General features: G+C 44.2%; 1 protein-coding gene across 3 annotated transcripts; it reads left to right on the top strand.

Annotated features, from left to right (window-relative positions):
* Nucleotides 1-23,198: 23,198 nt before the first annotated feature.
* PXN (paxillin) lies at nt 23,199-70,475 on the top strand. Of its 3 annotated transcripts, XM_044275424.1 has the most exons (16): nt 23,199-23,335; nt 47,140-47,354; nt 47,449-47,525; nt 47,604-47,743; nt 47,834-48,026; nt 48,102-48,237; nt 53,106-53,834; nt 54,119-54,382; nt 57,321-57,794; nt 57,951-58,028; nt 58,213-58,338; nt 58,438-58,614; nt 58,696-58,869; nt 58,951-59,032; nt 64,149-64,297; nt 65,966-70,475. In XM_044275424.1, the coding sequence occupies exons 1-16, from the start codon at nt 23,323-23,325 to the stop codon at nt 66,230-66,232; spliced, it is 3,294 nt and encodes a 1,097-aa protein (XP_044131359.1). In that variant the 5' UTR covers nt 23,199-23,322; the 3' UTR covers nt 66,233-70,475. The 3 variants fall into 3 exon arrangements, with proteins under 3 accessions (XP_044131359.1, XP_044131360.1, XP_044131361.1); XM_044275425.1 differs by lacking the exons at nt 53,106-53,834; nt 54,119-54,382; nt 57,321-57,794; nt 57,951-58,028; XM_044275426.1 differs by lacking the exons at nt 53,106-53,834; nt 54,119-54,382; nt 57,321-57,794; nt 57,951-58,028; nt 58,213-58,338.
* Nucleotides 70,476-72,089: the final 1,614 nt, after the last annotated feature.

Below are 72,089 nucleotides of genomic sequence, written 5' to 3'. Positions count from 1 at the left end.
TCACTTTTTTGGAGTTTCTAGTCTAGGCTACATCAGGGGGGGCTTCTAATGGGACATGGTGTCAAAAAAAAAACTGTCCATCAAAATCTGCCTTCCAGAAACCGTATGGAGTTCCCTTCGTTCTATGCCCTGCCGTGCGGCTATATAGCCATTTACGACCACATATGGGGTGTTTCTGCAAACTACAGAATCGGGGCAATAAATATTGAGTTTTGTTTGGCTGTTAACCCTTGCTTTATTACCGGCAAAAAGGATTCAAATGGAAATTTTGCCCAAAAATTGTTGTTTTGGCACCGTTTTTTTTTTATATTTTTAACACCGTTCATCCGAGGCGTTTGGTCAAAAGTTATTTTTATAGCGACGACTTTTACGCACGCGACGATGCCCAGTATGTATGGCTCTCAGACTTTGGAGACACTAAGCAGGCATCCTAAAACTGCGGCCCACCAGATGTTGTAAAACTGCAATTCCCACCATGCCCTGCTGATGGCTGTAGGTTTTTCTGGGCATGCTGGGAGTTATAGTTTTACAACATCTGGAGGGCCGCAGTTTGAGGATGCCTGCACTAAAACTAATATTTTTTTGGGAAAAAAAAAATGTTTTCGTGTCTCCAAAGGCTGAGAGCCATAGTTTTTTATGTTCTCTAGTGGACTGTTGGGGATTATAAAAATTTAGTACTCCATGGAAGTGTGATACTCCCTGAAGCAATCGATAACGCAGAGGCCCGGATGATCGGGGCACGTGTCGCACTGAGTGGTGGTGTCCTTCCGTATCCCCCTCCTGCGACACACTCTGCACTTTTTTTGGGTTCGTCCCTTCTTTCCAGTATGGGGGACCACACCTGGAAAGTGTTGGCCAGGGACGATCCGGGCGCCTCCAGTTCCCGAGGTACTCCGGCCTGCTCTTTCCCGGTCCGAAAAGATAAGGTCCTTGAGGACTGCCTCATAGAACTGGAGGAATGTCCCTGTGCTGCCAGCGCTTCGGGATAGTACAAAAGAGTTGTACATGGCAACCTGCACCAAGTAGACCGCAACTTTTTTGTACCATGCCCGGGTTTTGCGCATGGCGTTATATGGCGTGAGGACTTGATCAGAGAGATCAACTCCTCCCATATACCGATTGTAGTCGACGATACAATCGGGCTTGAGGACCGTTGCCGTGGTACCTCGCACAGAGACTGGGGTGGTGCCGTTACCGTGGATTGTGGACAGCATAAGGACATCCCTCTTGTCCTTATACCTGACCAGCAACAGGTTTCCACTGGTAAGTGCACGGGTCTCACCCCTGGGGATAGGTACCTGGAGGGGGTAGGCAGGGAGGCCGCGTTGATTTTTCCGCACGGTCCCACAAGCGAACGTGGATCTGGCGGCAAGGGACCTGAACAATGGAATGCTGGTATAAAAGTTATCCACGTACAAGTGGTAACCCTTATCCAGCAGTGGGTACATAAGGTCCCACACGAGTTTCCCGCTAACACCCAGAGTGGGGGGACATTCTGGGGGTTGAATACGGGAATCTCGCCCCTCGTACACACGAAATTTGTAAGTGTACCCTGAGGTACTCTCACAAATTTTGTATAGCTTCACGCCATACCTCGCCCGCTTTGTGGGAATATATTGGCGGAAACTGAGTCTCCCCTTGAACGCAACGAGAGACTCATCAACCGCGACCTCCCTTCCAGGTACGTAGGCCTGCTGAAATGTGGCCCCAAAGTGATCGATGACCGGCCGTATATTATACAGCCGGTCATAGGCAGGATCACCTCGGGGTGGACATGCTGCATTATCGGAATAATGCAGACATTTCCGGATGGCCTCAAACCGGGGACGTGTCATGACCATACTGTACAGTGGGGTCTGGTATAGGACGTCCCCACTCCAGTATTGCCTGACACTGGGTTTTTGGACTAGACCCATATGCAGCACGAGGCCCCAAAATGTCCTCATTTCGGCTGCACTGACCGGCGTCCAGCCACCGGGTCTAGACAAAAATGAGCCTGGGGGGGCTGGTGGGGGTGGGGGGCTGGTAGGGGGGGCAAGTGGCAGGAGGGAGGCTGGGGTCTGATAGATGGATCAAAAAAGTTAGGAATAAAAGTTTTTTTTTTTTTCTAACTTTTCCCTTCTTTCCCTGCCTAACGGTGCCTTTCCCTCACTGACCCTAACCTACCTGGGTGGCGATGGGTGCAGGAGGGTGATGGATGGCGATTAGGGGGACACAGGAGCTGGTGCTGGACGATGCTGCCGGGTGCTCGTGCAGAACAGGAAGAGGAGGGGAGAGAGGAGCGCAGGAAGTTTGAATTTCGCTCATCGAATATGATCCGGTCATCGAATATAAAAAGCAATTAAAAATCCTTCTGGATAGAGGTTTTGCTCAAGGGGTCCTTAACCAGAAAGAATATCAGTATTTAAACAATTTACATCCAAAAACTCCCACTATATATTATTTACCAAAGGTGCACAAAAATGTGGAGCGCCCCCCTGGGAGACCGATAGTCTCTGGTATCGACTCAATCACCAGTAGAGTATCAGAGTATATAGATATTTTTTTACAGCGTTTTGTGACTACTACTCCCTCTTATTTAAGAGACACAGGGCATATATTGGAGTTGATGAAAGATATTGATAACATCTCAGATAACACCTATTTAATGACCCTGGATGTTACATGGTTATATACTATAATACCTAACGAAATCGGCATGAACGCGGTCAAATTTTATTTGGATGGGGATGAGCAGATGGGTGAAAATCAAAAAACATTTATCCTGGACTGTATAGAATATTGTTTAAAACACAATTATTTTTGGTATAATGATTACTATTTTCTGCAAACTTCTGGTGTGGCGATGGGTGCGAAATTCGCACCAAGTTTTGCCAACCTCTTTATGGCATACTGGGAACATTTCACCATCTCCCCTGCACTAAAGAGAGATACCGTGGATGGCAGTCTTAGTTTTTGGAAAAGATATATCGATGACTGCATTGGTATTTGGCAGGGCACTGAAAAGGGATTGTTGAATTTCATCTCCTATATCAATTCCAATGAATGGAATATAAAATTCACTGAGGAGATTAGTAAAACCACCATCCACTTTCTTGATCTAGAAATCATGTTAGAACAAGGAAGAATCACAACCAAAACTTATTTCAAGCCCACTGATCGGAATGGATATATAGAAAGGAGTAGCTGTCATCATAAGCCCTGGTTGTGCAATGTACCGAAAGGACAGCTACAACGTATCAGAAGGAATTGCACCAATGTAGAAGATTTTGAGAATCAAAGTAACATCATTATAGATCGGTTCATAGAAAAGGGATATGAAAAGGAAACATTATATAAACAGAGAGAAGAAGTAAAATCAGATAACCCTAAAATAAAGAATAAAAATATGGATCCAAATCAGATAAGGGATAAGTACCAATTTGCCTTCTCCACGTCCTATTCTACTATGTGCCCCCAGATCAGAAAAATTATCCATCAGAACTGGAATGTTTTAAAAAATGATCGGGTTATTGGAGACCTTATCCCAAAAATACCTCCGTTTATTTTTAAAAGAGCCCCTACTGTCAGGAACCGCATTGTACACAGCTTTGTGAAAAATGATCCCACCACTACTAATTCCTCTAATGCCTTTACCTGGTGTGGTTTCTGCCCTTGTTGCAAAAACCGCTCCAGGGAAGAAAAGAAAAAATCTAAAATAAAAGAAATTATATCTACCTCCAAAACTACCACGTTAAAGATAAAGGGAAATATCTCCTGTGAAACCATGGGAGTTATCTATATGTTGGAGTGCCCTTGTGGGCTCCAATATATAGGTAGAACACTTAGGAAGCTTAAAGTTCGGGTGGCAGAACACATTAGAAATATCAGAAAGGGGCTGGAGACACATAGTGTTTCAGCCCATTTTAAAAGAGTCCACCAAAAAGATCCCAATGGTTTAAAATTTTGCGGTATTGAACTAGTAAAACGCTATTGGCGTGGAGGTAATCCCGCCACGCAAATTAATAAAAAAGAGGCGCAATGGATATATGAGATGGATACTTTACACCCACAGGGATTAAATATAGAGTGGGATATAAAAGCAGTTTGTATGGCTTGATCTTTTGATACCAGCACATTTTTTATATATTTTATAATCATTTTATATGAGAAAAGAATTTTTTATGTATTTATACTGTATGTGTCGATCATTCATGTTATTTTATACGTCTGTATTATGCACACTCGATTTTATATGTTTATATTATGCATGTTTGATTTTATATGTTTATATCATGCACATGTGATATCGGACACCTGTAGGTGATAAGCAATCTGAAAACGGAAGTCCGTTTCAGTTCCGGGGTAGAAGACATTTTACTCGTGTTTGCAGCGGTGAGTGCATCGCAGCCCCTGAAGAAGCGAATAGCGAAACCCGGGTCGGGCATTTCTATGTGCAAGTTTGTCATTTAATAATTGTAAGTACAATAAACCGCTTACGTCTTAAGATCCCGAGGGTATTGCACCATTTGTTCTATTCCTTCTTGAAGGTATCCGTGTCCGGGGTTTTGGATTCCATGGTTGGTGAACCTTTATAAGACCTGTGGACCAGCAGGAGGCGGTTTATACATCTGTTCGTACGAACATTATTTTCGCCTCTGCGAGCTGGAGTGGACGTCCGGTCTTCTGTGGTTGCAAGGTTCAAGAACTGACATTAACTGTTTGTTAGAGCGCGGTTCCCGCATTTTCTGTTTATAAATTCGTTCAGGAGATCGAACCTACTCCCTTAAGGGGACCGCTGCTGAGGTTCATTAACTTCACACCAGATAATATTATATAACTCTCTTTTGTATCTGGGTTCATTTGGTGTGAAGTATGGACGTAGATATTTTCACATTTAGAGAAAATATGCATTTAAATGTACATGAAGTTTTCAATGAAAAACCACAGCCTCAGTGTAGTAATGACATTGATGTTGTATTTAACAATCTAGAGGCGCTGATGGTTAAAGAAATCAGGACCATCTGGGATGTGATATCCCTGGAAAAACTTCTGGTAGAAGAAAAAATTCCAGAGGGTCTAAGGTGGCAACTGCCTTTCAATTCCGATATTGAAGAAGACTTAAGGGAATGGGAAGATTTTGTTAATTTATGTGGTCTTGGAGCGATAAGATTTATTATTGAAAGGAGGAAAAGGAAACTCACCTCGTTATGTAATAAGATAGATGACATAAAAACTAAACTAGCGCCGTTTAAAGAACTACCCGAATATCATGAATTATCACTCAAATGCCAGAAGGAGGTAGTGAAGGCCGAGCAAGAAGTGAAAAAGAAAAAACAAAAAAAGTATCTAAAGGTAGTTGATGATTATAAAAATAACACAGTGTACAAATGGAAACAACAAAAAAAGGAAGAAATAGCAGTTTTTGTCAGTGAACCTACAAACAATGAGAATACCGTACAGAAAAACACTACACAGAATTACCATGTAGAATCTAACTCAGGTTGGGGTCAAAAAAATCCTCGGGGTTATAGACCCAGGTGGAATGGGTATCGAAAAAATTATGGCCAATACAACTATGAAGGGGATGGCCATTCCCATTATAATACCCAGCCATATCGAGGAAATAACAATTGGTACCATCAGGGCCCCCGAGAATACCAAAATCAAGGGAGGTTTAGACAACAATACCGCCCGTATTCTAATTATAGAGGTAGGGACAATTATGCACCTGAACATAATGGTAGGTATCAAACTGAAACAAATTATAGGAATCATAATGATATGTATTATAATGAAACAAGCTATGAGAATAAAACAGGATATAGTAGAAGGGAGACTTATTCCCCTAAAATACATAATAAAAAAAATGAAACCTATATTGAAAGGGAAACTAGCAATGAAATACGATCATATCCTAATGAAAGAATTGACAATAGTGTCCAGGAACAAAATTTTCCTCACAAACTAGTAAAAGGAAAAATACCGCAAATACCACAAACACAGCAAAAGAAGGAGGAAACGCCCAGAAAGAAAAAAAAAAAAAAAAAAAAAAAAAAAAAGAGAGGTAGAGGCAATAGAGGAGGAAGGAGACATAATAAGCCCCGAGGCGAAGAAAGGCAGGGGAACTCAATAGGTATTTACAATTTAAGTTCACATATTTTGTCATCGGAGGAGCTGTCGGTCTTAGGTAAGGGTCTCAAGTTTGCACCCACATATCAGGGTAACAAATTTGAGACCTACTTGGACCTACACCGCTTCATCAGAAAACTTAACATTCGTAAATACCTTATAAAAAACCCTATTAGGGCTCCCCAAACAGATGGGACGGGGATATATACAGATTTAAGGAACAAATCCACATTTTATCCAGATAACAAAGAAAATGAATGTATTGAAGCATTCAAACGTGGGGTATTGAAGGGACTTGACCAAATAAATACAAAGGGCATGAAGCAGAATAATTTAAGTAAAAAAGAAAAAGAGGCTTTAAAAAATCTAGAACAACATGACAAAATAATAATTAAACCAGCCGACAAAGGGGGGGGGATAGTGGTGTTAGATAAGGCTGATTATGATGCCGAAATGGTGAGAATCTTGAGTGATGAAAAGACATACAAAAAACTAAGAGGTGATCCGGTCATCGAATATAAAAAGCAATTAAAAATCCTTCTGGATAGAGGTTTTGCTCAAGGGGTCCTTAACCAGAAAGAATATCAGTATTTAAACAATTTACATCCAAAAACTCCCACTATATATTATTTACCAAAGGTGCACAAAAATGTGGAGCGCCCCCCTGGGAGACCGATAGTCTCTGGTATCGACTCAATCACCAGTAGAGTATCAGAGTATATAGATATTTTTTTACAGCGTTTTGTGACTACTACTCCCTCTTATTTAAGAGACACAGGGCATATATTGGAGTTGATGAAAGATATTGATAACATCTCAGATAACACCTATTTAATGACCCTGGATGTTACATCGTTATATACTATAATACCTAACGAAATCGGCATGAACGCGGTCAAATTTTATTTGGATGGGGATGAGCAGATGGGTGAAAATCAAAAAACATTTATCCTGGACTGTATAGAATATTGTTTAAAACACAATTATTTTTGGTATAATGATTACTATTTTCTGCAAACTTCTGGTGTGGCGATGGGTGCGAAATTCGCACCAAGTTTTGCCAACCTCTTTATGGCATACTGGGAACATTTCACCATCTCCCCTGCACTAAAGAGAGATACCGTGGATGGCAGTCTTAGTTTTTGGAAAAGATATATCGATGACTGCATTGGTATTTGGCAGGGCACTGAAAAGGGATTGTTGAATTTCATCTCCTATATCAATTCCAATGAATGGAATATAAAATTCACTGAGGAGATTAGTAAAACCACCATCCACTTTCTTGATCTAGAAATCATGTTAGAACAAGGAAGAATCACAACCAAAACTTATTTCAAGCCCACTGATCGGAATGGATATATAGAAAGGAGTAGCTGTCATCATAAGCCCTGGTTGTGCAATGTACCGAAAGGACAGCTACAACGTATCAGAAGGAATTGCACCAATGTAGAAGATTTTGAGAATCAAAGTAACATCATTATAGATCGGTTCATAGAAAAGGGATATGAAAAGGAAACATTATATAAACAGAGAGAAGAAGTAAAATCAGATAACCCTAAAATAAAGAATAAAAATATGGATCCAAATCAGATAAGGGATAAGTACCAATTTGCCTTCTCCACGTCCTATTCTACTATGTGCCCCCAGATCAGAAAAATTATCCATCAGAACTGGAATGTTTTAAAAAATGATCGGGTTATTGGAGACCTTATCCCAAAAATACCTCCGTTTATTTTTAAAAGAGCCCCTACTGTCAGGAACCGCATTGTACACAGCTTTGTGAAAAATGATCCCACCACTACTAATTCCTCTAATGCCTTTACCTGGTGTGGTTTCTGCCCTTGTTGCAAAAACCGCTCCAGGGAAGAAAAGAAAAAATCTAAAATAAAAGAAATTATATCTACCTCCAAAACTACCACGTTAAAGATAAAGGGAAATATCTCCTGTGAAACCATGGGAGTTATCTATATGTTGGAGTGCCCTTGTGGGCTCCAATATATAGGTAGAACACTTAGGAAGCTTAAAGTTCGGGTGGCAGAACACATTAGAAATATCAGAAAGGGGCTGGAGACACATAGTGTTTCAGCCCATTTTAAAAGAGTCCACCAAAAAGATCCCAATGGTTTAAAATTTTGCGGTATTGAACTAGTAAAACGCTATTGGCGTGGAGGTAATCCCGCCACGCAAATTAATAAAAAAGAGGCGCAATGGATATATGAGATGGATACTTTACACCCACAGGGATTAAATATAGAGTGGGATATAAAAGCAGTTTGTATGGCTTGATCTTTTGATACCAGCACATTTTTTATATATTTTATAATCATTTTATATGAGAAAAGAATTTTTTATGTATTTATACTGTATGTGTCGATCATTCATGTTATTTTATACGTCTGTATTATGCACACTCGATTTTATATGTTTATATTATGCATGTTTGATTTTATATGTTTATATCATGCACATGTGATATCGGACACCTGTAGGTGATAAGCAATCTGAAAACGGAAGTCCGTTTCAGTTCCGGGGTAGAAGACATTTTACTCGTGTTTGCAGCGGTGAGTGCATCGCAGCCCCTGAAGAAGCGAATAGCGAAACCCGGGTCGGGCATTTCTATGTGCAAGTTTGTCATTTAATAATTGTAAGTACAATAAACCGCTTACGTCTTAAGATCCCGAGGGTATTGCACCATTTGTTCTATTCCTTCTTGAAGGTATCCGTGTCCGGGGTTTTGGATTCCATGGTTGGTGAACCTTTATAAGACCTGTGGACCAGCAGGAGGCGGTTTATACATCTGTTCGTACGAACATTATTTTCGCCTCTGCGAGCTGGAGTGGACGTCCGGTCTTCTGTGGTTGCAAGGTTCAAGAACTGACATTAACTGTTTGTTAGAGCGCGGTTCCCGCATTTTCTGTTTATAAATTCGTTCAGGAGATCGAACCTACTCCCTTAAGGGGACCGCTGCTGAGGTTCATTAACTTCACACCAGATAATATTATATAACTCTCTTTTGTATCTGGGTTCATTTGGTGTGAAGTATGGACGTAGATATTTTCACATTTAGAGAAAATATGCATTTAAATGTACATGAAGTTTTCAATGAAAAACCACAGCCTCAGTGTAGTAATGACATTGATGTTGTATTTAACAATCTAGAGGCGCTGATGGTTAAAGAAATCAGGACCATCTGGGATGTGATATCCCTGGAAAAACTTCTGGTAGAAGAAAAAATTCCAGAGGGTCTAAGGTGGCAACTGCCTTTCAATTCCGATATTGAAGAAGACTTAAGGGAATGGGAAGATTTTGTTAATTTATGTGGTCTTGGAGCGATAAGATTTATTATTGAAAGGAGGAAAAGGAAACTCACCTCGTTATGTAATAAGATAGATGACATAAAAACTAAACTAGCGCCGTTTAAAGAACTACCCGAATATCATGAATTATCACTCAAATGCCAGAAGGAGGTAGTGAAGGCCGAGCAAGAAGTGAAAAAGAAAAAACAAAAAAAGTATCTAAAGGTAGTTGATGATTATAAAAATAACACAGTGTACAAATGGAAACAACAAAAAAAGGAAGAAATAGCAGTTTTTGTCAGTGAACCTACAAACAATGAGAATACCGTACAGAAAAACACTACACAGAATTACCATGTAGAATCTAACTCAGGTTGGGGTCAAAAAAATCCTCGGGGTTATAGACCCAGGTGGAATGGGTATCGAAAAAATTATGGCCAATACAACTATGAAGGGGATGGCCATTCCCATTATAATACCCAGCCATATCGAGGAAATAACAATTGGTACCATCAGGGCCCCCGAGAATACCAAAATCAAGGGAGGTTTAGACAACAATACCGCCCGTATTCTAATTATAGAGGTAGGGACAATTATGCACCTGAACATAATGGTAGGTATCAAACTGAAACAAATTATAGGAATCATAATGATATGTATTATAATGAAACAAGCTATGAGAATAAAACAGGATATAGTAGAAGGGAGACTTATTCCCCTAAAATACATAATAAAAAAAATGAAACCTATATTGAAAGGGAAACTAGCAATGAAATACGATCATATCCTAATGAAAGAATTGACAATAGTGTCCAGGAACAAAATTTTCCTCACAAACTAGTAAAAGGAAAAATACCGCAAATACCACAAACACAGCAAAAGAAGGAGGAAACGCCCAGAAAGAAAAAAAAAAAAAAAAAAAAAAAAAAAAGAGAGGTAGAGGCAATAGAGGAGGAAGGAGACATAATAAGCCCCGAGGCGAAGAAAGGCAGGGGAACTCAATAGGTATTTACAATTTAAGTTCACATATTTTGTCATCGGAGGAGCTGTCGGTCTTAGGTAAGGGTCTCAAGTTTGCACCCACATATCAGGGTAACAAATTTGAGACCTACTTGGACCTACACCGCTTCATCAGAAAACTTAACATTCGTAAATACCTTATAAAAAACCCTATTAGGGCTCCCCAAACAGATGGGACGGGGATATATACAGATTTAAGGAACAAATCCACATTTTATCCAGATAACAAAGAAAATGAATGTATTGAAGCATTCAAACGTGGGGTATTGAAGGGACTTGACCAAATAAATACAAAGGGCATGAAGCAGAATAATTTAAGTAAAAAAGAAAAAGAGGCTTTAAAAAATCTAGAACAACATGACAAAATAATAATTAAACCAGCCGACAAAGGGGGGGGGATAGTGGTGTTAGATAAGGCTGATTATGATGCCGAAATGGTGAGAATCTTGAGTGATGAAAAGACATACAAAAAACTAAGAGGTGATCCGGTCATCGAATATAAAAAGCAATTAAAAATCCTTCTGGATAGAGGTTTTGCTCAAGGGGTCCTTAACCAGAAAGAATATCAGTATTTAAACAATTTACATCCAAAAACTCCCACTATATATTATTTACCAAAGGTGCACAAAAATGTGGAGCGCCCCCCTGGGAGACCGATAGTCTCTGGTATCGACTCAATCACCAGTAGAGTATCAGAGTATATAGATATTTTTTTACAGCGTTTTGTGACTACTACTCCCTCTTATTTAAGAGACACAGGGCATATATTGGAGTTGATGAAAGATATTGATAACATCTCAGATAACACCTATTTAATGACCCTGGATGTTACATCGTTATATACTATAATACCTAACGAAATCGGCATGAACGCGGTCAAATTTTATTTGGATGGGGATGAGCAGATGGGTGAAAATCAAAAAACATTTATCCTGGACTGTATAGAATATTGTTTAAAACACAATTATTTTTGGTATAATGATTACTATTTTCTGCAAACTTCTGGTGTGGCGATGGGTGCGAAATTCGCACCAAGTTTTGCCAACCTCTTTATGGCATACTGGGAACATTTCACCATCTCCCCTGCACTAAAGAGAGATACCGTGGATGGCAGTCTTAGTTTTTGGAAAAGATATATCGATGACTGCATTGGTATTTGGCAGGGCACTGAAAAGGGATTGTTGAATTTCATCTCCTATATCAATTCCAATGAATGGAATATAAAATTCACTGAGGAGATTAGTAAAACCACCATCCACTTTCTTGATCTAGAAATCATGTTAGAACAAGGAAGAATCACAACCAAAACTTATTTCAAGCCCACTGATCGGAATGGATATATAGAAAGGAGTAGCTGTCATCATAAGCCCTGGTTGTGCAATGTACCGAAAGGACAGCTACAACGTATCAGAAGGAATTGCACCAATGTAGAAGATTTTGAGAATCAAAGTAACATCATTATAGATCGGTTCATAGAAAAGGGATATGAAAAGGAAACATTATATAAACAGAGAGAAGAAGTAAAATCAGATAACCCTAAAATAAAGAATAAAAATATGGATCCAAATCAGATAAGGGATAAGTACCAATTTGCCTTCTCCACGTCCTATTCTACTATGTGCCCCCAGATCAGAAAAATTATCCATCAGAACTGGAATGTTTTAAAAAATGATCGGGTTATTGGAGACCTTATCCCAAAAATACCTCCGTTTATTTTTAAAAGAGCCCCTACTGTCAGGAACCGCATTGTACACAGCTTTGTGAAAAATGATCCCACCACTACTAATTCCTCTAATGCCTTTACCTGGTGTGGTTTCTGCCCTTGTTGCAAAAAACGCTCCAGGGAAGAAAAGAAAAAATCTAAAATAAAAGAAATTATATCTACCTCCAAAACTACCACGTTAAAGATAAAGGGAAATATCTCCTGTGAAACCATGGGAGTTATCTATATGTTGGAGTGCCCTTGTGGGCTCCAATATATAGGTAGAACACTTAGGAAGCTTAAAGTTCGGGTGGCAGAACACATTAGAAATATCAGAAAGGGGCTGGAGACACATAGTGTTTCAGCCCATTTTAAAAGAGTCCACCAAAAAGATCCCAATGGTTTAAAATTTTGCGGTATTGAACTAGTAAAACGCTATTGGCGTGGAGGTAATCCCGCCACGCAAATTAATAAAAAAGAGGCGCAATGGATATATGAGATGGATACTTTACACCCACAGGGATTAAATATAGAGTGGGATATAAAAGCAGTTTGTATGGCTTGATCTTTTGATACCAGCACATTTTTTATATATTTTATAATCATTTTATATGAGAAAAGAATTTTTTATGTATTTATACTGTATGTGTCGATCATTCATGTTATTTTATACGTCTGTATTATGCACACTCGATTTTATATGTTTATATTATGCATGTTTGATTTTATATGTTTATATCATGCACATGTGATATCGGACACCTGTAGGTGATAAGCAATCTGAAAACGGAAGTCCGTTTCAGTTCCGGGGTAGAAGACATTTTACTCGTGTTTGCAGCGGTGAGTGCATCGCAGCCCCTGAAGAAGCGAATAGCGAAACCCGGGTCGGGCATTTCTATGTGCAAGTTTGTCATTTAATAATTGTAAGTACAATAAACCGCTTACGTCTTAAGATCCCGAGGGTATTGCACCATTTGTTCTATTCCTTCTTGAAGGTATCCGTGTCCGGGGTTTTGGATTCCATGGTTGGTGAACCTTTATAAGACCTGTGGACCAGCAGGAGGCGGTTTATACATCTGTTCGTACGAACATTATTTTCGCCTCTGCGAGCTGGAGTGGACGTCCGGTCTTCTGTGGTTGCAAGGTTCAAGAACTGACATTAACTGTTTGTTAGAGCGCGGTTCCCGCATTTTCTGTTTATAAATTCGTTCAGGAGATCGAACCTACTCCCTTAAGGGGACCGCTGCTGAGGTTCATTAACTTCACACCAGATAATATTATATAACTCTAGTTTGAATTTCGCGCCTCTCTCCCCTGCACCAATCAGCACCCTGGACAGCAGTGTTCAGCACCAGGGCCAGCACCGCCTCCTCAAATCCTCGGACTGCAATTGGTGGTGTATAATTACGCCACCGATCGCAGTCTTTTTCCGGTTCATCGGGTCACAGGACACCCGAATGGACCGGAAACGCAGAAAACCGCAGGTCTGAATTGACCTGCGGTTTTCTGCGATCGCCGAGACGGGGGGGTCAAATGACCCCCCCCTGCGTTGTTACGGGATGCCGGCTGAATGATTTCAGCCGGCATCCCGTTCCGATTAACCCCCGCGGCGCCGGAATACCGATTTAAAGTTAGGACGTACCGGTACGCCCTGAGTCCTTAAGGACTCGGGAAATAGGGCGTACCGATACGCCCTGCGTCCTTAAGGGGTTAAGGACTCGGACATCAGGGCATACCTGTACGCCCTGTGTCCGTAAGAGGTTAAACCTACTGTTTCTATAGAACGGCGCTATAGGAATTACAGAGTAACAGACATTCTGGTTAGACTAAAAAGTCAGAGATATCAAAATTCTTCTAATGCCACAGCGCAAAAGGCACGGAAAAAGGAGTTTCTGTAGGTTTGTGTCATTTTGCTTTTTCCTTTATCGACTGCCCTCAGAGGCTGCACAGATATAAAAAGAAGTGAGACACATAGTTCAGTGACAGCTCTACACATCTGCTCACCACATGCGTGCATTCGTAGAAACTTGTCCGGTCCGAGCACTTCTTTACTTACTGTTATAGAAACCCTTCTGAAACATGAAGTGTATATTTTACAGGCATCTCACCATGATATATGTGCTTGTAGTTGTGAGGTATAGCCACTCACCAGAGGTCACCTGTCAGTGCTTACTCATGTCTTGGGCCAGTTTCAAAGAAGTCCCGAACATGACCTGCCTGGTGCTGCTGACTGGCCAGTAGTAATTGAATCAAGATGCCTAGCATTGTTAGGCTGCCTGTACTCACTGCCGAAGTGTACAGCGCCACGAAACTGCACAAAGTTTTACCATGTGGTTTTTGGCTATTTAGAATATAGTGATATATATTCGTAATTTCGAATATTCTAAATTTTTTTTTCATCAGTAACCTCCCTTCTTGCTTGTGGGCCAATGAGAAGGTTGCAATGTCTTTGTCTGAGCTTAGCAACATCCCTAGCAACCAATAGGACAGTTGCCTACCCAGGGGGTGCAGAGGTAGCAGTCGCTACCGGGCCCAGGAGCCTGAGGGGCCCAAAGACCCTTGTGCTGAATAAGAAGACACACAAAGCACTGAGGGAAGGGGGGCCCAAGTCTAACTCTTGCACCAGGGCCCATGAGCCTTTAGCTTCGCCCCTGTGCCTACCCCTTACTATATAAGAACCTCCCCAGCAGCCCTTGTATGCAGTATTCTGCAGATCTGAGAGAGACAGCAGTGTTATTGCTGTGCTCTGTGCTTTCCCATGTCATTACATTAGTTAGTTAGCTTATATATGTAATACAGATAGTTAGTGTAGGTTAGATCAGTGGTCCTCAACCTTTTTTGCACCAAGGACCAGTTTCATGCAAGACAATTTTCCCAGGGACTGGGTTGGAGGGGAAGGGGGCGGGGCTTAGTGTTTTTTTTTTAAAAAAAATCTGTTTCGGCGCTCACCACATAGGAATTTTTTTTGATATTTTAATAGTTTGGACTTTTCAGATGTGGCGATTTGTAATATGTTTATTTATTTATTGTTTATATATTTTATATGTAAAATTTGGAAAGGGGGTGATTTATATTTTTATAATTTTGGTGTTTTTTTTTCTTTTTTTTTAAAACTTTTTATTTAATAACTATTTCCCCCCTTAGGGACTAGAACCTGGGATCTTTTTGTCCCTTGTCCTATTCATCCTGATAGAACTCTATTGGGGTGAATAGGACTTCCCACTCTCCCTGCTGCCCTGTGCATAGTACACACAGCAGCAGGGAGATTACCATGGAGGGCTTCAGTAGCGTCCTGGCTGCCATGGTAACCGATCGGAGCCCCAGGATTACACTGGGCGAACGGAGCGGCGTCCAGGAATAATAGTAAGTGCAGGGAAATCCCTGGGCGCCGCTCTATATGTCCTGCTACTTAGTTAATAAAGTCCAGACCCATGAAAGGTCCTCTGGTTAATTATAATTGGTGGCACAGTGGCCACAGTCCCTTTCCTACTCCGCCCACTCTCTCCTCATTGGTGGCAGTGGCTGGCCGGCATCACAGCTGTATGGCCGCCCGCTGTGTGTGATGTACGCGTCGGGTGCGCATGCGTCTGGCGTCTCTACTCCTCTGTATTGCCGCGGCCCAGCAAACAATCTTCCAGGGCCGGTCCTGGGCCGTGACCCGGCGGTTGGGGATCGCTGGGTTAGATAGTGGATATGGTGTAGCTGATAGATTCAATACATACATGCTACATACATAGTGCTGTGATTTCACAAGTTCACAACAATACTTAGTGCACCAATCACTAATAAGTAGTACATACATGCTACATACATAGTGCTGTGATGTCACAAGTTCACAATAATACTTAGTGCACCAATCACTAATAAGTAGTACATACATGCTACATACATAGTGCTGTGATGTCACAAGTTCACAACAATACTTAGTGCACCAATCACTAATAAGTAGAACATACATGCTACATACATAGTGCTGTGATGTCACAAGTTCACAACAATACTTAGTGCACCAATCACTAATAAGTAGAACATACATGCTACATACATAGTGCTGTGATGTCACAAGTTCACAACAATACTTAGTGCACCAATCACTAATAAGTAGTACATACATGCTACATACATAGTGCTGTGATGTCACAAGTTCACAACAATACTTAGTGCACCAATCACTAATAAGTAGTACATACATGCTACATACATAGTGCTGTGATGTCACAAGTTCACAACAATACTTAGTTCACCAATCACTAATAAGTAGTACATACATGCTACATACATAGTGCTGTGATGTCACAAGTTCACAACAATACTTAGTGCACCAATCACTAATAAGTAGTACATACATGCTACATACATAGTGCTGTGATGTCACAAGTTCACAACAATACTTAGTTCACCAATCACTAATAAGTAGTCAGACCTGTTAAAATGTGAAGTTGCGCCAAAATATTTGCATAATTAGTGCCGATTATCGCAATCGCGAATATATTGGAGCACTCTATCTGCATATAAAGCTATTGTAATGTTCTGCCGTGTCAACCATTTTCTCCAGTCTCAGGAAACTTCTAGCAGCTGAAAAATGTAGCTATAGTGACCCACACCTGTATTTCATGCGCATTACGCAAGTATTACATTGTCGCTTTTTCACGATCAAGAAAATTATCTCGAATTCGCAAATATATGACGAATATTCTACTAAATATTTGCGAAATATCGCAAATTCGAATATTGCCCCTGCCGCTCATCACTACTAGCTACTCCATTAATAGAGGTACAGGGTCCCTGTTCTCGTCATTGGTGGGGAGCTTAATGGCTGGACCCCCACGGATCTAATAGTTATCCCCTATACTGTGGACAAGGGATAACTTCTTCTTACTAGAATTCCCCTTTAGGAAACCTATAACATGAAAGGGGTATTCCTTTTATTACACGTTATCCCCTATCCACAAGATAGGGGATAATTTATTAGATTATCGATCTTGAAAAGAATGACCCTGTATGCCTTGGAGACCCACAGAATGAACAGAGCGGCTGGTTGAGCATGCGCACTGCCCCTCCAGCGGCTCCATCTCTATAGGAGTTCGGGAGACAGCGGAGTACAGTACTCCCATAGAGATGAATGCAGCAGCAGTGTGTATACCCGACAAGCCGCTTAATTCATTTCTGGGGGCACCGATGGGTATGGGGTCCCCATTCTTGTAAATGGTGAGGGTCCCAGTGGTAAGACCCCCAGATATCTAATAGTTGTCCTATATCCTGTGGATAGAGGATAACTTGTAACAACCGGAATACCCCTTTAATTAGACATTCTTATTTATGTCAGTGTTAGTTCTGAATCAAACCTATGAATTATTTGAATACGTATGTATGTACATTTTATGCAAGCGGGATAAGTGCTAGGACATATAAAATTGAGGGGTTAATGAAGTTAGACATACACATAAGATGCTGAACAGCTGACTCCTCTGGCAGCAGCTTATCTCTCATAGAAGGAAATGATTGGGCAGATGAAATCCAACATACTGATTCTTATCTCCTCCGACATCTGCCAATGAGAGAGGATCGGGATGCCCCTATACACATTAAATTGTTGAGTGGCTAGCCCAAAATCGGCTGATATACATCATAGGCCTCATGCACACAAATGTATTTTGTTTCTGTTCCGTTTTTTTTTTTGTTTTTTTGTGTGGATAGGTGCAAAGGAAAAGTGAAGTAGTCTGAGGTCCAAGATCCAAGCTTTTATTTTCCAAATGAGATGTTTCCATGGGCAAATAGTCCACTTTTCTTTTGTGTCTGATCACAGTTTAGAGGGGGCATTGCATATGCTGCTTATAAAGCACTTCAGAAAGGGGCACTGTGCGGTTTAAAGGGATTTTCCGAGATTCTGGTATGGAAGACCTACCCTCAGGATAGGTCATCAATATCAGAACAGCGGGGGGTCCAACACTAGTTGCCGCCCAGCGCAGGAGCTACTGCAGAACAGCTGATCGTAGTGAGTGCAGGGTGTTAGACCGCCCAATGAGCTATTGAGGATAGGCCACCAGTACAGTGTCCAAACATTTTCTTCCTCTGGCAGTCCGTTCGCCAGACTGAAATCTACTGTAGGTCGTATCTGCGTAGATTTCAGTCATTTACACCAGTTACTGAGCTGTGGCCACTGCAGTAAGGGCTCATTGCACACGACAGTATGTATTTTGCTGTCCGCAAAACACGGATTTGACAAAAATAAGGATAACGTTCGTGTGCAGCTGGCCCCTAATAGAACAGTCCTATCTTAGTCCGTAATGTGGACAATTATAGGACATGTTCTATTCTTTTGCGGAACAGACATATGGAAAAGGAATGCACACTGAGTAACTTCCGTTTTTTTGCGGACCCATTGAAATGAATGGTTCCGCATACCGTCCGCAAAAAAAAAAAAAAAAAAGGAACATGAGCTCTAACCCATATGGTGCCCGATGGACCCAACTGATATGTCAAGTTCTACTGAGGTGACTTCTGTGAAATATGATGGAATCTGTGATGTCGGCTCCGTCAGAACCAAAACCTAAAACAGATGGGACATGACCCGGGGGTGCACATATCATTGGTGCAACCTGTTCAGCTACACCGGAGTTAAAGGGGTTGTCTGAGATTTTGGTATTGATGGCCTATCACCGTGATTGCTAACCTTCGGCACGCCAGCTGTGGTGAAACTACAACTCCCAGCATGTTCCATTCATTTCTATGGAGTTGCGGACAAGAATAGGACATATTCTATAGGCTCTACAAAAAACGCAGTGTTCGCCCGATCAGGTCTGATCTTGTGCGCACACTTGCGTTCAGTCCGCCCCACCGCAGTGACAAATTATTTTTTTTCTGATCACTGCAAAAACACCGTCAAATCTCTGCGGCGCTATAAAGATTACTTTTGAGGGGCATGGCGAGTTCATATAAGATGATTTTTTTTGGGGGGGGGGCACAAGTTAGGCTCCTTTCACACTAGCGTTCGCTGGTCCGCTCGTGAGCTCCGTTTGAAGGAGCTCACGAGCGGACCCGAACGCAGCCGTCCAGCCCTGATGCAGTCTGAATGGAGCGGATCCGCTCAGACTGCATCAGTCTGGCGGCGTTCAGCCTCCGCTCCGCTCGCCTCCGCACGGCCAGGCGGACAGCCGAACGCTGCTTGCAGCGTTCGGGTGTCCGCCTGGCCGTGCGGAGGCGTGCGGATCCGTGCGGATCCGTCCAGACTTACAATGTAAGTCAATGGGGACGGATCCGTTTGAAGATGCCACAATATGGCTCAATCTTCAAGCGGATCCGTCCCCCATTGACTTTACATTGAAAGTCTGGACGGATCCGTCCCAGGCTATTTTCACACTTAGCTTTTTTTAGCTAATATAATGCAGACGGATCCGTTCTGAACGGAGCCTCCGTCTGCATTATTACGATCGGATCTGTTCAGAACGGATCCGATCGAACACTAGTGTGAAAGTAGCCTTAGCGGAAATTGATTTTTATTTTATTTTTTTTCTTACAAAGTCTCATATTCCACTAACTTGTGACAAAAAATAAAATCTTACATGAACTCACCATACCCCTCACGGAATCCAAATGCGTAAAAATGCCCTGTGAAATCCTAAAGGTATGCAAAAAAGTGTCACACATGTGGTATCGCCGTACTCAGGAGAAGTAGGGCAATGTGGTGTATTTTTACATATACCCATGCTGGAGGAGAGAAATATCTCAGTAAATTGACAACTTTGTATAAAAAAATTGAAAAAGTTGTCATTTACAGAGATATTTATCTCACCCAGCATGGGTATATGTAAAAATACACCCCAAATCACATTGCGCTACTTCTCCTGAGTACGGCGATACCACACGTGTGACACTTTTTTGCAGCCTAGGTGCACAAAGGAGACCAAATTCCAATGAGTACCTTTTAGGAGGGCATTTTTAGACATTTGGATTCCAGACTTCTTCTCACACTTTAGGGCCCCTAAAATGCCAGGGCAGTATAAATACCCCACATGTGACCCCATTTTGGAAAGAAGACACCCCGAGGTATTCCATGAGGGGCATGGCGAGTTCATGTAAAATTTTATTTTTTTGTCACAAGTTAGTGGAATATGAGACTTTGTAATAAAAAAATAATCATTTTCCGCTAACTTGTGCCAAAAAAACAACAACTTCTATGAACTCGCCATGCCCCTCACAGAATACCTTGGGGTGTCTTCTTTCCAAAATGGGGTCACATTTATACTGCCCTGGCATTTTAGGGGCCCTAAAGCGTGAGAAGTAGTTTAGAATCCAAATGCCTAAAAATGCCCTCCTAAAAGGTACTCATAGGAATTTGGCCCCTTTGCGCACCTAGGCTGCAAAAAGTGTCACACATGTGGTATCGCCGTACTCAGGAGAAGTAGGGCAATGTGGTTTGGGGTGTATTTTTACATATACCCATGCTGGGTGAGAGAAATATCTCTGTAAAATGACAACTTTGTATAAAAAAATTGGAAAAGTTGTCTTTTACAGAGATATTTCTCTCACCCAGCATGGGTATATGTAAAAATACACCCCAAAACACATTGCCCTACTTCTTCTGAGTACGGCGATACCACATGTGTGACACTTTTTTGCAGCCTAGGTGTGCAAAGGGGCCCAAATTCCAATGAGTACTTTTAGGATTTCACAGGGCAATTTTTATGCTTTTGGATTCCAAACTACTTCTCACGCTTTAGGTCCCCTAAAATGCCAGGGCAGTATAAATACCCCACAAGTGACCCCATTTTAGAAAGAAAATACCCCATGGTATTTCGTGAGGGGCATGGCGAGTTCATGTAAAAAAAAAATTTTTGTCACAAGTTAGTGGAATATGAGACTTTGTAAAAAAAAAAAAATTCCATTTCCGCTAACTTGTGACAAAAAATAAAAACTTCCATGAACTCACTATGCCCATCAGCGAATACCTTAGGGTGTCTACTTTCCGAAATGGGGTCATTTGTGGGGTGTTTCTACTGTCTGGGCATTGTAGAACCTCAGGAAACATGACAGGTGCTCACAAAGTCAAAGTGCGTAAAATAATTTTTTTGCACCATAGTTTGTAAACGCTATAACTTTTACCCAAACCAATAAATATACAGTTATTGCATTTTTTTTTTTATCAAGGACATGTAGAACAATAAATTTAGAGAAAAATGTATATAGAAATGGAGTTTTGTTTGAAAAATTTTACAACAGAAAATGAAAAATGTCGGTCAATTTTGATTAATATCAAAAAAAGTAAAAATGTCAGCAGCAATGAAATACCACCAAATGAAAGCTTTATTAGTGAAAAGAAAAGGAGGTAAAATTCATTTGGGTGGTAAGTTGTATGACCGAGCAATAAACCGTGAAAGTAGTGTAGTGCAGAAGTGTAAAAAGTGGTCTGGTCATTAACCTCCTTGCCGGTATTCCCGAGCATGACTCGGGGTTAATTTTCGCTGCCAGGAGCGGTAATCCCGAGTCACGCTCGGGGTAACATTGCAGTCCCCCCTCACCTTCTGCCGGCGATCCGGCGATGTCCTGTGCTGCGAGCGCCGGCCGGCATATCACTTCCGGGTTCCGTTCCCTACGCAGCAGCTGCGCATGGGGGCGGAACTGGGCGGGAGATTCAAAAAAAATATAAACACAAACAGTGACACACACACATAAAATAGGTTATACAGTGTAATCTGAGAGGATTACACTGTATAACCTCAGAGCTGACATTTTATTACTGTACAGTGCCCCTTGCCTGCAATTTTACTGTAATTTGTGCCCATAAAACAAATTTCATTATTTTTATTACATTATTAAATAAAATTATATTATTTATTAGATTATAATTCATGATTTTGTGTTTGAAACTTTATCACATCTGGGATGTCTACTAAAGTCTTGTTTGGTCAGGTTTAAGTAAGTAATTACTAAGAATTGCAAGCCTACAATACATAACGCCAAATTTCATGCAAAAAATTGTACCACTTTTGGTACAAAATTCCTGACATAATCATACCGCCAGGGAGGTTAAGGGGGTTTAAGCTAGGGGGGCTGAAGTGGTTAAAGGGCTTCTGTCACCCCCAAAAAGGTTTTTTTAGGCTGATTAAAATCCTTATACTGCGATTTTTTCAATATATAGGGCTCTTGCCCTTTTCTGTTGGCTAGTTTCTTTAAAAACTGCACTTTTATAATATGTAAATTACCTCTCTACCAGCAAGTACGGCGGTTACTTGCTGGTAGCAGCCGCATCCTCCTTTAAAAAACGCCCCCTCCTCCTGCTGATTGACAGGGCCAGCGAGCGCTCTCCTGCTCCGGCTGGCCCTGTCTGCAATTCAAATTCTGCGCCTGCACCTCATTCGGCGCAGGCTCTCTGAGAGAAGGACGCTCGCTTCCTCAGCACTCCCTCAGTGCGCCTGCGCCGATGATGTCACCTCTAAACCCGAAAGAGAAGACGTCATCGGCACAGGCGCACTGAGGAAGTGCTGAGGAAGCGAGTGCCCTTCTCTCAGAGAGCCTGCGCCGAATGAGGTGCAGGCGCGGGATTTGAATTGCAGACAGGGGCAGCCGGAGGAGGAGAGCGCTCGCTGGCCCTGTCAATCAGCAGCAGGAGGGGATGCGGCGGCTACCAGCAAGTAACCACCCTACTTGCTGGTAGTGAAGTCATTTACATATTATAAAAGTGCAGTTTTTAAAGAAACTAGCCAACAGAAAAGGGTAAGAGCCCTATATATGGAAAAAAAAATCACAGTATAAGGATTTTAATTAGCCTAAAAAAATATATATGACTTTTGGGGGGTGACAGAAGCCCTTTAAGGGGACCCACTGCCACCTTAAAAGCTGCAATGCTAAACATGTGGATGTTTTATGCCTCTTTTACATATCTGCTATAGAAACATTGGTTTATAGAAATACGTGGTGTGAACCATTATCTTTCAGTCAAGTCTATAGGGAAGTGGAACAGGAGGCTTAGACTTGTAGTTCTACACCAAGCTCTCACACTGAGCGGGCTACTTGACGCACACGAGGGCGCGCATTGTGGAGACCGCCTACAAGACGCGGGGGCGCGCACAGCTAGGTGGGGTGTGGCTCGTCAGCTTGTCGGTAACGCGCACGCAGGGAGGCGGAGGCGCGTTCTTGCGTTGAAGTCTGAAAGTTGTGTCGGACTCCCAGGGACCGCTCCGGCTGAGCGGCAACATGGACGACCTGGGTGAGTGACGGTCCGGGGACTTTGGGGACCTGTATGGTGGGGCTGTGCGTATGTAGGGACTGGGGCACGACATGTGTGCTCGGGGTTGGCTCACTGGTCGTTTACAGCTAACGGGGCGACTATACCCTGGACCCAAGTGTCACATGGAGGAGCTTGTGTGTGATCCGGACTCCTGCGGGTGTGCTGGGATGTCCTGCTGTAGGGTAGCGGTTATCAGCGTGTTACTCCTGGCTGACATGTCTGCTGCCAGCATTCTTGTAGTCGCCTTCCATAGGAATGCATGGAGTTGGTGATTGTGTGCAGATCATTGTATCTGGACCGATCTCCGTCTGTAGACGTCAAGGGGCATTGAAGATATCTTCCAGAATTGTCATTGTGGAGCCTAGAAGACAGTTATGTGACCCTCCCCAGCCTGTACAGAATGCCAGTCTCTGGACTGCATGCCTTGTGTTAGGGGGCACCACTGACCTATATGTCTGAAGATAAGGGGGGCAGAGAAGGAGCTGGTGGTCTTTGCTGTCAGTGGAAATTAGGATCACAGTGGTCGCTGATTTCTGCAAGAAATGTATTTGACTAGGAATGCATTGTTTTTTTTATTTTTTATTAAGGTAAATATTATATCTAGTCTTATGGTGAGTGTTCTTGACTTGTTTGTTGCACAATGGAGCTTTATAGCTGCGGTCACATTCTTGGTGTATATTGCTCGGCACATCCTGTATGTGACACATTTAAGTTACACTAGATACGTGCTTACATGACATTCAGGCACTTGGAAGAGGACAATGTACACAGCATCTCAGAATTATGCTTCATCCTCTTTTACTATTTATAATGTGTGTTTCTAGGAATGTACCCGTCTCTTCGTACTGCTGACAGGTCTAATCCTAAGGGCCCAGGACCCAGTGCCTCTGGCACCTATGTTGAATCCCTGCTGTTAAAGTGATACTTTCTGTGCCCAGAAAGGGGTGCTGGCTTGTGGCCCCCATCTATTAGATAGAGCAGAGGGACTCTGCAAGGAGTGACATAGCCCTGAAGAATTTAGTTGATGAGGTGTCATGTGGTCGTCCATTGATGTAAATGGGTCCTGTGTAGTATTGCATCTTTCTGCAGGAATCTGCACCCTCTGATCAACTCATTGTTGGGGACGCTGCTTTAAATGTCTATCTTCAAGAAACAACCATGTTAAGGCCTCCTGCACACGAATGTGTGCGCCCCGTGGCTGTGCTGTGGCCCGCAATGCACGAACACCGTCCGTGGGGCAGCAGATCGCGGACCCATTCACTTTATTGGGTCCGCGATCTGGCCGTTCCGCGAAAAGATAAAACACGTGCTATCTTTTTGCGGAACCGAAGTACAGGACGAAACCCCACGGAAGCACTCCGTAGTGCTTCCATTGCGCACCATTCTGCATCTCCGGATTTGCGGACCCGTTGAAGTGAATAGGTCCGCGTTCGTGATGGGCAATGCACAAGGAACGGTGCCCGTGTATTGCAGATCCGCAAATGCGGTCCACAATACTGCAACGGGACACCTGCAGCCGTGTATAGGAGGCAGAAGGCTACTTTCACACTAGCGTTTTATTGCGGATCCAGTATGGATCTGCAAAAACGCTTCCATTACAGAAATACAACCGCATGCATCCATTACAGAAATACAACCGCATGCATCCGTCATGAACACCATTGAAAGTCAATTGGGAACGGATCAGTTTTCTATTGTGTCAGAAAACGGATCCGTCCCCATTGACTTGCATTGTGTGTCGGGACGGATCCGTCTTGCTCTGCACCATATCGCGGACAGAAAAATGCTGCTTGCACTGTTTTTCTGTTCGTGATGGGAGCGCAACCAAACAGAACGGAATGCACTATGGTGCATTTCGTTTAGTTCTGTTTTTGTCCCCTTTGACAATGAATAGGGACAAAACTGAAGTGTTTTCATCCGCTATTGAGATCCTATGACTGATCTCGATAGCGGAATTGAAACCGCTAGTGTGAAAGTAGCCTAAGAGAGGTGATCTATTTAAGACTCTGATACACATTAGACTTCGATACACTGCCATATCTGTTTTTCGGTCTGTGGATCTGCAAAATTTGGATACCGGCTGTGTGCATCCTGCCCTTTCTACGGGCTCTATAAAAGAAATGCCTATTCTTGTCTGCAAAATGGGCAAGAATAGGGCATGTTCTATAACGTCCTCTTGGATGCTGACAGCACACGGTTGTATGCATTTTTTGCCGCTCCATAGAAATCAGTGGGTCCTGGTGCAATTTTCAAAAAATGCAGATCGGAAGCAGAGCAAAAATAAGGTTGTGTGAATGTAGCCTTTGTAGGCCTCATGCACACAGCAGTATGTTTGGTTTGCATTTTTTGCTGGTCGGAGCGGCCCATTCCTTTCAATGGGCTGCAAAAGTTGCGGACAGCATGCTGACCGCCTCCGCGCATCTCTTCTACGGCCCCACAAAAAAAGTAAGCAAAACATGTCTTGGGCTACATGCACACAGTGAAAAACGGACGCAAAAATATAGAACATGTTCTATGTTGACTCTTTTTCACTGACCGACTGCCCCCATACAATTTAATGGGTCAGTTTTTAAACAGACCTATTCATTTTTAACGTCTGTTAAAAATGCACAGTTTGTCTGTTTTTTTAAGGGACTTTTTTTTTCAGTTGTGTATATGTAGCCTTATTTTTGTCCCTTTTCAGGATACGGATAGGACATTTCTATTGAGGCGAAAAAGAAATGGCTGCAACCACATGTCGGCCATCCATGTTTTGCGGACAGCAAAACAAATAGGGTCAAGTGCATGAGCCCTAATGTGTGTGGTGGGCGCCCGACTCTCCCTCGGCAGATGTCGGGGAGAGATTGAGCATGACGCTGGATCCTGTTGTTCTCCTGGGAGATAAGCTGCCTCAGCTTTCACCCCTCTCCGAGCCAAATGTGGATATGTATGAGGGATTCAGGAGAGGTGGCTCGGCCGACAGCTATTGAATGTGTATGGCCGCCTTTAAAATGAGGCACATGTCCCTGTGACTTATTGAACCCTGTTATAGCGAGCCTAGCCCCTCTGCGTCCGATTCAGTGAATGTGTCTTGGATGCTCACAGTCCTCCATAGTGATAGCTAGTCTTTGCGGGGGTTCTGATCAGGGTTCTTTTTTTGCCCCTATTGGTCGTGTACTATATTTTGACATCCCATGTATCTGGTTACTGCGGTGCAGTTTGGACAGTGGTAAAGGGTCAGCGTCTTAATCGGTGCCCTGGGCATTGAGAATGTCAGCGGTAACGGGAGAAGCAGCCCCGTGTTATTTCAGGGACGGCTTGTATACTTCTTGGCCTGCCGCTCGCTGTTTGTTTTAAGTAAAGCGTAATGTAGGCTTTTAATCTTGGCAGGATTCGTGGCCGCTCTTAACCATGTCTGGTAGTTTGATGTGCCCGGCCTCATGTAATACCGTATGTAGCATGTTAGCGTGGTGGCTCGCGTCATTACAGCTGGCATAGTTTTTTCTCTTTGGTCGAGGCGTGTTCAGCTTGTCATTATTCTTCTGCGGTGAATGCACATGTACTCTCCGTCACACATCATTTACAGGAGTGTTAAAGGAGGACAAAATAAGATTAATCCCAACAGAAAACCGGAATCCTACCGCAATCTCCCTCTCTAGTCATACACTTGCCTAATATCTGGGGTAATCTTAGGTGCCCCCGCGCATGGTTAAATGCATTTGCAGAAAAATCTGCATCATAAATAGTTGTCCATGTATTCGCATGTCTACTCTAAAGATCTGTGTTCTGCTGCGGAAAACGTGATATGTTGTGGATTTTGTAAAGCCGGATTTCTTCATAGATCTCAACGGTAAATCATATTCCACAATGAAATCTGCATCGAAATCCGGAATAAACCCCGAATGAACCTAAAAATACATACGGTATATGCGGATTTCAGTGCATGTTTTTCCACCACATAGTAAGGCACCGTTGTCTGGTGTCCTTAATCCTCATTCACATGTCAGTGTTTCACGTACGTGTGCTGTACGTGTTCTCCGCGGACAGCACACGTCCCCATTCATTTGAATGTGTGTTTTCACACATCAGTGTATTAGCACGGTCTGTGTTTTCAGCACGGATGCATGTCCTATCTTGGTCCGTGTTCCTGGATCCCTCACGCCCATTATAGTCTATGGGTTCGTGAAAAACACGGATGCAACACTGATGCCATCCGTGTTTAATCCGTATTTTACGGATCATTAAGAAGAGATCCTTTGAAAATTATTTTTAAACTGTTCAGTGTCGGTAAAACATGGACAGCAAAAAAACGGACCCAACACGGATCTGTCACGGGAGAAAACACGGATTGAACACGGTCCGTGTTACCACTGATCCAAAACTGACACAGACGTCTGCATGAGGCATTACACTGGAGCAAGTAAGGCCATGTTCACATCTCCAGTGACTGTTTCTGGCGGAGAGCAGCCTGTCGGAGTTCCCCACATGCGACATTGGCGGAATCAGCTGCCTTCTGGGATAGATGCTCTGTTTCAGCCTGAAAAATACTACTGTATGCAGCGGTTTTTGTCCGGCCTGTCGTATGAGGCGTGCCGGAAATGTGTAGTACAGCGGCTCATAGCTGGGGAAGATTTCAGCCATCCTTTGTGCCATTGATGAAGAATGTGTAGGCGCAGTCATAAATTAGGCGCATACTCTAGCCGTCCTTGCTCCTTAACGGAAATTCATGGCACCTATTGGTCTGCATCCAATTCGCGTCTGTTGCGGTTTCAATGAACATGTCCTATTTTTCTCCATTTTGCAGACAAAAATAGGTCATTTCTATATGAGTATAGAAAAAAATGGTGGCGGGCACACACACAACCTGACCGTGTGCATGAGCCCTTAAAAGAAAAGTATGCAGAGACTTCACCTCTCATTGTGAGAGGCCCTTTAAAATGATAGCAGTATCCTGATTTTGGGGGGCAACTAATCCTTGGCGTTAGTTTGTGTTTTCTAATGGTGTAAATTGATTTCCTTTTTATTTTTTTATTTTATTTTTTTATTATTATATCTTATTTGGGGGAACTGCTTTTATTGTACAAAGAACAGATGTTGTGTAAGTAGAAGGCTCGGCTTGTGTTTGTTGACTTTATGGGGCAGAATATATACTTTCTTACATTTTCCTATTACGGTTGCTCGTAGCACTGCCAGGTAAATATTTGCTGAGCACGTATGCTGTTCTGCTGCTGATATTTTACACGTATCGCTTGCGATTTAAAGGAACCTTACAGATCAGATATTTTAATGTAAATTATTATTTACTTGTAAAAGAGACTGCAGGCGTACTAAAGGCCAGGGGATACGGTTTTAGCTTTTACGCAATATTTCACATTTTTAAGACCTCACCCTGGACGGACTTCACCTAAGCATTTTTTTTAAATAAAAAATTCCGGAAGCCTGTCAGCCCCCTTTACGAGTGTGTGAATGCACTTGAATACAGGTCTAGCACATAACCACAATACGTGTGTGAAGGAGCCTGCCATCCTTTTCATGGCCTCGGGCTGCTGTATCTTGATTTACTGTGCAGTTTAATGTCATCTCTTGGTTTCTGTGCATAGCCATTTCATCATGGGCGCTAAGGACCCTTATACACAGGCCCATCGTGATGTGTTTGTGCCGCTGTGATCACCCGCTGGACGAGCATTTTGCTTGATTGTTGGTGACATATTTCCAAGACTGGGAACAAGTGTTCCCACAATCATTGTCCCATTCCTCCACCTGTTTTCTTCCCTAGTCACGGTGCCTCTTGGGGGTGAATACCTGTTTGATATAGCTTGCATGATCTATTTTTATTATTCAATTTTCAGGAATATGGCAAAAAAAGCTGTGTGGCGCCGAGTCTTGAGGCAAGATGGGGCACTGTATTAAAAGGGAATTCCAGTTATCCTCTATCGACTGGATTGGGATAATTATTTGGCCCCTTTAACACGAGCGTGACGGATTAGGTCCAGGTGCGTTCAGTGAAACTCGCACCATTTTGCAAGAAAGTTCACTCAGTTTTGTCTGCGATTGCGTTCAGTTTTTTCTGCGCGAGTGGAATGCGGTTTGATGCGTTTTTTTCACGTGCGTGATAAAAAAGACTGAAGGTTTACAAACAACATCTATGAGCAACCATCAATGAAAAATGCATTACATCTGCACTTGCTTCCGGATGCAATGCATTTTTTACTAAAGCCCCATTCACTTCTGTGGGCCAGGGCAGAATATAGAACATGCTGCGTTTTTCACGCAACGCAGAAGTGATGTACACAGCCCCATAGAAATGAATGGGTCAGGATTCAGTGCGGGTGCTATGCGTTCACGTCATGCATTGCACCCGTGTGAAAGGGGCCTTAGGTTGGTTGCGGTCCAACTGATGTGACCTAGCAATCATGAAAACTCCGAACCCCTCTCTGAAATGAATGGAGAGGCCTGTGCTGCTCCATTCATTCTCTGAGATGGCTGGAAATAGCTGAACGCTTCATAGAGAATGAGGCAGCACAACCTCAACCTCTCCATTCATTTAGGGTGAGGGTACAGAGCTCTTGTGATCGCTGGGGGTCACATCAGTCAGACCACCACCTATCTGATAGTTATCCCCTATCCTGTGGATAGAGAATAACTTGATATAACCAAAATACCACTTTAGGGATTCAGTTTGGAGCAGTTGGCCCTCGCTGGCGATAGACTTGGTGGGAGAGATTTATCAAACTGGTGTAAAGGAAAACTGGCTTAGTTGCTTTTAGCAACCAATCAGATTTAATCTTTCATTTTCCAATGGAGCTCTGACTAATGAAATCTGGACTCTGATTGGTTGCTTGGGCAACTAAGCTAGTTTTCCTTTACACCAGTTTAGAAAAATCTCCTCTGGTGAGTTTATCGAACCCTAGGCTCCAGGAATCTAGTTCTCAATCATGCAATTTACATAGCTTTGGCTGCCCTTTTCTGCCAACACCCACATGGTGACCATGACTTAACCCCACCAGATCAGAAGATGGTTTAGTCACTGCACAAGGTTTCTTTTCCTTTTTCTAATCTGTTGTATCATGAGCATTGTTATAGATTCAGCCATACTATACAAGTAGTAAGATCTGCAGCCTCTCCACAGCTCTGGATGCTGAGATGTGGCCTCCTACAAGTCTATGGGAGCCCAGTAATGGGTCTGTACTAGTGGTGGGTTGTATGAATCTGCGATTCTCCAATGTGATTGAGACAATTTGTGGTGGAGTCCATGCTGCAAATCCTTACCAAATATGCAGCTTGTGAGCCCAGTCCTGAGAACATTCCGGCGCTCTCCAGGCTTTTGAGCTTGCATTGGTGAAGTAAGGTGTGTGTAGGAGCTGCATGACATAGCTCCGAGGTGGAATTCTAGGGGGAAGGGATTTTGGCTGTTGAGAGATGGGTGTGGGAGGAAGGGCCTGCTTCCTTACATTGCTTAATTTTTGTTTCCTTTCATTTTTAAATGTTTGCCCAGATGTTGAACCTCCAGGAGTTTCCTTGTCCACTGCACTCTATCACAGTCCATGCTGGAGATTGGAGGTCCTTCCTAGATCTCCACATTAGAGTAACAAGCTGATCTAGCACATACACACCACAGGCTCTGTGCATTCCGGATGTCGTGTCACTCATTTTCTGTGTAATTGCATATGGCTTAGTGACTTCAATTAGAGACCGGGCTCTGACCCTTAGCAGCCACTCGTCATTGCCTGGCACCAGTGAAGATGAAAACAACACGCAAACTCGAACACTTACACTGGTGGTTTTAGGATATGGCCACAGGTGGTGTAAAAATTGCATGGGGAAAATCCACTGGTGAAGATTTATCAAATCTGGTGTAAAATTAAACTGGCTTAGTTTCCCGTAGCAACCAAACAGATTTCATTTTTCACAACTACTTTGGAAAATGAAAGAGAGAATCTGGTTGCTATGGCAACTAATTCACTTTTCCTTGAAACCAGTTTTTATAAATCTCCCCCACTGTGTTTTACAGAAGTAGCAATGTGGACGAGAAATCTCATTCTCGCGATGCTTACGAAATCCCCAGTGTAAATGAACCTGCATGGCGCATTTTAAGGGTATGCAAATCTTCGGCGCATCTGCTTGAAATGATGTGGATGTTGTTGCAGAAGTGCTGCTGATTTGATGTGGCTTGCACCATTGGCAACATATCTGCAGTGTGTGGATGAGAATTCCTAAAAACTGATTGGGGGTCATTTATCAGAGACTGACTCTTATAGCCCCTGCGCTGCAGGAGGTCATACATTAGCAGTCCGTGTGTCTGAAGTGAAAACTACTACAGTCCCTGACTTGGAGTAGTTTTCACTCCTCTTTGACACTTGTTTTCTGGTGTAAATGTTAGTACATTTGCTGGGGCAGATGTGCATCTATTCAGTCACGTGTAAGGGCTCATGCACACAAATGTATTTTCTTTCCATGTTCGTTCCGTTTTATTTTCGTGGACCGTATGTGGAACCATTCATTTCAACAGGTCTGCAAAAAAAAAACTTAAGTTACTCCATGTGCATTCCGTTTCCGTATGTCTGTTCTGAAAAAAATAAATAAAATAGAACATGTCCTATTTTTGTCTGCATTACGGACAAGGTTAGGACTGTTCTATTAGGGGCCAGCTGTTCCGTTCCGCAAAATACGGAATTTACACAGACGTCATTCACATAATACAGTGAACAAATTATTTGCTGAAAAGCCCATCCTTAATCGTTTGGCAAAGGTTTCCTAATGCCGGGCAGATTGCACATTGATTGGTAAATCAGCAATGGCGCAATTGTTTTAGTACCTGTTGTTGGGTAAGTGAATGCTTGCGGCAGGTCATGAAGCCACCGATAACATCCTCATCAGCTCTATGCATTATCCAGTCTGACCTACAGTATTCACAAGCCGCTTGTTTGTCAGCGGCTGATGGGTTAATGGCAGCAGCGGGTGCTTCCTGCGCACCTTTTGGTACATAGGGTGATTTGTCGTTTTGTCCTAGCTGGTCTACTCTGTTATACGCAGTGTATAGACTCGCCATTCCTGCGCACTTACTCACTGAGTGTATGAGGTTACACAGGATTAGATTACAGTAGAGAGCGGTGTGTAATGAGTCCGCCGGGCATGGAGACACTGGGGGCTCTGTTTCACTTTTCAGGACTGCCTAGAACTGCTTTCTACAGCTGGACAGAGCTTTAGGTCCTTTATAAACAGCAGCAGATGCAGGACCTTGCTGTCCACCATCGTCTGCCACCCTGAGGTCATTTTTGTTCACACTACGTTTGTCATAAAGTAACAGGATTCTTTGTGTTGGATTGACAAAACTGATATTTTCTGCATCTATCGGATCAGTACAGCCGCACTAAAGAGAAAAAAGGTGAAAACACATACAGAAGAGCTGGCCATATGCTTTTGTTTAGGCACCAGCTATGTCTCCCTACCCCCCAGCAGACCACATACCTCCCACCCTCGGGGGCACAGGCTTACTCATTTCAGCTGACCGTCCTTATGTTCTGAATAGGGAGAATAGAATAAGCCCCTGACAAACACCTCTGGAAGTGGCTTATCTTCCCAGAGAACTAAAGAATTGGGCATGTTGATCTTGAACAGCCTGATCTTTCCTTACCCAAACATCTACCAGGAAGTCCTCCTAGCTATATATAATCAGCCGATCCAGCTGAAATGACGAGATCCAACATTCATGTGTATATCCAGCTTAAGTCCTCATGCACGGGACCATATGTATTTTGTGGTACACCAACTGTGGATCTGCAAAAAAAAGGATACTGACCGTGTGCATCCTGCAGTTTCCTCAGGTCCAGTCGTATAAATGCTTATTCTTGTCTGCAGAACGGAATAGAAAGGGATACGTTTTTTTTTTTTTTTTGAGGGTCGACATGCACAAGACGAGACAGATAGTACCCTGTGCGCTGTCCACATTTTTTTGTGGCCCCATTGAAATGAATGGGTCCGCAACGAAAGCGCGGATGAAATGCAGAAAAAAAATAAGGTTGTGTGCATGAGGACTTGCTATGCAGTAAATTAGCAAGGATTAGCTCTATTGTCATTCAATTGAATAGATCCTTGGCGTTTTCTTGCAGAATCCACATAAATAAATAGTGTGTTACTTATTTCTTTGGGGTGCCAGTTGTCCTTAAATTTGACACAGATATCATTGTGGAAACCAGTGTCAGATCTGATGCTCTGCATCCATGTAATGTCCCCTTAATGGGCTGTACGAGTATGTAGTGAGTTTCAAGACACATTTTCTGTCTAATCATATGTTCAGTCTGCTGTTTGGACCTTTGTAGAGGATAGAAAATTGGGACAGAAGCTGAATGCTTTCAGTAGTTGTTCATCTTCAGGGGGCCCCCCTTCCTACCTGGCTCGACCTGTGGAGTTTAGCATAGTCGTCTGCTCCTCACTGCTGGGTTCTGACTTCTTTCGTCCCCTGCCATCGCTGCCTTGCTCCGGTCTCTGCGTGTCAATGTCCTGTTTGACGTGGGTCACATGGCCACCGAAGCCAATGCTTGGCCAAAGCGTTGACGTGTCCGACAGAACGGCCCCCTGTAGATGAACAACCCCTTTAATTCCTAGCATGACGCTTATGAAATCAGAGTGTGACCAGGTGAAGTGTACCATATCACTGTGTCTGTGATAGTATATTGGATATGTAAACCCTTCCACATTTGTAGTCTGTGAGTACTCCCTTACGCTGGGTTCAGACCTGAGCGTTCTGAAACGAGCGCTCTGTATGCGCGATTGTACGGGCGTTTACAATCGCGCATACAGAGACTGGCGTTCACACATTGTCGCGCGTTCCCGAATTTCTATGTGCGGGAACGCGCGACAAACGCCCAAAAAAAAGCTCAAGCACTTGTTTGAGCGTCGGGCGTTTTACAGCGCGATCGTACGCGCTGTAAAACGCCCAGGTGAGAACCATTCCCATAGGGAATCATTGGTTCTTGCCTGTTGTGCGTTTTACAGCGCGTAGGAACGCGCTGTAAAACGCTCAGGTGTGAACCCAGCTTTAGTGATTGGTGTTTTTTAACTTTCACGTAAATCCCACAAAGTGGTTTGTGTTGGCTGTCCATACACATGAGAAAGCTGTTAGCCTGTGATCACATTGTGTTTCTGATGCAGGTTTAGCGTGTACAAAGCTCTCGACCTGCTCTCTAAACCTGTCCATAAAGTAACGTTGGCTTCACAGAGACCTAAAGTATGTCCTTCTGGACTTTAGCTGCTATATGTCAGTTTACCACAAGAAAAACATTTTTGCAGTGGGATCTTTTGGGTGACTGTATGGCTACATGCACACTGTGCGTATTACGCGCTGATTTTTGTGCAAAAAAATCCACAGCATAAGCCGATCCTCTAAAAATATACGCTCGTTTGTATGGGGCCTTATACACTACAAGCTAAGTAGATGAGCTTTTCAAAATGTCATGTACACCAGTGCTGATATTGTCCTGCGGATATTGTTGCACGGGCAACATTCGTGCGGATTCCGCAGACTAAGCCAGACCTTGAATGGGTCCGTGGTCCGTCCGCACCACAAAAAAGTGTATGCACTACCTTTTTGTTGTTGTGCGCAGGCAATGTGGTTTCATGCCTCCATTCTGCACTGACCTTCCGCATCCCTGATGCGGGGTGCACACGGCATATTGCAAACCCGCTGTTTGTGGGCACGGCTGGGCAACGGCCGGGCACATGAGCCCTTAAAGTGATGAGAACAGAGCTGTAAGCTGGCCATACACATTAGTTGTAAGTTGTCTGAAACCTCAATTGTCTGCAAATTCAGCAGACCATCAATGTGTATGGAGGCTGCTAAATCCCAATGTCTGATGTAAGTTGGGCAGCCCGGTGGCTCAGTGGTTAGCACTGGTGCCTTTGTATGTTCTCCCCCTGTTTGCATGGGTTTCCGCCCACACTCCAAAGACATACACATAGGGAATTTAGACTGTAGACAACAAGCGATGTCTGTAAAGAGCTGCAGAATATGTTAGCGCTATAGAAGGCCGTGTGCATGCTGCCATTTTTTATTTTTATATATTTTTTTTAAATCCCTGTAGAAATGTCCTATCCTTGTCTGCAAAACGGACAAGAATAGGACGCGGGCTGGCGGTACGGACAGTCCATCTGCTGTCTGCATCTTTTGTGGCCTGCATCGACCTCCACATAAACATGCACGCTTGACACAGAATAGGTGATAAATGTCACATAGGAGGTGGTGGGCTTTCTGACTTCTGGGACCCCCAGCAATGCTGAGAAAGAGGCCTTCCAGATTGCCCTCTCTGAATGGGACTAGTAGTGCACATGTTGGTCCTCCACTCCTTCCACGTTTATGGGAGTGATTGCGAGCTGTCTACCTCAGTCCTAATGGACCAACATGTGCGCTCGTGCTACATTCAGACAGGGAACTCATGGGATTGCCGGTCCAAGTGGTCGGACCCCCAGCGACCTGATGTTATACTGCTGGAGCGCCCCTTTAGTACATGAGATCTACAGACAAGGGTGCATGTGGATGTCTTTGTGGGTCGTGCTCTCTGTCTGTCTGTCATGGTTCTCGGAGCAGTGCTGAAGTTGCAGCGAGTGCCAGCATGCAGGGAATGTCAGGATTCCTTGAGACTGTACTTGGCAAGCTTTCCTTTTTTCTGCTGAGATATGAACAGGCCCTAGGGGCAGAACTGCAGAAATCGCTGGAATGTGATATTACTCTGTGAGCCTTTGTTTTTCCTCTCCTGGTTGGCTCAGTCTTCATATAAGACATTGTAATGTAGTAATGCAGCTGTTTTATAGGACTAGTAGGGGTCCACAACCTCTTCTGATTGGGGGCCACATTGTCAGCCTAAACCAATTCCAAGGGCCGAAAATAAAACTTAAAGGGGTATTACCAACTAAAATACTATATTTATGGCGTATTGAACCTACTGTATATATCATAAATGTTACACTTCTAGTACTCCCATCTAATGGGGGAATACATGAAAGATACACGTGACCAGCCATAAGACATAGATGTACATGTCTGTCATCGCACAGAATGGTATCGAGGTTGTGCACCCCTGGACTATAGCCATTAAAACAGTCTTGTATTGGAAAAGAGAATATCTTGTATGTCGGCATCCTAGAACATGGCTTCCACTGGTTGCCGAATCATGGTCTTGGCTGTAAAATTGGGCTCTGTTCTCTCCAGCTTTCTAGACTATTGGGAGTGCCAGTGAGCCCAGAAATGAGAGAGAGAGTGCATAAAAAAAATAGAGTAGGTGTGTGGACCGGCGCTTAACAAGCCCTATGCCTGGTGGTGGATCCACCGGAGGTAAGAAGAGACGTCACCTCTTCATAACTTCAGCTGATCCACCGCCAGTTCTAAATGTAAGACCGCAATCTGCGCCAGGAATACGTCTAATATTGGCGTGTTTCGTAAATGAACCCCCTTAGTCCCTATTTGATATGTTTCTTCTTTGGTGGATTTAGAAAGATAGAGTAATTTCTACAATCCAGGGAGAGGTTGGAGTTTTCACACTTGGCAGATCTTGTGCCGAGTCTGTACTGTCCCATTATCCATCAGGAGCGTGTCCTCTGGAGTGCTGTCAAATGGTCTATTTCCAAGGTTCTCTCATTGCGGCAGACACCTTGTAAGTAAGGCTACTTTCACATTGGCGTTTTGGCTTTCCATTTCTGAGATCCGTTCACGGCTCTCACAAGCGGTCCAAAACGGATCAGTTTTGCCCTAATGCATTCTGAATGGAAAAGGATCCGCTCAGAATGCATCAGTTTGCCTCCGTTCAGTCACCATTCCGCTCTGGAGGTGGACACCATAACGCTGCCTGCATCATTTTAGTGTCCGTCTGAGGAAACTGAGCCAAATGGATCCGTCCTGGCACACACTGGAAGTCAATGGGGACGGATCCGTTTTCTCTGGCACAATAGAAAACGGATCAGTCTCCTATTAACTTTCAATGGAGTTCATGACTGATCCGTCTTGGCTATGTTCATGACGGATGCAGGTGGTTGTATTTTTGTAACTGATCAGTTTTTGCAGATCCATGACGGATCCGCCCAAAACGTGAGTGTGAAAGTAGCCTAACACACGAGGCAGGAACAGCCATACGACAGTCAGTAAGCGCCCTAGGAAGTCCTGTTCCTGGAGTAGGAAATGAGGAGGGAGGACATTTCTTATCACAAGCACGCCTGGAATTTCTCTACACCTGGTGTATAGCGGTGGGTTTTATGTCAGTGTCTTGTGTTTATTGCTTTGCTGTGAAGAATCAGATTATATGTGTGCATTGGGTTTAGTGCAAATGGGCACCATCAGTTTCTAGCTATTTAGTCACTATGGTACCACAAATCCTCCCGTCCAGTGCATGTAAATGATAGCCTTCCTATGGAAGACATGCTTGTGGATAAAAGGTCCCTCCAGTGTCCTCTAATCGCTTGGATTGCGTTTTTTTTGCATCGGCTAAATTAGATGATGTTCCATTGTAGTAAACTCCTGTTTAGAGGCCAGGTATGGTATATGCCCGGCACATGCAGGCTACGTTTGTATTTAGGCATATTAACTATATTCATTGGTGGCGCAGTGGCCACAGCCACTCCCTTCTACTCCCCCTCTTCTAAGTATTATATTAATTGTGCCCCCCCCCCCCCCCCATACCTCCACACGATTAAATCATTGGTGGCAGCCTCTGATCGGAGCCCCAGCAGTGTAATCCTGGGGCTCCGATCGGTTACCATGGCAGCCAGGACACTACTGAAGCCCTGGCTGCCATGGTAATCTCCCTGCTGCTGTGTGCACTATGCCCAGGGCAGCAGGGAGAGTGGGAAGTCCTGTTCAAGGGTCTAGCCCATAAGGAGGCTAATAGTTTTTAAATAAAAAGTAAAAAAAAAAAGTTTAACCCCCCCCCCCCCCCCCCCCCAAATCTAGAATATATGGCACATACTTAAATTATATCGGAATATAGATTTTAGGCCATATTGCCCACCCCTACCTGAATATCAGATGTGTGGTGTTTGGGGCTAACCTGCTTTTTTGTAATGATAGTCAATGGTGTTGCACTGCGACATGCTAGGTAATAATGTGACAGTCGTACAAAAATCCATTGAAGAGACGTCGCATCACCACCATTGGCTATCTTTACAAAAAATGTTGCACGCCATAAATTTTGCAGAGCAGCTGTACCCTTATGGTCCCTACACACATCCTTTTGCCACCGGTGGTTTTAATGTATCTGCATCAAAAATCTGTCTTAAAGTGGCCCAAATTGACATATCTAGGGTTTCTACCCTTTTTTCACTGTTAAGGCTGCATTGCACCTGCAGATTTTTCGGCAGATAATCCCTAACGAGCTTTCGTATGAATGTTCGTTAGCGACCATCTTGCAGTGTAATACTGCAGCGTATTGCCTGATGAATGAGCAAACGCTCCTTCATCGAACAGTTATGATTTCTTGAAAATCCTTGTTTGCCGGCTGCAGATCATGCTGTCTAATTATGATCTGCCGCCGGCAAACCATTGTACAGCATGGGGATGAGCGATGGCGTTGTGATCGCTCCTCCGCATACTGTGGAGGAGATCACTTCATGTAATAGCAGCTGTCCGCTGGCGAATAGACGATTGCCAGGAAGGAACACTCCCCCCCCCCCCCCCCCCCCCCTCTCAGACAATCGCTTGTTCAATCGGCCTGTGTGGCTTTAGTGTCTGTCCCTGCACCAGATATATATCCTCCAGCCTGAGCCCCAGTGATAAATCTGGTGCAGGTCTATACAGTCAGTCTGAGCTTACCCCTTCTATAGGAGTAGTAAATTAGGTCAGTGTGTCTTACCACTAGTGTTTCCCGTATAGAAAATGTCAGAACGCCAAAAAACAAAACAAAAAACTCCAGCATGCGTTTTTGGAAAGAAGCCAGAGAGACGACAAATGCCACCTAATGAACAAAAGGGCAGGGGCAAAAAAGCTCCCGCGTGCCCTGCATTTCCCATAGACCTTCTGGAGCTGGTGTCTTTACTTGCAAAAACACAAGAAATGCACTTGCAAAAAAAATCACTAAAAATGCTGATGCAGAAAAATGCCAGTGTGAAAGCGCTCTTAGGCCTCATGCACACGACAGTTTTTTTTTCACGGTCCGCAAAAACGGGGTCCGTGATCCGTGACCGTTTTTTCGTCCGTGGGTCTTCCTTGATTTTTGGAGGATCCACGGACATGAAAAAAAAGTCGTTTTGGTGTCCGCCTGGCCGTGCGGAGCCAAACGGATCCGTCCTGAATTACAATGCAAGTCAATGGGGACGGATCCGTTTGATGTTGACACAATATGGTGCCATTTCAAACGGATCCGTCCCCATTGACTTTCAATGTAAAGTCTGGAGTTCTTTTATACCATCGGATTGGAGTTTTCTCCAATCCGATGGTATATTTTAACTTGAAGCGTCCCCATCACCATGGGAACGCCTCTATGTTAGAATATACTGTCGGATATGAGCTACTTCGTGAACCTCAGATCCGACAGTATATTCTAACACAGAGGCGTTCCCATGGTGATGGGGACGCTTCAGGTTAGAATACACTACAAACTTTGTACAAGACTGCCCCCTGCTGCCTGGCAGCACCCGATCTCTTACAGGGGGATATGATAGCACAATTAACGCCTTCAGGTGCGGCACCTAAAGGGGTTAATTGTACTATCATATTCCCCTGTAAGAGATCAGGGCTGCCAGGCAGCAGGGGGCAGCCCCCCCCCTCCCCAGTTTGAATATCGTTGGTGGCACAGTGTGCGCCCACCATCGCCCCCCCCCTCCCTCTATTGTAATAAATCGTTGGTGGCACAGTGTGCGCCCACCATCGCCCCCCCTCCCTCCCTCTAATGTATTAAATCGTTGGTGGCACAGTGTGCCAACCACCATCGCCCCCCCCCCCTCTATAGCAGTAACATTAGTGGCAGTGTGCGGTCTCCCATTCCCCCCCCCCCCCCCATCATTGGTGGCAGCGGAGTTCCGATCGGAGTCCCAGTTTAATCGCTGGGGCTCCGATCGGTAACCATGGCAACCAGGAAGCTACTGCAGCCCTGGTTGTCATGGTTACTTAGCAATAGTACAACAGTAGAAGATTCATACTTACCTGCTTGCTGCTGCGATGTCTGTGTCCGGCCGGGAGCTCCTCCTACTGGTAAGTGAAAGGTCTGTGCGGCGCATTGCTAAAGAACTGTCACTTACCAGTAGGAGGAGCTCCCGGCCGTTCACAGACATCGCAGCAGCAAGCAGGTAAGTATGAATCTTCTACTGTTGTACTATTGCTAAGTAACCATGGCAACCAGGGCTGCAGTAGCTTCCTGGTTGCCATGGTTACCGATCGGAGCCCCAGCGATTAAACTGGGACTCCGATCGGAACTCCGCTGCCACCAATGATGAAAGGGGGGGGGGGGGGGAATGGGAGACCGCACACTGCCACCAATGTTACTGCTATAGAGGGAGGGGGGGGGCGATGGTGGTTGGCACACTGTGCCACCAACGATTTAATACAATAGAGGGAGGGAGGGGGGGGCGATGGTGGTTGGCACACTGTGCCACCAACGATTTAATACAATAGAGGGAGGGAGAGGGGGGCGATGGTGGGGGCACACTGTGCCACCAACGATTTATTACAATAGAGGGAGGGAGGAGGGGGGCGATGGTGGGCGCACACTGTGCCACCAACGATATTCAAACTGGGGAGGGGGGGGGGGGGTCTGCCCCCTGCTGCCTGGCAGCCCTGATCTCTTACAGGGGAATATGATAGTACAATTAACCCCTTTAGGTGCCGCACCTGAAGGGGTTAATTGTGCTATCATATCCCCCTGTAAGAGATCGGGTGCTGCCAGGCAGCAGGGGGCAGTCTTGTACAAAGTTTGCAGTGTATTCTAACTAGAAGCGTCCCCATCACCATGGGAACGCTTCTGTGTTAGAATATACTGTCGGAAATGAGTTTTCACGAAGTGAAAACTTAGATCAGAAAAAGCTTTTATGCAGACGGATCTTCGGATCCGTCTGTATGAAAGCAACCTACGACCACGGATCACGGACACGGATGCCAATCTTGTGTGCATCCGTGTTCTTTCACGGACCCATTGACTTGAATGGGTCCGTGAACCGTTGTCCGTCAAAAAAATAGGACAGGTCATATTTTTTTGACGGACAGGATACACGGATCACGGCCTCGGCTGCAAAACGGTGCATTTTCCGATTTTTCCACGGACCCATTGAAAGTCAATGGGTCCGCGAAAAAAAACTGAAAACGGCACAACGGCCACGGATGCACACAACGGTCGTGTGCATGAGGCCTTACAGCGCGGTTATCTAAGAGGCTGAGGCATTTCACCAGGGTTTGTGTGGGGACGGAGGGCCTGGTTCTGAAGTCGGCAGCGTTCACACTGGTTGGTTCTGGAACTCTACATAAAGGAAGGCTTCTTCTCTGATCCCGGCACTTCTCCTTTTGTGGGTTTTTGCGGTCTACATAAGTAAGCAACATTTTTAACACTTTAATGCCCAGGAGTGCTATGAGCCTTCTTTTCTATACCCCAAATAATTTTTTTTTTATTTTTTGCTGGACACATTTCTAATACTTTTCCAAAGTGCAGTGGATATCTAAAATACATAAAGGCACTTTTTAGCATTTTGTTTTTTTGTATTCTTTTCTAATGGTACTTTCACACTTGTGGCAGAGGATTCCGGCAGGCAGTTCCGTCGCAATCCGGACGCAAACTGATGGCATTTGTCAGACGGATCCGGATGCGGGATCCATCTGAGAAATGCATTGAAACTTGATCCATCTTTTCGGTGTCATCCGCAAAAACGGATCCGGTATTAATTTTTTTTTGCATTTTTAAAGGGTCCGTTTTGCCAGAACAATTAATGCAGGATCCGGCAAATGATCAGTATTTTTGGCCGGAGAGAAAACTGCAGCATGCTGCAGTATTTTCTCCGGCCAAAAAAACGTAAGAGGGACTGAACTGATGCATCCTGAACGGATTGCTCTCCATTCAGAATGCATTAGGATAAAACTGGTCAGTTCTTTTCCGGTATTGAGCCCTGTTACGGAACTCAATGCCGGAAAACAAAAACGCTAGTGTGAAACTCCCCAAGGATTCTTTCTGGTAAGCGGTCTCAAACCTGTCGTTTAAACAGACTGCATATGGGTGGCGGCTCTGTACTGTCCAATAAATGTGCAGAAATCAGTTGCGCATGCATCAATGGTGCCTGTTACCGTGTTCTCTGCACGGGCCATCGGAAAAGTGTGCAGTCTGGTTTGCACACAGAGGACATCACTGATGAACCCTAAGGAAGTTGGTTCAATCAGTAATGGTTACTGTAAAAATAAATCCCATAATTATACGGTGTAGCGATGCCAAATATGTGCAGTGTCTTATGTATGACTCTCTTATAGCGTTTGCCACTGACAATAATGGAAACATTCGTATTTCCAAAAAAGGACGATGAAACCTATGCAATTAACTGAAGGCTACTAAACTTAATTGTATCTATGTATCTTTTTTGCCTATGTAAAAGCACTGAAAAAAACACCAAACGGATATACCACTGACTATACTAGCTGGTCATACAAGCAGATAATAAAAGCTGAGACTTTTGCCAATATATTCCTGTCAGGAAGATATCGGAGCCCATCATGCACCACGACACGGTCCTCAGCATGGCAAGGGGTCCTACCACTGCACTAACTATGATGTGAACACGGTCTGAAGGTGATGAAATCCAGCTCACAGCCAAGCTTCCACACAACCGCATAGCAGGACAACTAGTGCAATGTGAACACAGCCAGACCGTAAGCCACACCCATATCAGACCATGTGATGGAGGTTTCAAGGTGTAACAGAATGTTCAATTGCCAGATAGAGGCCCATTCAATACATATAAAACAACATCACAAAAATATAGTGGCCAATATGGGGGAACTGTCTCAACCACAAACACTGTAGCGTGTCTTTCATTGGGCGAGCAGTCCCACCGCATGTGAACCACAAAATACCGTGGCAAGTATGGGGGAGCTGCTCAAACCCCAAACACTGTAGCGTGTTTATCATTGGGGGAGCAATCCCACCGCATGTGGACCGCAGCAAACAACCATCCCGAGCAAGTAATGCATACAAAGGAGGACGCCAGCGCGGTCCACATGCACCACAAAAACATCCTACACAAACAGGAGCATTGTGTGGATGAAAATACAATCATATAAATCACTGAAAAAAACACCAAACAGATATACCACTGACTATACTAGCTGGTCATGCAAGCAGATATTAAAAGCGGAGACTTTTGCCAATATATTCCTGTCAGGAAGATATCGGAGCCCATCAGGCACCTATGTAAAAGCACCTTAAAGGGGTTCTCCATTTAGTTTTAGTTTTTCCTCAGTAGATTTCCCTGCCATCTCCGCTGCTGTCATATTTGGGGCTCATTTGCACGACCGCCATTCATTTCAGTGGACTAGCAAAAGATGCAGACGGCACACTGTACTGTCCGCATCTGTACTTCCATACCGCGGCCCCATATAAAAAAGAGAGCATGTCCTTTTCTTGTCCGCAATTACGCACAAGAATAGGCATTTCTTTCATAGGGCCGGCCATGTGCAGTCCGCAAAACACGTACGGTCGTCTGAATAAGCCCTTACTGAGAGCTTTTCTGCTCAGGTCCCGACTGGATGTGTTGCCATGTCTTCCTGTTCAGCTACATATGCTCTGTCATACTAGTGTAGATTTTTGCTTTTGTGGTTTCTGGTGCTTTTTTTTTTTTTTGTAGTTGCATTTTTATTTATTTTTTCCTCGAGTGGAGCTTTTTGTGTCAATGTTTTTTACCTTCAAAACGCAGCATGTTTTGGGTCTGGCATTATTTTTTGCTTTTTTTAAATTCCATTATTGCCTGGCATTTTCCCTTGTATACCATACCTTCATTATTTTTTATTTTATTTTTTCTCCAGCTTCCAAAAGTGGGAAGCTGCCTGCCGGCTTCCATTGGGGCTCCCAGGTGTCAGACTCCCAACGATCTGATATTGATAACCTATCCTAAGGATAGGTCGTCAGTATCTAGAGCCCGGACAAGCCAAAAGCATTTGCAGTATCCTGAGGGTGGGCCACCTTAGAAATGTCCACCTCCAGCGATCACACTGGTTTCCAGACACAGTAAATCCCTTGTCCGGGAACTTTGTGTTGCCCCAGGCTGTAGGACCTCATCTTTGCCTTTTATGTCTCTCCTCGGACTTTCATGGGTGTGTATCCACTTGCTGTGCTTTCCTCTTTATCTCTGTATTTTTCATGTGATTGTGATTTGAGTGAGGCATACGCTTATCATAAACTGTCCGGAAGTGACTAACCGAGAAATGCATGAGTCAGTCTGGAGCTGCTGCTTCCGTCCTGCACACATCATCACCTATGTACCGTACCGCATCACCCTTCTGTGGCTCTAGGGGTACGTTTTCTCCTTATGGAAACCGACGGATCCCCCTATAGTCAATGGGGTTCAGCAGTATTGGGCTAGGTTGGATCCGGTGAACTCCGGAAGCTTGTTCTCTGCCAGAACAGCCTGCTGAATCAGTTAAATAGAGGTGCCAACCTACCTTAAAGGGGTTTTCCTATGATTAAAGGGGTTATCCGGGCTTTGAAAATTGATGACCTATCCTCAGCATAGGTCATTAATATCAGAGTGGCGGGGTTCCATATGGCTGAATAAGTAGACGATGCATGCAGTGCGCACGTGCCGTCTTCGTCTCTCTTCCTGCTCTGCTGCTGCTTTGCCATAGATGTACAGCAGCGAGCAGGAAGGGAGACTGCACGTGCACACTACACATGCCGTCTCCTCAGACAGCTGATTGGCGGGGGTGCCGGGTGTCGGACCCCTGCCGATCTGATATTGATGACCTTTATAGTACATGACAGTCTCTGTCTAACAAAGCTAGAACCAGCCCTGTACCTCACATGGATCCAGTGATCTCCCCATTCATTGGTCTGCTAGATTTATATCAAGCTGGCAGCTCAGGGGGACGTGTCCTTTCTGCTGCAGCTCTCTTCTTATCACAGCTCGGGAGACAGCTGAGGGATGAAACTGAGCATGTGCAGCCTTCTCAGTGAGCAGGACAAACAAGAAAAATAACATACAGCTACATTTTATTGAATATGTCAGTGGTTATATAACATTTTTAATTACATGCAATTACAAAACCATTTGGATCCAGGTGCTGATTTGAAAACTGTATGTGGGACAACGTCTTGCAAGTCGTATTAAAGGGTCAGACCTGTCACCTCTCCTGATATTCTGTTTTAGTAACTACTTGCATTCCCCATGGAATAATAATTCTGATGCATCAGTTATTATCATTCTATTGTGCCATTCCTTTATTATTCCTGCTAGAAGTTATAAATGAATCACTAGCAGTTTGTAATGAAGGTCCATCTGGGTGTTATCAGTTGACAGGGTGTCCCTGCACTGATTGGATAATGGCACACCCTCAACCAGTAACACCCACCTGGACCATCATTGTAGCCTGCTAGTAATGCATTACTAACTTCTAGCAGGAATAATAGAGGAATGGCACATCATAGAGTCATAAGAATAGATGCTCCAGAATAGTTAGTACATGGGAGATGCAAATAGTTAATATACGGACATGTCAGGAATGGTGGCAGGTCACTCTTTAACTTCAGTTGGAAGCACTATAAGGGGGCATTCACACGACCAGATCTGTTTTACGGTCCGTGTGCATCCTGCACTTTTTGCAGGGCCCATTTAAAAAAACATGTTCTATTTGTGGCTCGTCCGCATTTTTTGCGGCCCCGTAGAAAATACAGTTGTGTTAATGTACTGTTAAGAGTCGTTGCCAATTTGTTATCTCTGTGGCTTTACCTGAAATGTGACCGGAATAAAGATACTTGGCCTTTTTTTTTTTTTTCGCTTTTACTTTGAAAAGCCCATAAAAGATGATACAGCGCTCATTTTCATGACTTTATGTGCCCTGATATACTGAGTCCCTGACACACCAGCAGTTTCTCTCTAGCCGGCAGAATACTTCAGGGCCTAACGGGGGGTGATCCTGTAGGGCTCACCTTATTTGTTCCACTGTTCAGCTTTATGTACCTGTAGTGACAGCACTTTTTATTACTTCTTCCCTCCACATTGTATCTAGATGGTGCCTAAAGGTAAATGGCACTTTATGAAATTGAGGCCCCATCTGTTGTTAGACAGAATTACTTTAAAGAGTCTGTCGCATCATTTTCCGTTTTTGTTTTGCCATTGTCGGTGGTTCCGTGCCTCAGAAAAAGAAGTTTGATATGATATGCAAATGAAACGTCAAGTGCCCATTTGAGTGGTCCATGGCACGGCAAGTGCCCCACTCCTCCCCCTTGCTTCTGATTGACCTCTCCCTCTCCTCCGAAAGTTAGGCATCCCTGCAGTGAAATTAGGTGCAGTGTAGATGGGTGTCCTGTGCCACACACGTTTGTGGCTCATGCGTGCTACATTTTATGGTGTCGCTGCCCACAGATGGTTACATGGCTATATTTCTTCTAGAAGGAGGACAATTCCAACGACATTAGAACTTCCTGTTATGAGAAAATACCAAAGCCAGAGCTTCATTCTATATATTTTTCCTCAGTTACTCCTCATTGCTTTCTGACATTCTTGCCTCTGAAGCCTTCATGAGCTCTCCACCACCCTTCTAGAACTGAGCTGGCTGGACTGCCTTGGCATTGAGTGTAGTTGGGTTTATTAGCTTCAAATGTCATTTGCCTCTGCTCATCCTTTGTTCTTCTCCTCTGCAGATGCTTTACTTGCTGACTTGGAGTCCACCACATCTCATATATCCAAGCGACCAGTGTTCTTATCTGAGGAGACTCCATATTCCTATCCCAGTGGTAGTCATACATATCAAGAAATTTCTATACCGCCTGCACATGCCAGTGAGTCTCTTAATGGCACCTTTACTGATCCCCTGGATTCCTGGACCACCAGCTCCAATGCATTTTCCCAGCAGCAGGTAAACCTCAAGTGCAGGAACATGGTGCTTGTATTGCACATATAAGATCTCTGAAAGGGGAAGACCGGTTTATCCTTCTCTTATCTCCCAACAGAATCCCATCCCCAGCAGTTCTATTGTGAAGGAGGCTGTGGGATCCCCCTCTGCTGGAGAAGAGGAACATGTATACAGGTAATATCTATCCTAATACCCGTGTTTTCTGGCATTACCTTTTTACTTCTTTCTTACGTTTTACTTCTTTCTGCACAGTTTTCCCAACAAACAGCGATCTGCCGAGCCATCTCCCACCGTCATGAGCTCATCATTGGGCAGCAACCTGTCCGAGTTAGACCGCCTGCTCTTGGAGCTAAATGCTGTGCAACAAGCCCCATCAGGCAGCCTTTCTACAGGTAAGATGCAACGGCGAAGATGCCAACCTTTGTTTTAAATGTATACTATCAGGTTTTTAGGCAATGTTTCATGTTGGTTTTTACTTGCAGATGATTTGACTCGGATCACACAGCCTGTAGCAGTCCCCGTTTCTCTTTCCAGTGTTTCGGACAGCTCAGGATTTAAGATTGGCCAATCCTCAAAGGAAAAACCAAAGCGCAACGGGGCCCGGGGTATAGAGGATGTCCGCCCAAGTGTGGAGAGTCTTCTAGATGAACTTGAGAGCTCTGTGCCAGCCCCAGTGTAAGTACTGTAGTATTGCAAGTTTTCTGCTACAGGGGTTTTATTCTTTGCCACTGAGCAATTTTTCTTACGCAGTCCGTCAGTCACTGTGTCTTCAGGAGAAATGAACAGCTCTCAGAGGGTTACCCCTAGCCAGCAGCAGACCCGAATCTCTGCCTCCTCTGCTACACGGGAACTGGATGAACTTATGGCTTCTCTCTCTGATTTTAAGGTATCTAATTCTGACCTGCCGTAAACTGGGACATGAAGGGCACCTTCTGTTATTGACATAATATAGGCTGGAGCGTGTGTACTCTTTGTCTGCTGGCCATCTCTCTAGCTACTCCTAACTAACCTCCAGGGTGCCAGTGGATACGTTTTTATAGGGAACCTGTCAGTAGATTTCTGGACAATATACCAACCTCTTGATTATAGTGTTTGGGTGCATTTCTAAACATTCACTATGCTGGATAGGTTGTAAAACCTAATGCTGTGTAGAAATCTCTGACCAAGAACCATCTAGGAGGTGCTGGTCCTTATGTCCTGGCCTTGATGATGTCCTTCTCTGCAGAGCTGGCACTGATGTCAATCAAGGCAGAATAGGTGCACAAACAACCAAGACACTGTGACTCTTCACTACATTGGCACCACCCACATGACTCTTGAAGAACTTTTTATACACTGTGCGCACTGTTTTATAACTTTTTATTCAGTTGCTGCTGATATTAAGACCCATATTTTCAAAGGTGTACCAAGTACTGTAAAGTCATGGCCTTGGTTTACTCCCTTTTTAAAGGGGTTGTCCAATTACAGCAACTTATCCCCCATCCAAAGGATAGGATAGGGAATAAATGTCTGATTGGCAGGGCTCCCACCGATCACTAAGATGGTGGCCCATGTTTCACTGTTTGAATGTTGTGGTGGGCTTGCTGCTGCTTCATTCTTTATAGGACTTCCTGAGATAGCCAAGTACAAGTGCTCGGCTATCTCGGGCAGCCCCATAGAAATGAATAGAGTGGCAATATGCGACCATGCGAATGTGTCCGCCGTTCCATTCAAACAAGGGAACGGGCCTCCGCTCCCTGTGGATAGGCCATAAGTTGTTGTAATGGGAAAACCTCTATTACCTGAGGAGCAACATTTTCTGCACGTTTTAATTATATGCATTATTTATTGGAGATGCTTCTACAGAAAGCAGCAAGAGAGCCCCCTGCGGTTTCTGAAATGCCTTTTATCCTTGTGATAGTTAATTATTGGCGAGATGATTACTGCTGCTGTTGCTTGGTTTACCTTCCCCTTTGCTATTTCCGCTTTTTTCTTCCTTCTCTTTTATTGTGCTGGGTGCGGTTGTTAGCTCTGGTCATCTGAAGAATGCAGCAGGAAAGTTCACCATTTTCTAGGTTGAGACCAGAGATTTTAGAAAACTACTAACGGGCTTCTACCTCAGAAAATTTGGGGTGTCTTTTCTTTTAGTAGGGAAGGGATGCAAATGAGCTCTTAACAAGCTCTGCCTCTAATGCCACCAGATGTGAGGCAGCTATACATTATTACATAAGTAGCTTGTGTGACCCTCTCACATTTCTGTGTAAATGCTTCCATTTTAGTAGGATTTTGCGGGAGTTTTGCTGTTTATTTTACAGGGCCAAACGCATTGGAACCAGATCATATCTTTCCTGATCAAAAATTATTTATTTTAGGCTAATTTCACACTAGCGGCATGGACCTCCAGCAGGCTGTTCCGTTGGGTGAACAGCCTGTCGGATCCGTCCTGCCGCTAGTGAGCGTGTGCCCCCGGACTGCCGCTCCATCCCCATTGACTCTAATGGGGGCGGGGCGGAGGAACGGCGAGAGGCTGCCGGAAGAAATGTCGGACATGTTGTAGTTTTATTCCGCCTCTCGCCGTGCCTCCGCTGGAACTCCACCCCCCGCCCCTATTATAGTCAATGGGGACGGAGCGGCAGTCCAAGGGCACACGGTCACTAGCGGCAGGACGGACCAGACAGACAGTTCACCCAATGGAACAGCCTGCCGGAGGTCCGTGCCCTAGTGTGAAAGTAGCCTTACTAGTTTTCAGCTACAGTTTTGATAAAATTACAGCTGCAAAGCTCAATCTACTTCTAGGACACGTGATGGACGTCATGTCTACAAGTAGATGGAGCTTAGTAGCTGTGTAGATTTACCCTGCTCACTATGCTCTGATCGTGACCATTTTCATTCAGTGCAGTGCGTGTTAGTGCGGTTTTCTGCACTTCTATTGTAAACCATGTTCCATGCTGGGGATTTGAGCAAATACTGCAAACGCAGGGCTCATTCTGACCTTGAGTTACATTGTGAGTGCTCATTGCATCTAGGTCTTTTGTCGGTGGTCTACATCTGGAAGAATTCCAGGCGCATACCTCTAATGGAAGGCTCTGACATATGCCACAGTATATAGACATTCAGTGACATATGTTAACCATTAATTCCAGAAGTTTACTGTAATGTATACTTTTCTGTGGTTCCTCTTTCTATAGAAAAGCGTAGTTGGCTGTGCTTTCCTATACAAGAAGTTACAGCAGTGCGTACCATCCAGATGGGTGCCAAAATATTGGAGCCCTAAATATACTTCTAATGTACCGTATGTTCTGGGAGCTTTTCCCCACATGTATACCCAACATTGGACTTGATTGCAGTGTGCGCAGATCCTTGCAGTGGTACATCGTGGTGGGGACATTTGCTGGATTTAATGCTGTAGGTCTGACTTTAGAAATCTAAAACTACTGCATATTACTAAGTTTCCAGTACCACTGGTAAAAGGCATTCAGACGACTGACAACTGGGCTTTCAGACTGCTAACAGTGGGTGGTTTGACACCTTGTATGCATCTGCTCAGTTCTTTACATTGTGTGTGTGTGTGTGTGTGTGTGTGTGTGTGTATACATCTTCTATATCCATATACACTCATTGATAAAAAATATATAAGGCACCAAGGAGTTGTTCGAATCAAATTTAAAGTTTATATGTGTGAATGTAATGATACATGTAGGGGAAAACTGAACAATTGAAAGATCCTGCAGGTTCCTAAAGTTGATGTCCCAGCTGGTCCCGTAAATGCGCAGTTGCAGATAAATCTGCCGATCGGGCTGAAAAATGCCAGTTGGATGCCCTGCCTTAAGAGGCAACATATGTGGCCCCAGAATGTCTTGCACATATATTGTTGAGCTGTTAGTGTTCCTCGTATCACTACTAGAGGTGACCGACTGTCGTATGTGATGGCTCCCCAGACCATCACACCAGTAGTTGGGGCAGTGTGGGACTCCACAGCATAAGCCGGATCGGAGGGCTGACCACTAGGCCTCCATTCTCGAACCCAACAATTGTCGAATATTTTGGTGTGTGTGTGTTGTTTTGTTTGTTTTTTACAATGTATTTAATAACCATTTTCCCCCTTAGGGGCTAGAACCTGGGATCTTTTAATCCCTTGTCTAGTCAATCTAATAGAGCTCTATTAGGGTGACTAGGACTTTACATCCTGTGCATAGTACACATAGCAGCAAGGAGATAACCATGGCAGCCAGGGCTTCAGTAGCGTACTGGCTGCCATGATAACCGATTGGAGCCCCAGGACTACACTGCTGGGGCTCCGATCAGAAGCTGCCACTGCCACCAATGAGGCGGAGGGGAGGGGACCCCGTGGCCACTGCCACCAATGATTTTTAATACTGTGGAGGGGGGGGGGGGCGCACTGCGCCACCTATGTTTTTAATACTGGGGACGGGTGCGCTGCGCCACCAATGATGATTAACGTTTAATATACAAATACAGCCGGTGGCAGAAACACATTGCTGGCACCCTGCCTCTGACAGGGCGCTGCGATCAGCGGCGGTTAACCCATCAGGTGTGGCACCCTATGAAATAGGGAAAAAAGGATTGCGCTGCTTTTTTTCCTATTTCATTGTGTGGACTATTTCTACTCACTTGTGTCCTGGATTTTGCAGCGCTAGAAGGTAAAATATCTGAACAGGAATTGTACCTTATATTTTCTAGGTGTGGCACCCTGTCAGAGGCAGGTGCCGCTCTGCACTGTCATTGGAGGCAGCGGCAGCAGTACAGGGGGGAGGGAGAGACTGCTTTCTTCTTCCCTGTACTGCTTAGGGAACATGGCGGACGCGCGATCCATATTCTCTCATACTGGGCTGTGCTACTGCACAGCCTAGTATCAATAAAAGGCAAATCCCGGTATCATATCGATACCGGGCTAAAAGTATCGATTGGGTATCGAAAGTTTGATACCCGAAACAACCCTAGCCTGAGACATAACTGCTTGCTGAGTTTTGTAGCAATACAGCAATACGATAATGTATCTGGGTACGTTATTAATAATTATTTTTTCAGTGTCCCTCAAATTTATTATTTTTTTATGTGAATAAATTCTGCTTTTAAATGCATCTTCCTGAAACCTGAGCTAGAGAATTATAGTACAGAGCTGCTTGCTGCTGCTATAACCAGCCGACAGCTGCTAGAATAGTGTTTTCTGCTTTGTTGCATTCTGAGACAGACTTTACACTGAAAACCTGAACTGATATAAATATGTTTTTCACAATACGTGTTCTGTAGTTATATGCAAACTTTGGAGTTCAAAGGCGACCCAGTGCTTTCTGTTCTTCTCAGTACTTGTATTTTTAGTTTCCTACTTGGCTAAACTGCAGTTATTTAGATAAGGCCTCATGCACACAACTGTATACGTTTTGGGGTCTGCAAATTGCCTATCTGGCCATGTGCATCCAGTATTTTCGCCTTTCGCACATCCCTTCCTATGTTAAAAATGCCCTTAGTTGTCCGTTTTCCGGGCAAGAATAGGACATTTCTATTTTATTTGCGGAATAGGCATGCAGATGTCGAAAGCACATGGTGTGCTGTGCACTTTTTTGGCGGCCCCATTGAAACAAATGGGTCTGCATTCGGTCATCAAAAAATGAAAATCGGATGAGGACCAAAAATATGGTCGTGCGCATGGGCCAATGTTTGATTTTTGATTTTTTTTTCTGACTTGTATGTTCAAGGTATTTTTTTTATTTTTATGTAACATGTTTTTTGGGGTCTTTCTCCTGCTTCCAATAGACATGTCATACTTGTTCTGAGCCCATTTCTGAATGGTGTAAGAGTATCCCTGCACTCCCCCCAAGCTATGTATGCAGCGCTCCTCTATATGCAAGACCAGATAGTAATTTTGATGCGGTCACACCCAGTAGTCCTGCCGTTTTCCTGCACATTGATGAGGATGACAACCATGCCTCATCATCCGCTTTTAGAAAAGGCATTGTCCTCTCCAGTCACGGTTTACAGACGGATTTAGCGCCTAAAGATCAGTTTGTGATCACTCCACTCGATGCTTACAGTCAAAGGACCGACCTTTACCTGCCAAGCTTTTACAAGAATTGTCCAACAAAGCAGAAGGGTCTTGATGTCCACCCTGCAGAATTCTCACAGTTGCCGCATGCTGTCAAGTCTTATGATTTCACTGACGACCAGGCAAGGCAAGAGCAATGCACTTCTGCGGTATGGAAGTCTTGTGAAAATCTAGTGCTGAACGAAGAAAAGCTCCCATTGGAATTGGCCCATTATCAATGTTCAGCCAATGAAATGTCAGAAATGGCTGCTGCGGGCAAAAAACTTGTGACTGATAACAGGTTTAGTAAACAAGTAGGGAGTGGTGCGCCAAATGGACACTTTGAACAAAATCCAACATTTGGACTTCATCCTGATCCAAGTAATACTGATGGTTTATGGACACAGGATTCACATGAAATTCCATATCAAGAGGTTCCACGGATTTCTGCCTCACGTCAGGCAAGCATGTCCTTGTGTGGATTTTGTCCTGTGCATGGATCAAGTGCATTTCTTTGGTTTACTTTGTTGGAGGTGCATGCTAATATGTATGCATCGTTGTGGTGTCATCTAGAAGATGGTTATTGGAAGAGATTAATTTGATGTGTTCTGCTGTGTTTTCTATTAACACGTTATGCCTGAAGCAGCAAGTTCACCCGTTTCCCATGTGGCGGTATTGACGTGTTAAACGGCCTTATAGTGCTGTTTGATTACTGGTGACAAGTAATATTGTATTGTTTGTTCAGATGAAGTCTGTGATCAAAAGAACCAAAGAGTCCCCTAATGTGCACCCAATGTCTCGGGACCTCTCTCCTCGTCGGAAGTTTGGGCCAGCTATATACTATAAGAGTCCATCACAAGACCGGCTTATTGAAGAGCTGCATGGGCGATTTGGCATAGACAAGCAGGAGACTAGCAAGACTCCAGAGGATAACTGGCTGACGGAGGGTGTGATCATTACATCTCAGCCCGCTAAAAATGTGCACCAGCCTGAGCAGAGGATAGAGAAGGTAGAATGAGAAGTCAAGGGCAGTGATGATCTGCCCAACGAGGGATCATTATAGATGCCTACATTATTGTAAATTGAAGCTTGAAAATTTTTATGCCTAATATTTAGGCAACCATGACAGCTACCTTAACAGAACTTGGACATACCTAATTATTAGTTCATAGGATCTGTGTTGTAGGTTCAGTTTAAAACAGGGATGCTCAACCTGAGGCCCTCCACCATGCCCGGCTGTAGGCTGTCCTGGCATGCTGGGCGTTGTAGCTGGAGGGCCGAAGGTTGGGCACCCTGGTTTAAACTGAAAGCCCTATGCACGTGTGAACAGAGCCTTTTAAATAAAGGGCTGTAATTACCCGTGTAATCATTGCCCAGCGTACATGCCTAGTGACCAATAATAAAGCACTAAAATCGTTTGTGTGCACAACCCATCATGCAAACGTGATGTGCAGCCAACAGTAATGGAAACCTATCTACAAGGACCGATAATTAAAACATATAGATGCAATTTAATGAGTGCTGGTCGACTTGCTGTATAGTTGATTAGTGCGCATACAGTACAGACCAAAAGTTTGGAGACACCTTCTCATTCAAAGAGTTTTTTTCATTTTCATGACTATGAAAATTTTAGATTCACACTGAAGGCATCAAAACTATGAATTAACACATGTGGAATTAGATACATAACAAAAAAGTGTGAAACAACTGAAAATATGTCATATTCTAGGTTCTTCAAAGTAGCCACCTTTTGCTTTAATTACTGCTTTGCACACTCTTGGCATTCCCTTGATGAGCTTCAAGAGGTTCACCTGAAATAGTTTTCACTTCACAGGTGTGCCCTGTCAGGTTTAATAAGTGGGATTTCTTGCCTTATAAATGGGGTTGGGACCATCAGTTGCGTTGTGGAGAAGTCAGGTGGATACACAGCTGATAGTCCTACTGAATAGACTGTTAGAATTTATATCATGGCAAGAAAAAAGCAGCTAAGTAAAGAAAAACCAGTGGCCATCGTTACTTTAAGAAATTAAGGTCAGTCAGTCCCAAAAATTGGGAAAACTTTGAAAGTGTCCCCAAGTGCAGTCACAAAAAACATCAAGTGCTACAAAGAAACTGGCTCACATGTGGACCGCCCCGGGAAAGGAAGACCAAGAGTCACCTCTGCTGCGGAGGATAAGTTCATCCGAGTCGCCAGCCTCAGAAATCGCAGGTTAACAGCAGCTCAGATTAGAGACCAGGTCAATGCCACACAGAGTTCTAGCAGTAGACACATTTCTAGAACAACTGTTAAGAGGAGACTGTGTGAATCAGGCCTTCATGGTAGAATATCAGCTAGGAAACCACTGCTAAGGACAGGCAACAAGCAGCTAAATAACACAAGGAATGGACATTAGCCCAGTGGAAATCTGTGCTTTGGTCTGATGAGTCCAAATTTGAGATCTTTGGTTCCAACCACAGTGTCTGTGCGACGCAGAAAAGGTGAACGGATGGACTCTACATGCCTGGTTCCCACCGTGAAGCATGGAGGAGGAGGTGTGATGGTGCTTTGCTGGTGACACTGTTGGGGATTTATTCAAAATTGAAGGCATACTGAACCAGCATGGCTACCACAGCATCTTGCAGTGGCATGCTATTCCATCCGGTTTGCGTTTAGTTGGACCATCATTTATTTTTTAACAGGACAATGACCCCAAACACACCTCCAGGCTGTGTAAGGGCTATTTGACCACAAAGGAGAGTGATGGGGTGCTGCGCCAGATGACCTGGCCTCCACAGTCACCGGACCTGAACCCAATCGAGATGGTTTGGGGTGAGCTGGACCGCAGAGTGAAGGCAAAAGGGCCAACATGTGCTAAGCATCTCTGCAAACTCCAAGACTGTTGGAAGACCATTTCAGGGGACTACCTCTTGAAGCTCATCAAGAGAATGCCAAGAGTGTGCAAAGCAGTAATCAAAGCAAAAGGTGGCTACTTTGAAGAACCTAGAATATTACATATTTTTAGTTTCACCCTTTTTTTTGTTATGTATATAATTCCACATGTGTTAATTCATAGTTTTGATGCCTTCAGTGTGACTCTACAATTTTCATAGTCATGAAAATAAAGAAAACTCTTTGAATGAGAAGGTGTCCAAACTTTTGGTCTATACTGTACGTCAATTTATCTGCTCACTTAAAAGGTTTCAAAGGGCCCCTTTCATGCAGCATATTTTGCTAACGTAATTTTTGTGCGGATTTTTGCACTAAAATTCTGTCAATAGACTCGTGGTGTCTGCCTCCCATTGGTTTTTAGTGGGAGGCAGTGCAGCCGGCGGGTGGCTTCAAGCCGCGACTGCACCAAGGAAGGTCATGGTAGCAGAGAAATCCCAGCAAGCGCTCTGGAAAAGCATAAACCTGATTAACAATCGGTTGAAAAAGGCTGGAAGGGCCAAAGCATGTCCTGACATTTTATCGGATGAAATACAATAACGCAAGGAGTGGGCTCCTGCCTGTGCCTTCTCCACTCCGCTGAAAGATCATATCCAAGCCTTTTAGCTGAACGGAACCTGGCGTAGCTCATCGGGACAGTGTGCCAATGTTTTATGCCAGGATTAAGTCAGGCTGAGGGGTCACGGGCAGCTCTGCATGCTGTTCCCTGTACAACGTTTGATGCGGGCCCCATTACTCTAGTACAGTGAAATATGTACACCTCTCACAAGTTAGCTATGTATGAAAATGCTGAATATAAAGTGTATAGGAACCCAGGACATTGGGTCCCTATTTCTTTAGTAAGCCTGCAAAATTTACAATTAATAAAGTATATGAGAAAAAGTTTAGGATTAAGAAAGGTTTTGTTAGTCTTTAAATATTATTTCTCCAATACTTCATATTACATTTTTCATCCTTTTTACCATGTGCTAACCTTTTTCATTCATTCACCTTTTTCTTCTTTCCTGTGTATTTTATTTAGATAATTATCCCTCCAGATTCTCCTCAGCTGATGAGAAAAACAATTACCACTTCTCCTCATGGCACATTACAGCTAACACGACTTGTGTCTAAATCTACATCCCCAGCACTACCACCACCACCTCCTATGTCTTCCTCTACTGAAGCTGTCTCTTCATTATTCCCACCTCCAGCCCCTCCATTGCCCCAAAGCCTCCCTCCCATGCACAACATGACCACATCAAGTACACTTCCTCCTCAGCCACCTTCTTCATGGAAACAATATAGTGATGATTACCAGGACTTGTCGAGGGCTGTTTTTCCTCAAGAAGAATCTAGAAAACCTTGTCAGGATGACACTACCATGCCATTGATGGTGACCCCTTCTCTACTGAGAATGCTGCCTACTCCAAAATCATATGTATCTGTGGGTTGTCAGACAGACGATAATTCACTGTTTCCACCTATTCAGGCATGGGACGAAAGTGTGTCCATGGTTAGTTTCAGTGTGAGACATTTTTGGTTGTGTAGAAGTTTCTGTCTAACAGTGATCTTGGGTCTCCGAGTCAATGTCTTGTCGTGTGTTGGACATTTTTAGGGTCACACACTAATTTTTGTGACTACTATAAAAACAATTTTAATCTTCTTGCAGATGATGTCTCCTGCTACTTACTCTAGTGGCAGGGCACTTACCGCACGTCCTCCTCTAAGCTGTTCCTTCTCTGACAAGGCAGGTTTATGTTTTTGTCATCGGTGTTGTCAGAAATATTTTAATGGTACGGTTGGATTCTGAGTCCCCTTTTGGGGACATATGGTGCATGAAATCCAGCAGTGTATTTGTAATGTATCAGCATGTTGTGCAGTGAGGTAGTTGTCAGTTTTTTTAAGCTTCCGCTTTTTGCATTGGTCTCCAGTCACTGGTTCCTTTACTTCCCGCCTCTTCTACGTGGCCTCCACAAGAAGAAAAGTCTTTCGTGCCTGACTTTGATTACCGCAATGTCAACTCTAGATTCCTGGATTCAACAAATGAAACCCCTTTGGTATATGGATTGGTCTCACACTTGCTTATCATTGCAAACTATTCATGGAATGTAGTATTTACTGTGTTTTTGTCTGTCTTTTTTTTGTATCTGTGATAGTTTATGGCTCAAGGCCAAGGAAGAGCGGTGAACAGTTCTCCTCCATCCAGCGCTCCGAAGCCTGGCAGTCAGCTAGACAATATGCTGGGTAGTCTCCAATCTGACCTCAACAAGTTGGGTGTGGCAACGGTGGCTAAGGGGGTGTGTGGTGCTTGCAAGAAACCAATTGCCGGCCAGGTAATTGTCATATGCTGGTGATGGGGGGTAATATATTTGCTTTAGTTGCATTATGTACTGACGGCGTTTGTTATTATTCAGGTTGTCACGGCCATGGGAAAGACTTGGCACCCAGAGCATTTTGTGTGCACACATTGCCAGGAGGAAATTGGGTCACGTAACTTCTTTGAACGCGATGGGCAGCCCTACTGTGAAAAGGATTATCATAATCTCTTCTCCCCTCGATGTTTTTACTGTAATGGACCCATACTGGATGTGAGTGCCCTGGACTGGCTGTGACATTGTAGGTTTATAGTTTTCATAATTTAATCAGTATATTTCCTTTTTTCTATTCAGAAAGTTGTGACTGCTTTGGACAGAACATGGCATCCAGAGCATTTCTTCTGTGCGCAGTGTGGGGCATTCTTTGGACCTGAAGGTAATTCTGACTGTGTAATCCAACTGTACTGTTTGTAGGTTGTACATGTGTAGTAACTCTCACTTATCCCACTTGTCATACTAAGGCTTCATGCACACGACCATTGTGTGTTTTGCGGTCCGTGTGCATTACGCAATTTACGGAACGGCACGGACAGCCATTAATATAACTGCCTATTCTTGTCCGCAAAACGGACAAGAATAGGACAGGTTATATATTTTTTGCGGACCATGGAACACTGAGTACTGTCCACATCTTTTGTGGCCCCATTGAAGTGAATAGGTCCGCATCCAAGTCGCAAAAACTGTGGCTCGGATGCGGGCCAAAACAACGTTCGTGGGCATGAGGCCTAAGGCTCCTGTTGGCACTTGTTTGCATCGGCGGATTACACTCGGCCAATCAGCGTTTGTTTGAATCAGCCTATTACACTGCTGCAAAGTATATTGGCGTAGAATGATTGCTGCTGTAAGCGTTCCTCTACCATTCCCTTGTATTGATTATCAGCAATGTGATGCCTATAATCGAGCATCTGAATTCTGCATAAAAGATGCAATCAGCCGAAAAATAAGCATTTGCTTGTTTGATGGGTGGCGTAATGGACCCTACAGGCCACCTGCTCACATTTCATTACGTTACCAGCTAAGTATGAGATTAGATGTGCACTTTACAGATTTTTTTTTTTTCAGTGCAAAATATATTTTGAAATAAATAGTATGCCATTTATGTTTGCGGTTTTAGCTGCAGATTTCACCCTTTCTCATCTGTATCATTGGGGGGGACACAGTCTTGACCTTGGGTATAGCTATTGCCACTAGGAGGCGACACTAAGCAAAAAAATGTTAGCTCCTCCTCTCAGCTATATCCCTCCTGCAGACACTGAGCTAATCTGTTTTTAGCTTGGTGTCTGTAGGAAGCAGACCTCCCTGCTTTTCAGGTCTGCAGAATTTTTTTCTTTTCATTCTTTACCATTTTTCTCTTTTTCTTTCCTTTAGCTGGGCTGATGGCAGTCTCCAAGCTGCCTGCGTTCCCACCCAGGAGACCAGGGGGTCACCCAAACCCCCTGCTCCTTCCCGTGCCTCAGAAGAAAAGGAGGACCGGAAGTTCCGGTAAAAACCTCTGTCTCCCGCCAGCATTCGCATCACCGCGGCTGTCCGCCGCAAGTCCCCTCTGTTTCTGGTGTAGCATCCCTCACCAAGGGGCCGCACACCGAAGGTGGTGATCAGGCTGGAGCCAGGTGGGCAGAAAACGCCAGACGGGTGAGTATTCTCTCAGTCCCCAAGGCCCCCATTCCTCCTCAGGTTTTTTCATGTGACTATCCCCCATGGAGGCCTACTTACCGCACCCTGAGCCCTCCGTTTTGGCAGGTGTCCCTTCTCCGGGGAAGGGGGGACCTGCTTATTCTCTAATAGCTCAGTGTGTTTTTAGGTAGTTTCCTAAGAAAATGCCCCTGTAATCTGGTGATTAACCTGCATGTGCATTTGGAAGCTAAGCAGGATGTGGTGTTGATGAGAGTCCAACCTGGTGTAGTAATTGCTCTTGCCCCACCAGCTGCCAATAAGCTCCGCCCCTGCCTTCTGCTTAACACCTTCCTTGCCTCAGTGCTACTGTGCCGAGGAAAACGCTTCTGGGCTCTCTGCTGAGGCTTGCAGCGCTGGTTATTAGTATAGATGGATGTGGGTGCAGTTCCCTGCAGGTCTGTTTGGTTAGAATTGAGCTGTATGTATAAAATAAAAAGTCTATATTTTATATATTATTAACCCTTGGAGCTATTTGGTCTGTCTGAGCCTAGTTCCCATGCCATTCTGTAGGCAGAATTTCTTTACCCTACTGATGGATACATACGTCCTATAGCATAAGCGGAATCCTGGCGCTACTGCCGGATACCGCACTCCCTGTAGCTTACCCTCTTTCTATAGGCGGAGTAGTTACATGGTAGAATACCCTTCTTCCATAGGCAGAGGAATTGTACGTGCTCTGGATACCGTACAGCCTGTAGCATACCCTCCTTCCACAAAAGGCGGAGTAACTGCACTTGCACTGGATACCAGACAGCCTGTAGCATACCTTCCTTCCGTAAAAAAGGCGTAGTAATTGCACTTCCAATGAATCCTGTACAATCTGTAGCCTTACCCTCCTTCTATAAAAGGCAGAGTAACTGCACTTACACGGGATGCTGTACTGCCTGTAGCATTACCTCCTTCCATAGGTGGAGTAATTGCACTTACATTGGATGCTGTACTGCCTGTTGCATTACACTCCTTTCATAGGCGGAGTAATTTGCATTGGATCCCGTACAGTCGGTAGCGTTACACTTCCTTCTTAGGTGGAGGACTTGCACTTCCATTGGGTACTGTATAGCCTGTACCATTACCCTTCTTCCATAAACAGGGTAATAGCACTTCCATGGGGTACCGTACAGTCCGTTTTATTATTCTCTTTCCATAGGGGAGTAGTGCCACTATCTCTGGACACGGTACAGCCAGTAGCTTTGCCCTCCTCCCATGGGCGGAATAATTGCAATTCCAGTGGGTGTCGTTCGGCTGGTAGCATTACCCTCCTTTTTTTAAAGGACGGAGTGTTTTCACATTTCTTAGGCAGAGTATTGGCACCTTCGGTGGGCTCCTGTACATCAGGTAGCATTGTTCTCCTTCCATAGGCGGACTATTTACACCACCACATAAGTCCTGTAGCACTAGCCTCCTTCCATGGCGGAGAAGTTGCACTATCACTGCATCCTATGCTTCCGCTAGCATTCCTCTCCTTCCGTAATAGGAGTATTTGCACTCACTCCGTATACTGTACATTTTGTGGTATTACCCTCTTTGTATAGAGTGGTTGCTGTACCACTGGTTTCTATACAGGCTATTGCATTACCCTCCTTCATTGGGCTGGTAACTGCTCTTCCGCTGGGTACCATACATCCTGTTGCATCACCCCCTCCGCAGACAGAGTAATTGCACTAATACTGGTTGTCATCTGTCCTTTCGGTTTTCCCCCTTCTATAGGTGGATTCGTGGCACCACAATTGCATACTGTAGATCAGGTAGCATTGCCCTCCTATTGGTGGAGTAGTTGCACAACCAGTAGTGCTTACACTACCCATGGATTGTGTCGTGTTTCCTTCTTCAGTCAGCGGAGTGATGCTCTATCGTATTTTCCGTCTTCCTCATATGGGACGGTAGCTGACAGGCTGTGGACTCAACACGATCGACATCCATTCTCTGTCAGGTGGAACAGATGCGCTGCTTGTCAGTTTTTCCTTGCTCCTCAAGTGGAGGATGGTGCTAGCACCATGTTCTGGGTGTTTACTGCTGTTTGGCCTCATTCTCAGGAGGAGCCTCTCCTCTGGTCCCGGAAACCATAGTTGAGCTATGGCCTCCCCCCTATGAGGCAGCCTTGTGCTGGCCATCTTGTTCTGTGCCCCTACTGCGTGACTCCATCCCAGGGGGAGTATTTCTGTTCATCGTCCCCCTTCTAGGGGTGGAACCTTGCTAGTTGTAGCTGTGATTGTGCCTACATTTCGTTATCATAGGTGGCACTGTGCTCATGTTCTGCCAGATCTGTGTGCCATAGATCCTCCAGGCCTTATATGTATGGGGTTCCTGAGGCGCTGGCTGTCAGGTACTCTTATTCCCTATAGTTTCGCTTGGCCATGGTGGAAGCATACCGCATCAGTGGCTGGGCTCCATCCTTCCGGGTTACTGCTCATTTTGCTCGGGCAATAGTTGGGCAGTACATCATGGGGCTTCAGCCTTTCAGGGGTGCAGGGTGGCTGCCTGGTTGTCTGGGCACACTTTTTTTCAAGTTTTACAGAGTGCACACCTTTGCATCTTCTTACACTTCTCTGGGGCATAGAGTTTTGCAGAAAGCGGTCCTTGGATTTGCAGGATGGCTTCTTTGTTTATGACCCACCCTGGGGACTGCTCTGGAACGTCCCAAGGTCAAGACTATGTCCCCCAATGATACGGATAAGAAAACTAGATTTTTGTGCTTACCGTAAAATCGGTTTCTCTTCCGTTCATTGGGGGACACAGCTCCCACCCTGTATGTACATTACTGGTTCTCCTAGATGGGTATTTCTGGTTCTTCAGGATGAGACATCTCTGGTTTTCTTCCATTTTATTATTTGCAGTTGGCTTCTCCTGACTGCTCCTACTGCTTTTGTAAAAACTGATTAGCTCAGTGTCTGCAGGAGGGGTACAGTTGAGGGGAGGAGCTAACACCTTTTTTGCTTAGTGTCGTCTCCTAGTGGCAATAGCTATACCCAAGGTCAAGACTGGTACACAAAAATCTAGTTTTTCAATGGACGGGTGAGAACTGTAGCAAAACCGCATCAAATTTTCACCAAATTGCTAATTTTGGTGACGATATGCTGCAGAAATAAATCCGCATGGAAATTTGTCTGGATCTTATGTGCATTCACCAACACCCGTGTGCAGGTAGCCTTAAAGGGGTTATCCAATTTCTCAAAAAACCCCACATATGCCGTGCCCCTCACAGGTAATATACTTACCATGCTATGTTGGGTCCCTCACAGGTAATATACTTACCCCGCTCCCACGGGAACGCGCCTCCCTAGCGTCACCCACGATGCTAGGGAGGCTCGTCCCTGCCTGCCATTGGCTGCTCCTTCCGACACCGGATGTTTTCATCCATGTGCGGGGACCAGGAGTGGCGCCGGGAGTGGGGTAAGTATATTACCGGTGAGGGGCCCCGCACATGAGAAATTGGATAACCTCTTTTAAGGGGACTACAGACAGTTACAAGGTCTTGGTAAGGTTTTTTTCTTCCCATCTTTAACATTGGATTGTTGGCAAAGTATCCTGATAAATATCTAGAGTTTATCGGCAGCTAGGAAACTACGGGCCAGAAGGATATCACCGTAACGCAGATTTTAAGCAGATATTTTATAAGCTCCAAAAAGAGACCTGACAGGTCACCAAACCTCTCAGCCAGTGATCCACTCCAGGAGTCCTTATTGATTTCAGACAGGAATGCCTTGTATTTTTGAAGTGAAGAGGGGGTGACAGCCTCTGGAGAAGGAGTGAATGACTGCTGTGTTTGTCAAATGCACATACTGTATGTTAACTCCGTGTGATTTGGCTTGGTTTTACAGGTTTCCATGAGAGGGACGGAAAGGCTTATTGCCGTAAGGATTATTTTGACATGTTTGCTCCCAAGTGTGGTGGCTGCACCCATGCAATCCTGGAGAATTACATTTCTGCGCTCAACACTCTGTGGCATCCTGAGTGCTTTGTCTGTAGGGTAAGAATACATATGACAAAAACAATTAAAAGGTACCTTCACAAGGAAACACTATTAGGGTCTATTCACACGTCCGTTGTTTGTTTCCTGATCTGTTCCGTTTTTTGCTGAACAGATCTGGACTGAAAAAAAACGGACAGCACAATGTCAGATTTTTTTTTCCAGGACCCATTGAAAATGAATGGGTCCAGATCTGTTCAGCAAAAAACAGAACAGATCAGGAAAGAAACAACGGACGTGTGAATGGACCCTTATAGTGTAGCGCTTTGCGGCATAACCCTTTTTACAAAATAATTGTTAGACTTTTGCTGTTCTCCTCCTGCAGCACGGACGTGCCGAGGTCTGTGCTGCGGACTGCACTTAACTAGACAGCCTTCTGTTCTGCTTCCCAGGCTACTGTCTTCAGTGAAGGAGCCAGTGCCGTAGGAGATGCCGCACACAGTGAAGGCTATAAGCCCCCCCCCCCCCCTCCCCCAAAAAAATAAAAAAATGTGGAGAAATAGTTTTTTACCTCCCTGCCAAAAAAGTTATACAGTACATTCTATGTAAAAAATATGCATAACTCCTCAGCAAAAACAAGCCCTTGTAGAGCTATGTTGACAGAAAAATAATACTGAACCCCGTAGGGGACAAGTACTATTTAAATGCCCTATATTAAACGCAGCCAATTTCATAGAAAGACAGTTTACTAATCTGTAGGTTTGTGAGGAAACTGGAGAACCTGGAGGAAACACAAGGTGAACATTTAAACTCCATTCAGATATTGCCCGCTGCTCAGATTTGGAACTAGGACCCCAGCACTGCAAAGCACCACCACTATTCAAAGACAAATATATCGCATACCCATTTAAATTCACTTAATATTACCTGTCACATCTCCTGACATGTCTGTTTTAGTAACTACTTGCATGCCTCATGTAATAATTCGGGAGCACCTGTTCGTATGACTTTCTGTTCTGCCATTCCTCTATTATTTATAAGCTTATAAATGAATTGCCGGCAATCAGCAATGAAGGTCCATCTGTTTCTGTTAGGCCTCATGTGCCCGCCGTGTGCATGAGGCCTTACCAGTTGGGGTTGTGTCCCTGCCCAGTCTGACACTGGTAGCACTGATTGGATAATGTGCAGGGACAAACTGGTAACTTGTAGATGGACTTTTATTGTAGACTGCTGGCAACACATTCATAAACTTCTAGTAAGAGTAATAGAAGAACGGCACAACATAGGCTCATAAGAATAGTTCCAGAATTATTACATATGAAATACAGGATTATTGCTAAAACAGACATGTCAGGAGAGGTGACAGGTCCTCTGTAAAGTGGTTGTCCCACCATAGAAATGACGGAGATAGCCAAGTACAGCATGCAGCTATGTCAGTCCCATAGAGAATCAGGGAAGTTCCAGCAGCATGTTGTGACCATCATTTCATTCAAACTGGGGACTCGGGAATGAATTGGTTTCCATTAGTGTGATCCCTAGCAATCCTACATTTATCACCTATACTATAGGATAGGAGGAAAGTTCTTATGGTAGGGCAACCCCTTGAAATGGATGAAAATGCCATTATCAGTGTCCCTACTGAGTACATTTAGTGACACAGTTTGGCCCTAGTTTTAAAGAAAGGAAATTGTTTATCGATATTCACTCCGAAATACTTTGTGTTTTCAGGAATGTTTTACTCCATTTGTGAATGGAAGCTTCTTCGAGCATGATGGGCAGCCATACTGCGAGGTTCATTACCATGAGCGTCGTGGATCACTGTGTTCCGGCTGCCAGAAGCCAATCACCGGCCGCTGCATCACCGCCATGGGGAAGAAATTCCATCCCGAGCATTTTGTTTGTGCCTTCTGCCTTAAGCAACTCAATAAAGGAACCTTCAAGGAGCAGAATGACAAGCCTTATTGCCAGAACTGCTTTGTCAAGCTCTTCTGCTAGAGAACTGCACTGAATCTAAACATTTCAGCTCTGAGGGTATGAGCGCAGCCAGGGTGGTTGATAAATGTCCGGACTTTAAGTGTTAAGGGAGGCTGAGGATCCTTACTACTTCTGTTTTTTACATTTCCTTGCAAGGTGCTGATCTGTACGTTGGTCACCAAAACACTTCATTTCAGAAAGGCCCCTTATTTCATATTTGGCAGCGCAAAGCTGCCCATGAGTAGTACTGCATGGCACGTTCACCTTGTGCTGTACGGCACTTTAAAAGGAGAGACAATCTTCCATGCAGCAGTTGTACGTGTGTATTAGAATGGCTTGTCATGGTTAGACTGCTGCTGGCTCCCTCACTTAGAAAGTAAGAGGACTGGCTCTCACGTCCTCGCTAGAATGAGATTGGCAGCTTTCATTACATGGGTTAAGCTGTGTCCTAAAAGGCCTGATTCGGGAATTACAGCAATAACATTTTCTAATGACGGTTACTGGTAACTTGTCGCCTGAAGGCAGAGTAGCTGATCTTCAGGGTTTTATTTTTTAACCTGAAATCCACTCTTTCCTCATTTAAGAGTGTGATTTCTAAGATTGGTTAAATTTTAATGACAAAATAAAATCAGCTTTTTTAAAAATAAATAAATATACACATATATAAAATATATTTACTCTAAAAGTAAATCCAGTGGTACTGGATTTTTTTTGTGCTTTAACTAAACCCGGCTATTAACATTTCAGTATTTTTTAGCGTGGAATTACTTTATTAACAATTTTGGACATATGTTGATTGAAGAGCAGTATTTGAAAATAAAATGACTACAATCAAATATTAATAATAAATGCCAAATTGGTTGTTTTTTTATGTTAATCGTGTACTTTAATCAGAAAAAAAAAAAAACTTTATGGAGAAGCCTGCCACTTTATTCTCATTTTGATCTAAGGGAGGGTAAGGGCTTTGTGGCAGGGGTTGACCCACGAACAATATCACCTGTCCATAGTACTAGGCAGTCCTGTAGACAGTGAATGGAGCGGTGGTCACACATGCTCAGTTCTGCTCCATTCACTCAGGATTGGGGACCCCTTTTCTTATGATCATTGGGGGTTCCATAGGTGATAGATGTTTGTGGGCCAACCCCTTTTAAAGGTTCTATAGTACTCCATTAATAATTCTATTGTCAGAGAGCGCTAACAGTTATTCCACTTTGGCTCCATCAATGTAGCCCTGGTGGTTCATAAGATCGGCTCCCGGGGACTGATTTGTATATGGAGTTTATTAGAGTTGGTGTTATTAAGAATTTTAATCTATTTGATCCAATCATCAGCATGCAGTGTTCATATTAGAGCTATATGATTGTGTGAAATGCCAAAGATTACACTGATTTGATTACTGTGGCCGAGATGCCTTTACTTGACAATGTCATAAGACGTTGTCACATAAATATATTTTACGTTAATTGTATACAAGTATATGTCTAAAGAATGTCCTGTGTCTAGCATGTTGCTCATTGAAATCCATTTAAGAAATTGGTTTAATTGGATATAAAAAAAAATTTACTGCTGAAGTGTTGGGGAGGTTTCACACTCAGTGTTTTTTGGGGGGAGAAAAAAAACTCCACTGTAGTACTTGATGCAGTATTTTGAGCCCAAACCAGAAGAGAATGTAGCAAAGAATTTAAAGAGCATCTGTCGGCTGCATCAAGGTAGGGTTGGTCCTACTGGGTAAGATTAATTTAGGGAGGAATTTATGTTCTTAAGAAAAAAAATTACTTAAGATATAAGTTTTGTGTCTTTGGTGTGCCAAAGCTCCTCTGCTCTGGACTGAGCCACTTCTCCTGTCCCTGTGATTGACAGGACCAGGCATCTCGCCTGGCCCTGTAATCTCGTCCTGCTCCATAGTCTACAATACTGGTGCATGCACATTGCATCGGCCTCTGCTTCGCCAGCAGCACAGGTGACTACTACGCATGCGCTGATTTCATCCTCCCCCCTAGAAGAGAAGCTCAGCTTCAATCTAGTGAGGATGACTTCATTGGTGCATGTGGAATAGTCATTAGTGTAGACTATGGCGCAGGCATCTCGCCTGGCACTGTCAATCAAGGGGGATAGGGGTAGTGGCTCTAAGTGGAGAGCGGAGGAGCTCTGCTGCTCCAAGGGGCACCAACCTGCCGCTCTGTGCACTGTCCTAATTTATGTATTAATAAAGTCATTTTTCTCAGGAAGGGCACAATGGAGGAACATAAATGTCTTTATGCAGGAGCATCAACCCTGCCAGGCATTATTCCTGGTTTAAAAAGAGTTGATCCTGCTAACAGACACCTTTTTCTCCTTCCCTTTTTTTTTTTTTATGTCCCATCTCCGCTGATTTTGGTTCAAAAAACTGCATCAAAGACAATAGTGGCTCTTTTCCTGTGCGGTGTGTGAAACCAGCCTAATGCAGTGTCCTAATACAGGATGATGCAGTTGTACCGAGCTTTGCACATAGGTGCTGGCCAAGTTATGTGAATGAAGACAACAGTGCCACTCGTTTCCTCTGGTTGTGTCTGTTATTGCATCTCTGTTCCGTTTGCTTGTGTGCGCCTGGGCTGCAATAGCAGGTAATGAGTGATGCTGTTTTGTTCTGACCTCATAGACCCCTTTAACAATTTTATGTAAGTACCCCAGAAGTAATTGCTGCACGCTAATGGACCCTAAGGCTGTGAGTTACTTTAATGTAAACCTGTTACATTGAACATGCCATCTGATCTGCCAGAAGGATGAGCTGAGCAGATTGATATACACTTTGGTGGGGAAAAATTCTATAGAATTTAAAATGTATAAATCCTAAAATAACCTCTGCTTGTTCTGACACTAGGAGTCCGGTGGGTGGTCCGATCAGTGATTGACAGCCATCTCTGTATGCGTGCTCGAACAGGGGAGGCAGTCAGTCCCTGAGTAGGACTGCACACATGACTGCCAGGTATAGAAAGAGCAGGGATTTCAATCAGTAAATTATTGTGATGCAGAATCAATTTGTTGAGTTCAGCATGCACTATAACATGGTGTCGGTAGATTAAAGGGGTTTTCCAGTACTCTGGATAGGCCATCCATATCTGATGATCTGGGTTCTGAAACCCCGCACCCCCGCCGATCAGCTGTTCTGCAGTGCAAGAACAAGATGGCTCCATCCTGTGTGTAGTGGACGACGGTGGTTACTGAATGGTAATCGGCTCCATCCACTACACAGTGGTCGAAGCTGTGTAGTGCCAGCACCCAAGCTACTGCAGAATAGATGGGTATCGCCCATTAATATAGTACTGTCACAAAGTATGTTCATGGTAAGAGGTTTCATTTAAAGAAGGATCCATTATAAATCATGATGAGAGAACTCTCAGGCCCATATTTTTAAGCCATACACAGACGAGTGAGTTTAAAGCGAGAAAATGGCTGCGTGTGGCAGTGTGATTTTCCCCTTTCTGACCTCTGCTCCTCTGACAGGATGGCATGGCCGTATAATGATTTAGAAGGCTGTGTCCCCTGCTAGACCTGGAAGCTACTGAAGTACACTGACATAATGCAGTGTAATTCAGTAGCTTTCAGGGTCTCTCAGGGACACACAGCCTTATAAATCATTATACTGCCATGCGATCCCGTCAGAAGGAGAAATCTCACTGTCGCACGCAGCGAGTTTCTTGCATTGAACTCGCTCGTCTGCTTCTGGCCTTATACACAGAGCTGGGTTCACATAGCCTGCTCTATTGATTGCAATGCAAGGAATAATATATATGGCAAAATCTACAATGAAATCCGTATTTAACACTGGATTCGTTCAGCAGTCAGCCATTTATGAGATGTGTAAACCCAGCCTGTAGCTGTCCCTTGGGGGAAGCCTGACCATTTTTCTTATCGTCCTTCCTGCTCTATAGAGTCTGTTTTGGGGTAAACCGCTTTTAAAATGTGATGTGAGGAACCAAGTGACGTTCTGTTTTACTGTCTGTAATTCTGTTGCCTTTTGGTGTTGAAAAATTGCAGTCACATTTTGCCTTAAACTTATCAATGTAAAGGACTTTATTGCACACTGGGCTGCAGTATTTGCAGATCCCCATTACGGTTTATGTGCCCCGGCCACTATGAAGTCCATGTACAGCCACCCATCTGCAATGGTTTGTCTTAACACATCAGTTCTGCTGTTTTCTTGTTCCTGCACATTACTTTGATATCACTTTTTATTATTTTTTTGCTTATGTGAAAAATGCCAATAAACATTTCATTTATTTTGTTTGGTCGTTTCCTGTGTTACATTGACAAGTTAACTGTATATTATGTATAATAAAGCCGCCCTGCGTCGTCAGTAGCTATCAGCCAAACACTCAGCTGTTGCTTCTGAGTCCCCTCCGGAGGATCTGGTGTTTATATTTATGTCCAATCCTTCTTCCATGATGTCTGTTGGGGGCAGAGTGGTAGCCAACCATACACATGAGATAGCTGTCCAGCTCCACTGCAGTCTGTGAGTTCAGCCAATTTTTTCTTAGGTGTAAGGAAGGGGGGCTTAAAGTGGTCATCACTCCTTTACTATTGATGGTCTATTCTCTGGATATGAAAATCCCTGCACGCTGCCAGTCAGGTGCTTCAGACTAACTCCAGGCTGGAACTACACGGCTCTGTCCACTGTGCAGTGGATGGCGCCGCGGTAACCGGTTCTTTCCACTGTGCAGTGGATGGCGCCGCGGTAACTGGTTCTTTCCACTGTGCAGTGGATGGCGCCGCGGTAACCGGTTCTTTCCACTGTGCAGTGGATGGTGCCGCGGTAACTGGTTCTTTCCACTGTGCAGTGGATGGCGCCGCGGTAACTGGTTCTTTCCACTGTGCAGTGGATGGCGCCGCGGTAACTGGTTCTTTCCACTGTGCAGTGGATGGCGCCGCGGTAACCTGTTTTTTCCACTGTGCAGTGGATGGTGCCTGGTGTTGCAGCAACAGTTTCGATCCACTTGACTACACAATGGACTGAGGCTACTTTCACACTAGCGTTGTTTGAATCCGCCGTGCAATTCCGTCGCCGGAACTGCCCACCGGATCTGGAAAAACGTGTGAAAACTGATTACATCTGAATCCTGATCAGGATTTTGATCACAATGAAAAAATGCATTGAAAAAAACGGATCCGCCATTTATGGACTTCAACTTTTTTTTTTCACATTTTTGGGGTTTAACATGCAAAAGCCGGATCCGGTTTGACGGAACACACAGAGCCGGATCCGGTATTAATGCAAAATACATGTTACGGTTTTCTGAAAAGCCTGATCAGTCAGACTGAACTGAAGACATCCTGATGCATCCTGAATGGATTTCTCTCCATTCAGAATGCATAGGGATAAAACTGATCAGTTCTTTTCCGGATTTGAGCCCCTAGGACGGAACTCGGCGCTGGAAAATTAAAACGCTAGTGTGAAAGTACCCTAAACTATGTAATTATGGAGGTTATTTCCAGCTCCTGATCTACTTCAGAACAGCTGATCGGTGGGCTGGCGGGATGTTGAATTCCTGACAATCAGGCTCTCCAGCTGTTGCAAAACTACACCTCCCACCATGCCCTGCTGTAGGCAGTCTTTGCATGCTAGGAGTTGTAGTTAGGCAAACTGCGGCTCTCCAGCTGTTGCAGATCACTGAGATAGGCCATCAGTAGTAAAGGAGTGGACAACCCCTTTAAGGAAACTGTGGTTAGCTGTTCCTAATAATGAAGGGAGGAGGATTACTCATGTAATTGCATCACATTGCTTCAATTGTTGCTCAATCCTAGCTCATTACAATGTCTGAATGTTGATGACTCTTCTTGCAGGAATGCTTGTTTTCTGATCCATTGGCCAGGGCCTGTACAAATAATTCCAAGAAAATGT

Source organism: Bufo gargarizans, chromosome 1 (genome assembly GCF_014858855.1).
Source record: "Bufo gargarizans isolate SCDJY-AF-19 chromosome 1, ASM1485885v1, whole genome shotgun sequence".
NCBI classification, from domain to species: Eukaryota; Metazoa; Chordata; class Amphibia; order Anura; family Bufonidae; genus Bufo; species Bufo gargarizans.
Note: the sequence above shows the minus strand (reverse complement) of the source record. Positions and strands in the feature narration are given on the sequence as shown.

Bases quoted from the DNA above. Each gene is read 5' to 3' on its own strand.
- PXN (XM_044275424.1), top strand. The intron at 47,744-47,833 runs GTAAGATGCAAC...TTTTACTTGCAG, and splicing joins ATCAGGCAGCCTTTCTACAG to ATGATTTGACTCGGATCACA. The intron at 58,870-58,950 runs GTGAGTGCCCTG...TTTTCTATTCAG, and splicing joins GTAATGGACCCATACTGGAT to AAAGTTGTGACTGCTTTGGA.